Source organism: Hylobates moloch, unplaced genomic scaffold (assembly GCF_009828535.3).
Source record: "Hylobates moloch isolate HMO894 unplaced genomic scaffold, HMol_V3 SCAFFOLD_23, whole genome shotgun sequence".
In the NCBI taxonomy this organism is placed as follows: domain Eukaryota; kingdom Metazoa; phylum Chordata; class Mammalia; order Primates; family Hylobatidae; genus Hylobates; species Hylobates moloch.
Genome location: NW_026652298.1, coordinates 15,773,086 through 15,845,174, shown reverse-complemented (window position 1 = coordinate 15,845,174; position 72,089 = coordinate 15,773,086). Strand labels below are relative to the sequence as shown.

The following is a 72,089-nucleotide window of genomic DNA, read 5'->3' as shown; positions in this document are numbered from 1 at the left end:
CAGAGAAATCTCACCCAGACACATCATAATCAAACTATTGAAAACTCAAGACAAAGAAAACATCTTGAAAGCTCTGAGAGAAAAATGATACACTACTTATAGGGAACAATTTGAATAAATGCAGATTTCTCCTCAGAAATCCGGAGGCCAGAAGGAAGAGGAGCGATATTTGTAAGTGCTGAAAGAAAAGAACTATTAGAATTCTATATCCTGGATAATATCCCTCAGGACCAAAGGTAAAGAAAGACATTCTTAGATGGAGGAAAACTAGGAGAATTCATTGCTAACGGATTCGCTCTTAAAAAACGACTGAAGGAAGTTCTTCAGACCAGAGGGAAATGATACCAGAAGGAAACTTGGATTGTCAGGAGCAAAGGAAGAGAAACAGAAATGGCAAATATCTGGCAAATATGAAAGACTATTAGTCTCCTCTTGGGTTCTTCAAAATATGCATGACAATTGAAGATAAAAATGCAAACATTGTTTGCCGGGGTTTCTGTGGTATGCAGACATAATATACAACCATCACATCAACAGAGGAGGGTGAAGGGCCTGCGCGGTGGCAAAGTTAGAATATAACTTTATGAATGGGAAAGATATTCATGCTGTAGATAAGAATTGAGAGCAGGGAGAATGTTCTCCAGACGAGAGCCAGTCCTGTGACCAAAAGGCCTATTCTCACCTTCACCTATAGAAGCCCAGCTTTTTTTTTTTTTTTAAATGGAGTCTTGCTCTGTCGCCAAGCTGGAGTGCAATGGCAAGATCTCAGCTCACTGCAACCTTCGCCTCCCGGGTTCAAATGATTCTCCTCCCTCAGCCTCCTAAGTAGCTAGGACTATAGGCACGCACCACCATGCCCAGCTAATTTTTGTATTTTTAGTAGAGACGGGGTTTCACTTTGTTGGCCAGGATGGTGTCAATCTCTTGACCTCGTGATCTGCCCACCTCAGCCTCCCAAAGTGCTGGGATTAGCCACCACACCCAGCCCTAGAAGCCCAACTTTATTCATCCTTCCTTTCTTCCAAATCCACAAATCCTTCATGAAGCATTTCTCTCCTTCTTCCATGGCAACCCCTTAGTATTTGGTTTATAACTCTCTGAGTTATAAACAGTAACTGGTAATATTAATAATAATAACAGCAATCATATACTATCTTTTTTCTACCAGATACTGTGCTTTACAAGTATTATTTCTAATTCTTACAAAAACCTGCAAGGTAGATAATATTATTCCTTCCTTGACAAAAGAGGAAACAGACTCAGTGCGTGACAGTGGTTTTTACATTGGTCTTATTGACAATAATTAGACGTACTAAGTTCTGCAAACTTCTATGTACCCTGAAGCATCTTCTTGGTTCACAGAATCCAAGCTGGAATAACCTTAGCAATGTGCTCCCACTTTAATCCTTGAATGCTACAATGGACAATATTGGGTTGTGTTGGATTATCTCAAAATTGAGTTCAATCCATAAGCTCAAAAGAAGTACAGGCTTGGCCGGGCACAGTGGCTCATGCCTGTAATCCCAGCACTTTGGGAGGCTGAGACTGACAGATCACTTGAGGCCAGAAGTTTGAGACCAGCCTGGCCAACATGGCAAAAACCTGTCTCTAATATAAGTACAAAAAAATTAGCCAGGCATGGTGGCACACGCCTGTAATCCCAGCTCCTCGGGAGGCTGAGGCAGGAAAATCACTTGAACCTGGGAGATGGAGGCTGCAGTGAGCCGAGATCACACCATTGTACTCCAGCCTGGGTGACAGAGCAAGACTCTGTCTCAAAAAAAAATACAGGCTAGTAAAATTTTTGTGAACTGGCAGGTCTTGGCTATGGCTCTTAAGCCTCCTCTTAGACGCTAAATACCATGCAAGAAAAGGCTCAAATAGTTGGAAGGACTTTTGTGCAAAAACTGCAGAGCCACTCTTGAGTCTCACTGAGATCAGAATGAAACAATTTACGTTTCTGGGCATCAGTACCTTCGACTGACCTCGCTGCTGAATACTTATTGTGATTTTTGTGCTGCAGCACATTCCAAGTTCAAAGTAAGATGGATCTGCCTTAGTAATACATGCTGGAGAAAAATCAATTTCTATGATAAATGGTGTGGATCCTGTCTTGTCTTGGGGGCACTGTTAGCACTGCAGTCTGAGCACGGTGTGTTCATTCCTGAGAGACCACAGCTCTCTGTGCACCATGAAGCACTTGCTATGTCTGAATATTTTAGGCTAAAGCTGCAATGTGCAGGGAAGGAAACCACGGCTAACCATTTGATCATATCTGAGGGAATTATTCGTGGGCCTTGAAGGAAAGGTGGAATTTGCACTTGTATGAATGGGATTGGAGGCAGTGGGGCACAGAGAGCATTCCAAGCTGAGAAGGCAAGGGCAGGAAAGGGAGCCACACGGTAGGAGCAGGGTGTGGAGCACAGAGTCTGCCATCAACAGAAAGAGACAGGAACGCAGGTTGGAGCAACTGATGCGGCCTGAATTAGGACTCTTTCAACGGAAGTAACTGATGCTCAATTCAAATTAGGTGAATTCCAAAATAAAAAGGGAATTCATTGTCTCTTATAACCAGGCCATCCAGGGATGCTGCAGGCCTCGGGCATTTTGGATCCTAGTGCAAAAAATGTCCTCAATTTCTCTCTCTCTCCTTTCCTCAGCTGTGCTCACCAACGGGTGTCGGCCTCACTCTCCCCAGCTGCAGGCCAACTTCCTCCAGGTAGCCAGGTAGGTCTGGGGTGGCTGGAAGGCCTCAGTCATCGCCCCTGGCATGTCACACCCCAGCTGGGATTTTGCCCTGAGGGCACTGGGAAGCCGCTGAAAGATTTTCTTCAGGGGAGTGGCATGAGCAGCCTGCAGTTGTGAAAGACCATTGTGTACAATGATTAGACATAGGGAGGGAGAAAGGCTTCAGGAAGAATCGGAATGAGAACTGATAAGGACCTGAACTGCAGCAGGAGGGGAAAGAGTGACATCTCACGTGTGAGTAACGTTCACAAACAACAGGACTTGGTGGCAGTCGGGGCATGACTTCGGGCTACTGGCTGCAGTTTTCTGGTTTGAGCTGCTGCCTGATGGCAAAATTGTTCACTGAGAGATGGACTGTGGGAGAAGGAGCACTTTCTTCAGGTCAAGTCTACTGAGAAGCACTGCCGTCCTTATCACTAGAAACCAGCGTTGATGTTTCCCCTGCCTATTGGATTAACTGCATCCACTGGTGTCACACCCACTGACACTAGGGAGGCCAGTTTGGAGGCAACATGGCCCAGGGTCAGCCCCAGCCTTCAGCCACCCCCGAGCCTCTGAAAAATACCTACCTTCCCCTCACCAGCGCACTCCTTGCTGCCTTAGTGAAGGGAGGAGCCTCTTGGAGGAACACCGTGGAGGCAGTGGGTTCCTTGGCCTCACCAAATAAGTCCATTCGGAACTTCCCGGCTAGCCGAGCTCTCTTCCTTGGTGCTCTGCTCAGCGCGCTCTGCCTTCCTCCTCGTTAACTGTGGGCCCAAGTTGTGTCCGCAGCTATGAAAGCAACCGGGCACCAGTGAGGATGGGCCCAGGTGTCTTCGCTGGGAGGGCTTCCATGTGCATAAATTCTCACCTTCCCACCCTTCTATTCTTCCCAACACCAGTTCCAGGCCCTCAATATCCACTTCCACATTCGGCCCCTGGAGCCTGCTGAACCTACTATTTAGGGCCTTGCCATTTTTTCTCTGTGTTCAGTATTTCCTCTGCACTGAGCTGTGCTTCAATCTGACTGTGGTTTTAGTCTGGAGACACACCTTGGTGGGGGCAGATCTTGAAGAGGACAGATGCTGTGTGGCGAGGTCTTGTCTTTGTAAGTGTGGGGCAGGCTTCCTCGGGTGACTGTGGTCCAGGAGGATCTGAGCCAGAACAAAGAGGCCTCTGTAACCGAAAAGACTTCCGCTCTGCAATTCCAGACTTCAGTTCCATCTTAAGAGTGCTAAAGAATGCTCTGGAACATAAGCCAGGATTTGCCAGCATCTCCACCTGCCTCTGACTCACCATTTTACCTCCATGTTCTTGCCCTCCCAACCTTCATGTCCCTCCTCCCCACCTGCCGCACCCTCCTCCCCCAGCTGAGCGAGGATCAACAGACCTGGTTCCCCACCACTTCTCCCCTGAGCTTGATCTGGAAAATAAGGACTCACAGTCCTGCTTAGGACACATAGCGGGGGAAGATGGGCTCGGTGGAGCCAGACAGCATACTCAGTCATTTTAACAACTTGTTATTTTTGAGGCCCCAAGCTCCAGAAATGAATTTGGAAAGAAAATGAAAAAAATAACAAGACAGACAGCAGGAATTCAAACGCCACTAACAAAGGCCGTCAGCTGAAACCAATTTGGACAGCTCAGCTCAGTCCTGGCTCATGAACTTCGCTTTACCTCAGAAAAGCCCTTCAGCACAGCACACGTGCACACACACACTCACTCATTCTTACAAAAGGCAGGACTGGGTTTCAGAGCTATGCAACAAGACAGAAGCAAAAGAAGCTTGCTTCCTTTTATTTAAGTGATAATCTCTGTGGTTTTGACTTCAGTAACTGTGATATTGTGATTTATAAGAAGAAATAACATATTTTGGTCTTCTTCCAGTTTCAGGGCACAGAACTCCTAAAACCTTTGGAATTTCCCAAGTTATAAGTATCTTTTTGTATGCTAGCGAGATGATCCCCAGCTGGGGACTAATGGAGAGCCTCAAGATGCCAGGAGAAATAACCATGTGATTAGAGGGTTAGAACTTTCAGCACCCCCACACCACCCTCCTTCGGGAAGGGGAGAGAGGCTGTAGGTTGAGTTGATCACCAATGGCCAGTGATTTAATCACTCATGCCTACATAATGAAGCCTTCATAGCAACCATAAGAATAGAATTCAGAGAGTTTCCAGGTTGCTAGCACACCCAGAGAGGGCATGGAAGCTCCAAGACACCTTACTCATATCTTGCCTTATGCATCTCTTCCTTTATATATATTTTATACATTTTTTAACTTTTTATTATTTTTTAAATAGAAACAGGGTCTTGCTATGTTGCCCAGACTGGTCTTAAACTTCTGGCCTCAAATGATCCTCCTGCCTCAGCCTCCCAAAGTGCTGGGGTTACAGATGTGTGCCACCACGCCACCTCTTCCACCTGGCCATTCATCTGTATCTTTTGTGATGTATTCTATAACAAGCCAGGAAACATAAAACACTTTCCTGAGTTCTGTGAGCTGCTCTAACAAATGATTGAACCTGAGGAGGGGGTCATGGGAACCCCCAATTTGTACCCAGTCATTAGAAGCACAAGTCACAACCTGGGATTTTCAACTGGCATCAGAAATAGGAGGTTGTCTTGTGGGACTGAGCCCTAACCTGTGGGATCTGACTCTAGGTTAGAGTGTCAGAATTGAGCTGAATTCAGGACACCCAGTTGGTGTCTGCTGGAGAATTGGTTGTTGCAGAAATACCCTGACACATTTTTGTGACCTGATGTGAAGTTTTCTACACTGAGTGTTGAGAGTATAGTAGAAGAAAACAGCCAGTTAGTTTGCTTTCCTACTACTATCCAGGTATCTTAAACATAGTATGTCAAATACGGAACTGTTTATTTTTAGCCACACCCTCCCCAACAAAATCCTTCTCCTCCTCCAGGCTGTCATTTCATTTATTGGCACCACCTTCAACACAATTACTCAAGCCCAGTTGCTGAGCATCATCTGGAATCCTTTCACCTTCCCATGCACAATCCTTGAGATCCAGAGATGCTACCTCCAAAAGGCAACAAAAAAATCTAACAACGATTCACTATCTTCCCATCTACTGTCCAGTTGTGTATATATGCGTCTATGGACCAGGTAGTGTGTCAAAGGTATTTCTTAGCTGTAGGGTTGCAGTAAAAAAAGTTTGGAAGCTATTCATTGCCCATTAGGCAATTAAAGAGTAAAGATGTGGCCCCTGCCTACATCTTTAATCTCATCTTCTGTCATCTCCCCCTCTTTGCTCCTTTAGTCCCTGGAAAGTGGTAAGCTCTTTCCTGCCTTGGGGCCTTAGTATTTGCTGTTAACTCTACCTGGAACATTCTCCTTATCTTTCCCATGGCTGACTCATTGCCATCCTTCAAGTCTCAGTTTAATGTCATATCCTCAGAGAGGCCCCCCATCCATATTATGTAAACCATGTTTTCCTGGCATTTCCCGTCACTACATGCTATGGTCTGAAAGTTTGCATCTCCCCAAAATTCATATATTGAAACCTAATCCCCAATGCAATAGGATTAAGAGGCAGGACCTTTAGGAAATAATTAGGTCTTGAAGGTAAAGCCCTCATGAATGGGATTAGTGCTTTTATATAATAAAAGAGGCCTGAAGAAGCTTGTTAGCCCCTTCTGCCACGTGAAGACTCATAGAAAGTGCCATCTATGAGGAAGCAGGCCCTCACCAGACATCAATGCTGCTGCCTTGATCTTGGGCTTCCCAGCCTCCAGAACTGTGAACAATGAATTTCTGTTGTTTATAAGTTACCTATCTAAGGTATTTTGTTATAACAGTCCAAATGGACTAAGCCTTAAAGGACTTTTTCTATTGAATAGCTACAGGTTGATTTACGATCAGTTTTTTTATGAGACTGTAAGCCTTCTGAGGACAGTAATGGTGTATGTATGTGACTGTACCCTGCATCTGCATCCTACTTTTACCAACAAAAAGAGCCTCACAGAAAGCTTTGGTAATTAATGACAGCCTGTAAAGTTCTGTATTCATAGAAGCAGTAGGGGTACATGCTGCAGTGGGTAGAATTGTGTTCCCCAAAAAGAGATGCTCAAGCCCTAACCCCTGGTACCTACGAATGTGACCTTATTTGGAAATAGGGTCTTTGCAGATATAATTAGTTAAGATCAGGTCATACTAGAGTAGGATGGGCCCTTAATCCAATATGACTGGTGTCATTATAAGAAGAGGAAGAGATACACAAGGGCACACACCAGGAGAATGTCATGCGACAACGGAAGCAGAGATTGGAGAGCTGTGTCTATAAGCCAAGTAACATCAAGGATTGCTGACAACACCAAAAGCTAAGAGAAAGGCATAGAACAGACTCACCCCTTGAGCCTTCAGAGACAGCGTGGACCTACTGACACCTTGATGTCAGACTTCTAGCCAGAACTTTGAGAGAATAAATTTCTGTTGTTTTAAGACCCCGTGTTTGTGGTACTTTGTTATGGCTGCCCTACTGTATGCCATTTGGGTAAAATGAGATAACAAAATATTTCTAAAATGAAATCTAGCTCTAAGGTTGGTGGATTTTAATGCATAGTAATTAGTAAGGGTATGAAGGCAAGCACAATAAAGTATTTGGAGGACCTGGAAATGATTTCTAAAGCACATCTTATTCCTCGAAGGTAAAACTCTCTAACCCAAACTCTAATATTTCATCTGAACCAGTGTTACCTCAACCCTTGGAGCAAAAACACGACCTATTTGATTCATTAAACAATTAAATTCCTCATTAAACTTTTGCCACCTGACCTGGAAGAACAGGAAATCATATTAGAGTGATGTTAGAAGATGTTCTCATTGTTTATTTTAATAGCTATAATAGTTTTAAAAGTCATGTACTGATAATAAAGTTACATCAGCCTTTTAGGACATCTTTGAACACAAATTGTGTTAACTCGGTTGGTTCATCAAGAGTAATGGAATTATTACTGCTAGAAGCCACAATTTCCATGGAAATTAAAATTGCAGTTTTTCAAATACTATAAATGATGTTTGGAAGTCCTGTAATCCTTGAATCAGAGAACTTACATTTTTATGTGTATTTTCAAGATCAATTGTAGTCTAAGAAGCACACTGGAAGAAAATCTATTCATATATTAATTTATAAAAGTGGTAAATATTGGAAAAGAAATTGCTGATGGTTGAATGCTGGGTCATGAAAAGAACATGGGCTAGAATCACAACACCCAGGTCCTTCCCAGACTCTGCTGCTTACCTAATGGTGGGACCTGGGGCTCCTCACTTCCTCTTTGGGCTTTGGGATTCCAAAGCTGTAAAGCAAAGGTACAAAGGAAAGAACTGCATTATTTACAAGATCCTTTCAAGCTCTAAAATCCTGTTGCTTGTGGACAGTTTGTTCTCATTCCTCTGCAGCATATTTATATGGGCTCAGGATTTCATAGTCAAGTTTTCATCCTTTTGTTAAACCAACAAATCTCTCACTGACCTGTCATTCCTCTGCCTGCCAAACAGGCCAGCCAGAGGCTAGGACTGAAGGAAGGAGACTTGAAGCAGCATCCTGCAACCGGTACTTCACCAACAATTTTGTAGTCTATTTATTGCGCAACCTTGCCCAGTCCAGGAGACAAAGGAGCCTGAACTCCAAACTGAGCTCCCCTTGCCAAGCCATGCACCCATGAGGTTGCATCGCCCAGTGGCAGCACTTTTTCCTAATTGCACAAAGGCACCAAAGAGGTTAGCAGCAGTCTTGCTCCCACCTCCCTGGGTTTCACAGTTTCTTTGAGAGGCTGCCAGATTCCTTTCTTGCTTCAGAGAAGACAGCTAAAGAACATATTTTTTATTATTGCTATTAATTTATTACTGTTTATTATTATTCTTAACAATGATGAAAAGCTTACATGCTCATGAACCTTGAGAACTCTCAAAAGAAACACACTAGCTATATAATTTCAAAATTCAAAAGTTGTCCTTGCACCACCAGCTATACACATGACAACAATCTAAGTCGTTAGCTGTAATTTAAATTGTTTAGCTTAAACTGTTAGTTTCATGATTTGTTCTATAATCATATTATCCTGATTATAGTGTATCTCACTTTAACCTCTATCCAAGTTTCTGTTTTTTTTTTTATTTTTTTACTTTTAACTTCTGTGGGTACCTAGGACATGTATATATTTGTGGGGAACATGAAATGTTTTGATACAGGCATGCAATGCGAAACAAGCACATCATAGAAAATGGGGTATCCAGCTTCTCAAGGCATTTGTCCTTTGTGTTACTAACAATCCCATTACACTCTTTTAGTTATTTCAAAATGTACAATTAAGTTATTATTGAATATAGTCACCCTGTCAAGTTTCCGATATCAGCTTGCTCTCACACCATGCAATTCACAGAAACTCGAAGCTAGGACAAAAAATATGTAGGCATGCAACACAGACTCAGCTCAAGGAGTAAAGTGAGACCTTTTCCATGCAGGTGAGCAATCTCTTGGACGGATGGCCCATATCTCTATCCCCTCCTGAGCCACCTCGACTCCAAGCTGCCTTACCTTGGAGACACAGTAGATCCATCGGGTCTTGATAGCAACATTCTGGCTGGGTGGTTTCCCTGAATCCTTAAAGAGTTTTTAAATGATCCGTCAAGAGATTGGTCCTTGTAAACACTGCCTCCATCATTGGTTGTCATTGGCCTCGCTGCACTTGGGGGAAGTCTAATTGGGCTGGATTGAGGCTAGTTCTTGTCCTTCCTTTTTTCCTAAATAAGACCCAAATAGGGATTTACTGTGAAGCTAATAATGTTTAAGTTTCAGAAACTCCTCACTTGTACCAACCCCTTCCAAAATTCTGGGAGGGACCTTAGCAATGTGTTTACATGGTCAATTTTTTTGTAGTAACTAAAATATATTATCAGCAAAAACTATACAGCCAAAAAACACAGGCTAAAAATTATGACACTGAACTTCTACTTTGGGCCAAAAGTGAATAACAGGAACTGTGTTTACCATCCCACCTGAAACAACAAAAAACTAGATATGTATATGTGTGTGTGCACGTGTACGGGGGGTGGTGGGCGGGGGGGTTCAGACATTGGACATCAGGCAGTGCAGGTTAGTGATCCCTTATTAACAAAGGATGTAAGCCCTATGAGTGCCCCAGCTTACTGCCTTGAAAAAGTGTACAGGCTCAAGTAGAGCGAGGCGAAACCCAGTGGTCTGAGTTGAGCTGATGAAGCTGGGAGTCCACTGAGGCCAAGATGGCAGGACAGAGTGTGGAGAAAAGAGCTGCACAGAGAAAAAGCTTTGAAGATCTGTGGGTAGGTCTATTTTTGTCTTCAGCTAAGTAATGATCAACATATGTACAGGGAGAAACCAACCAAGGGCCAGGAAAAAACATCTGAATGATTAAAAAAAAAAAATCCCTAGAGCTCAAACGAGGAGAAAATCGCTTGTGTTTCTAAGAGCCTGGTGGAAAGCGGTGGAGGGAATAACATTCCCAGGGCATCAAGTACTCAGAAGGATATTGCTTCAGGAATGTTCAAAATTATCTCTGGAGAAAAAGCTGATCTCTAACAAAGCTTAAAAATCAAGCTTTGAAAGAAATTGTTCCCAAGTAACTGAAGTGCATCTAAGAACAAAGATCAAGAATATCTACAGAATACCAAAATAATCAGCACCCAACAAGGTAAAAATCTAAATTATTTCTACATGCTGAAATTACTTTACATTTAAGCTTGGAAAATAGAAACATGGAAGATGTTAAAATGACTTAAATTGAACCCAGAGAATTACAAAATACAATATCTGAGGGGTTTTTTTTAAGATACACTAGATGAGATTAGCAGATTAGAAACTACATAATACTAGTAAACTCAGAAATACAGAAACAGAATTATCCAAAATGAAACAATGAAAAAATTGAACAAAGCATCAGCAAGTTGTGGGACAACCTCAAGTGACTAAAATACATATAATTGGAGACCATGAAGTGGGGAGGGAGGAAAAAGAAAACATATTTGAAGAAATAATGATTAGAAAATTTCCAAATTTAACAAAAACTCTAAATACAGACTAAAGAAGCTCAAGGAACAACAAGCACAATAAACATGAATAAACCTACACCAAACACATTATAGTCAAATTGATTTAAACCAATGAGAAAAGAGATCTTAAAAGTGGCTACAGAAAAAAAGCCACATTTTATGTAGAGGAACAAGAATAATGGCAGACATCTTGTTGGAAACAAAGTAAACCAGAGTTCAGTGGCAGCACATCTTTAAAGAACTAAGAGAAGAAAAAAAATTAAATGTATAATTCTATAGCCAGCCAAAATATCTTTAAAAAATAAGTCGACACAAAAACTTGTTCAGCATGCAAAAGCTGTTAATGTTAGCCTAAAGCTGCCTCTTTACACATGTTAAGTTTGGCCTAACAGTTTCTCTGTACACAGTGAACTCTAACCTAACTGGATGTATAACCTACTCATGAGCCAATCACTGAGTTCCACACAATCAAAGGCAGTCAACTGTTCAAAGTGTGTTCAAATAAGCCAAATGCAGGGCTGTAACCAATCTGGCTGTTTTTGTACCTCACTTCTGTTTTCTGTACATCACTTTCCCTCTTCTGTCCATAAATTTCCTCCTACCATATGGCTGTGCTAGAGTCTCTCTGAACCTATTCTGTTTCAGTTGCTGCCCAATTCTTGAACCATTCTTTGCTCAATTAAACTCTATTAAATGTAATTTGTCTAAGATTTTTTTCTTTTAACAAGGTGAAAGAATCCATCCTCAGCAGACCTGCACTATAAGAAATGCTAAAGGATGTATTCAGGCAGGAGAGAAATAGCGTGAAGCAGAAATCTGAATCGACACAAAGAAGTGAAAAGTACCATGAATTGTCAATCTATGGGTAAATATGAGGAATTTTTTATTTTTTTAATAAAACTGACTGTTTAAAGCAAAAATAACACCATATTGTGGGGATTTCAACACCTATGTTAAGTAAAATGCAGGACAAAATTAGCACAAATTTGGGAGTTTAAAAATGAATGAATATTATTGTAAGGTTCTCATACTATATATGAAATGGTATAATATTACATAAAAGTAGACAGTGATAACTTTAAAAATACACTCACTTCACAGACACACACACAAAACCCTAAAACTACTTAAAAATTAAAACAAAAAATGTTAGCTAATAAGCCAACAGAGAAGATAAAATGGAGTTTTAAAAATATTCAATTAGTTCAAAAGAAGACAAAGAGGAAAAAGGAAACAAAAATAGAAGAGATAAATAGAGGACAATAGCAAGGTGGCACATTTAAATCCAGTGATCTCAATAATCACATTCAACACAACTGGCTTAAACACTCCAACTAAAAGGCAGAGGTTGTCAGACTGGATAAAACGGCAACATCAAACTACACACTGCACACAAGAAGCGCACTGTAAATATGAAAACACAAAGAAGTTTGAAGTAAAAGGATAGGAAAAGATTATACAATGCTAACACAAAAAAACAACAAGAAACAAATTGTAATTGCAATGCTAGTATTAAATTCAGAAAGAAGATTTTAAAACAAAAATATCAGAAATAAAAAGGGTAATTTAATAATGATTAAAGGGTCAGTTTAATATGAAGACATAACAATCTGAAACATTTATGAACCTAATAACAGAGCTTCAAAATACATAAAACAAAAACAAAACTAAGTTGGGGATGGTAGTTCATGCCTGTAATCCCACCTACACAGGAGGCTGATGTGAGAGAATTGCTTGAGGCCAGGAGTTCAAGACCAGCCTGGGCAACATAGTAAGACCTTATCTATTACAATTTTTTTTTTTTTTTTACTAGCCGGGCATGGTGGCATGCACCTGTGGTCCTACCTCCTCAGGATCATGAGGCAAGAAGATCACTTGAGGCTAGGAGTTTAAGGCTGCAGTAAACTATGATCACACCACTGCACTTCAGCCCAGGTGACAGAGCAAGACCCCATCTCAAAAACAAAAAACAAAAAGGGAGGGAAGCAGAGCAATATGGCTGAATAAAATCCTCCAATGATCATCCTCCCCACAGGAACACCAAATTTAACAATTATTTACACAAAAAAGCATCTTCCTAAGAAACAAAAATTAAGTGAGTGATCACAGTACCTAGTTTTAACTTAATATCACTGACAGAGACACTGAAGAGGGTAGAAAAGACAGTCTTGAATTGCCATGCTACCCCTCTCCCATCCCCCAGCAGCAGATATGTACTGTGCAGAGGAAATCTGTATGCTTGGAGGAGGAGAGTACAGCAATTGTGAGACTTTGCATTGGAACTCAGTGCTGCCAACGCCAGACAGAACTCAGCGGACACCCACAGAGGGAGCATTTAGACAAGCCCTAGCCAGAGGGGAATCGCCCATCCCAGTGGTCAAAACCTGAGTGTCAGCAAGCCTGACCACCATGGGCTAAACTGCTCTAAATAAACTTGAAAGGCAGTCTAGGCCACAAGGACTGTATGTCCTAGTGCTGTGTTGGGCTCAGAGCTAGTAGACTTGGGGGGCATGTGACCTAGTGAGACACCAGCTGAGGCAGCTAATGGAGTGCTTGCACCACCCCTCCCCCAACCCCAGGCAGTGCAGCTCACAGCTCTAAAAGATGCCCCTTCCCTCTGCTTGGGAATAGGGGAAAGTAAAGAGGACTATGTCTTGCAACTTGGATACCAGCTCAGCCACAGTAGGATAGGCACTAGGCAGAGTTGTGAGGGCCCCATCCCAGGCCCTATCTCCTAAATGACATTTCCAGATACACCCTAGGCCAGAAGGGAACCCACTGCCTTGAAGGGAAAGACACAGTCCTGGCAGGATTCATCACCTGCTAACTAAAGAGCTCTTGGTCCCTGAATACTTAGCAGTGTTGTAAGCCTTGGGTGAGACTCTGAGATGTGCTGGCTTCAGGTGTGACCCAGCACATTCACAGCTGTGGTGGCTACAAGAGGAGGCTCCTTCTTCTTGAGAAAAGCAGAGAGAAGAGTAAAGGGGACTTTGTCTTGCAGCTTAGATACCAGTTCGGCCACAGTAGGGTAGAGCACCAAACAGCCTCTTGGGATCCCTGATTCCAAGCCTTGGCTCTTAGACAACATTTCTAGACCTACCCTGGGCCAGAGGGGAGCCGCTGCCCTGAAGGGAGAGATTCAGGACTGGTAGCCTTCACCACAAACTGCCCAAAGTGTCCTTGATGCTTAAGTGGACATTGGCAGTAGCCTGGCACTGCTCCTTGTGGGCCTGTGATGATGGTTGACATGGGGAAAGACTCCTCTGCCTGGGGAAAGGAGAGGGAAGAGTAGCAAGGACTTTGTTGTGTGGTTTCAGTGCCAGCTCAGCCACAGTAGAATAGAGCACCACATAGATTTCTAAGGTTTCTGACTGCTGGTGGTGGCTCCCTGACACTATCTGTGGACCCACCCAGGGCCTGAGAGAAATTGCTGCCCTAAAGAGAAGGGCACAAACCTGGCTGGCTTTACCACCTGCTAATCACAGAACCCTAGGGCCTTGAGCAAATGCAAACAGTAGCCAGGTAGTAGTTACAGCAGGCCTTGAGCAAGATCCCATGCTGTGCTGGCTTCAGGTCTGACTCAGCACAGTCCCAGTAGTGGTGGCCACGGGGGTGTTTGTGTCACCACTCCCCCAGCTCCAGGCAGCTCAGCACAGAGAGAAAAATATTCCATTTCTTTGGAAGAAAGCAAGGGAAGAGAACAAGAGTCACTGCTTGGTAATCCAGAGAATTCTTCCATATCTTATCCAAAACCACCAAGGCAGAACCCCTACAAGTCTCCAAGAACCACAGCATTACTGGGCTTGAGGTGTGCCCTACCGTAGATATGGCTTAGATACCAACACCAAAGTCCCTTCAAATACCTGGAAGGCCTTCTCAAGAAGAACAGGTGCAAACAAGCTCAGACTGCAAAGATACAATAAATACCTAACTCTTCAATGGCCAAACATGGATGAACATTCATAAGCATCAGGACCATCTCGGAAAACATGACCTCGCCAAATGAACTAAATAAAGCACAAGGAACCATCCTGGGGAGACAGAGATATGTGTTTATTCAGACAGAGAATTCAAAATAGCTGTTCTGAGGAAACTCAAAGCAATCTGAGATAACACAGAGAAGGAATTTAGAATCCTATCAGATACATTTAACAAAGAGATTGAAACAACTAAAAAATAATCAAGCAGAAATTCTGGAGTTGAAAAATGTGAGTAGCAGGCTGGGCATGGTGGCTCACGCCTGTAATCCCAGCACTTTGGGAGGCCAAGGCAGGTGGATCACAAGGTCAGGATATCGAGACCATCATGGCTAACACAGTGAAACCCCATCTCTACTAAAAATATAAAAAATTAGCCACGTGCGGTGGCGGGCACCTGTAGTCCCAGTTACTCGGGAGGCTGAGGCAGGAGAATGGCGTGAACCAGGGAGGCGGAGCTTGCAGTGAGCCGAGATTGCACCACTGCACTCCAGCCTGGGCGACAGAGGGAGACTCCGTCTCGAAAAAGAAAAAAATAAAAATGCAAGTAACACACCGAAGAATGCATCAGAATTCTTAATGGCAGAATTAAGCAGAACAAACAATTAGTTAGCTTGAAGACATGCTATTTGAAAATACACAGAGGAGACAAAAGAAAAAAGAATAAAAAAGAATGAAGCACACCTATGAGATCTAGGAAATAGCCTTGAAAGGGCAAATCTAAGAGTTATTGGCCTTAAAGTGGAGGTAGAGAGAGATAGGAGTAGAAAGTTTATCCAAAGGGATAATAAAAGAGAATTTCCCAAACCTAAAGAAGGATATCAACATTCAAGTACAAGAAGGTTTTAGAACACCAAGCAGATTTAACCTAAAGAAGACCTACCTCGGCCAGGTGCACTGGCTCATGCCTGTAATCCCAGCATTTTGGGAGGCCGAGGCAGGCGCATCACGAGGTCAGGCGATCGAGACCATCCTGGCTAACACGGTGAAACCCCATCTCTACTAAAAATACAAAAAATTAGCTGGGCGTTATGGCAGGCACCTGTAGTCCCAGTTACTTGGGAAGCTGAGGCAGGAGAATGGCGTGAACCCAGGAGGTGGAGCTTGCAGTGAGCCGAGATTGCGCCACTGCACTCCAGCCTGGCCGACAGAGCGAGACTCCATTTAAAAAAAAAAAAAAAAAAGAAGACCTACCTCAAGGTATTTAATAATCAAACTTCCAAAAGTCAAGGATAAAGAAAGTATCCTAAAATCACTCAGAGAAAAGAAAAAAAGTAACATACAATGGAGCTCCAATACATCTGCCCCAGACTTTTCAGTGGAAAACTTACAGGCCAGGAGAGAGGAACATAACATATTTAAAGTGCTGAAGGAAAAAAAAAATTGTTATTCTAGAATAGTATATTCAGTGAAAATACCCTTCAAACATGAAGGAGAAACAAAGACTTTCCAAGACAAACAAAACCTGAGGGATTTAATCAACATCAGACCTGCCTTATAAGAAATGCTAAAGGGAGTTCAATCTGAAAGAAAAGAATGTTAATGAGCAATAAGAAATCATCTGAAGGTACAAAACACAATAGTAAGTACACAGAAAAACGTAGAATATTATAACATTATAATTGTGGTGTGTAAACAATTCATGTTTTAAGGACAAAAATGAAAAGATGAGCCAATCAAAAACAATAACTACAACAACTTTTCAAGACATAGGCAGTGTAAGATATAAATAGAAACAACAAAAAGTTTAAAAAGGGGGAGGTGAAGTTAAAGTGTAGTTTTTATTAGTTTTCTTTTTGCTTGTTTGTTTATGCAACCAGCATCAAGTTGTCATCAGTTTAAAACAATGAGTTATAAGATAGTATTTGCAAGTTTCATGCTAACATCAAATCTAAAAACATACAATGAATACACAAAAAAATAAAAAGCACCAGAGAAAATCACCTTCACTAAAATAAAGACAGGAAAGAAGAGAAGACCACAAAACAACCAGAAAGCAAAATCAAAAGATATAAAGTGGCTGAATGGATAAAAAACATGACCTTAATAATCTGTTGCCTGCAAGAAACACACTTCACCAATAAAGACATATACTGAATAAAAAGGGATGGAAAAAGATATTCCACACAAATGGAAACCAAAAAAGAACAGGAATTGCTATACCTATATCAGACAAAATAGATTTCAAGACAAAAGCTATAATAAGAGACAGAGAAGGTCATTATATAGTGATAAAGGGGTTAATTCAGGAAGGGGATACAACGATTGTAAATATATATGCACCCAATTTGGGAGCACCCAGTTTAGCAAATATTATTAGAGCTAAAGAGAGAGATAGACCCAAAACAATAATAGCTGGATACTTCAATACCCCACTTTCAGCATTGGACACATCATTCAGTCAGAAAATCAATAAAGAAACATTGGACTTAACATGCTCTATAGACCAAACGAACCTAATAGTTATTTACTTAACATTTCATCCAATAGCTGCAGAATACACATTCTCCTTAGCACATGGATCATTCTCAAGGATAGAACATATGTTAGGCCACAAAACAAATCTTAAAACATTCAAAAAATTGAAATAATATCAAGTACCTTCTCTGACCACAGTGGAACAAAACTAGAAATCAATAACAAGAGGAATTCTGGAAACTATACAAATACATGGAAATTAAACAATATGCTCCTGAATGACCAGTGAGTCAATGAAGATATTAAGAAGGAAATTGAAAAATTTATTGAAACAAATGAAACACAACATACCAAAACCTATGGGATACAGCAAAAACAGTAGTAAGAAGGAAGTTTATACCTATAAGTGCCTATATCAAGAAAGTAGAAAAACTTCAAATAAATGATCTAACAGTCTTAAAGTATAGAAAACCAAGAACAAATCAAACCCAAAGTTGGTAGAAGAAAAGAAATAATAAAGATCAGATCAGATATAAATGAGATTGCAACAAAATAATACAAAATATCAATGAAACAAAAAGTTGGTTTTTTGAAAAGATAAACAAAATGAACAAATCTTTAACCAGGCTAAGAAAAAAGGAGAGAATATCCAAATAAATAAAATCAGATGAAAAAGGAGACATTATAACTGACACCACAGAAATTCAAAGGATCATTAGAGGCTACTATAAGCAACAGTATGCCAATAAATTGAAAAACCTAGAAGAAATTGATAAATTCCTAGACATATATAATCTACCAAGATTGAACCATGAAGAAATCCAAACCCCAAACAGACCAATAACGAATAATGTGATTGAAGCCATAATAAAAAGTATCCCAGCAAAGAACAGCCTGGGACCCAGTGGTTTTGCTGCTGAATTTTGCCAAACATTTAAAGAACTAACACCAATCCTACTCAAACTATTCCAAAAAATAAAGGAGGAAGGAATACTTCCAAATTAATTCTATGAGACCAGTATTACCTTGATACCAAAACTAGACAAAGACACATAAAAAAAGAAACCACAGGCCAATGTCCCTGACAAACATTGATACAAAAATCCTCAATAAAATACCAGCAAGCCAAATTCAGCAACACATTAAAAAGATCATTCATCATGACCAAGTGGGATTTATTCTAGGGATGCAAGAATGGTTTGACATATGCAAATCAATGTAATACATTATATCAACAGAATGAAGACAAAAACTATATGATTATTTCAATTGATGCTGAAGATGCATTTGATAACAAATTCAACATCCTTTTATGATAAAACAAAAAAAAACTCAAAAAGCTACATAAAGAAAGAACATACCTCAACATAATAAAAGCCATGTACAACAGACCCACAGCTAGTATCACACTGAACGGGGGAAAACTGAAAGCCTTTCCTTTACAATCTGGAACATGACAAGGATGCTCACTTTCACCACTGGTATTCAACATAATACTGGAAGTTCCAGCTAGAGCAATCAGAAAAAGGAAAGAAAGAAACAGCATCTAAATTCAAAAAGAAGTCCAATTATCCTTCTTTGTAAATGATACGACCTTATGTTTGAAAAAACTTAAGACTCCACTGAAAAACTATTAAAGCTGATAGACAAATTCAGTAAAGTTGCAGAATACAAAATCAACATTCAAAAATCAGTAGCATTTCTATATGCCAATAGTGAACAATCTGAAAAAAATCAAGAACGTAATCCATTTATAATAGCTATAAATAAAATAAAATACATAGGAATTAACCAAAGAAATGAAAGATCTCTACAATGAAAGCTATATAACACTGATCAAAGAAATTGAAGACACACAAAAAGATGAAAAGATACCTCATGTTCATGGATTGGAAGAATCAATATTGTTAAAATGTCCATACTGCCCAAAGCAATCTATAGATTTCATGCAATCCCTATCAAAATACCAATGACAGTCTTCACAGAAACAGAAAAAAAGAATCCTAAAGTTTATATGGAATCACAAAAGACACAGAATAGCCAAAGCTATCCTGAGCAAAAAGAACAAAGCTGGAGGAATCATATTACCTGACTTCAAATTACACTACAGACCTATAGTAACCAAAATAGCATGGTACTGGCATAAAGACAGACACACAGACCAATGGAACAGAATAGAGAACCCACAAGAAAATCTATACATCTACAGTGAATTCATTTTTGACAAAGGTGCCTAAAACATACATTCAGGAAAGCATAAGCCCTCATTAAATGGTGCTAGGAAAATTGGATAAGAATAAAACTAGACCCCTACCTCTCATCATATACAAAAATCAAAACAAATTAAAAACTTAAATCTGAAGGCCGGGCACGGTGGCTCACGCCTGTAACCCCAGCACTTTGGGAGGCCGAGGTGGGCGGATCACGAGGTCAGGAGATCGAGACCATCCTGGGTAACATGGTGAAACCCCGTCTCTATTAAAAATACAAAAAATTAGCCGAGTGAGGTGGCGGGTGCCTGTAGTCCCAGCTACTCGGGAGGCTGAGGCAGGAGAATGGCGTGAACCCCGGGGGGCGGAGCCTGCAGTGAGCCGAGATCGCGCCACTGCACTCCAGCCTGGGTGAAAGAACAAGACTCCTTCTCAAAAAAAAAAAAAAAAAAAAAAAAACTTAAATCTGAAATCTCAAACTATGAAACTACTAAAAGAAAACACTGGAGAACCTCTCCAGGACATTGGAGTGGGCAAAGATTTATTGAGTAATACCCCACAAGCACAGGCAACCAAAGCAAAGATGGACAAATGTAATTATCAAGTTAAAAAGCATCTGCCTGGCAAATGGAACAATCAACAAAGTGAAGAGACTACCCACAGAATGGGAGAAGATATTTACAAACTATCCATCTGACAAGGGATTTATAACCAGAATATACAAGGAGCTCAAACAACTCTATAGGAAAAAGAAATCTAATAATCCAATTTAAAAATGGGCAGAAGATCTGAATAGACATTTCTCAAAAGAAGACATACAAATGACAAACAGGTGTATGAAAAGTTGCTCAACATTTTGCTTTCTGTTCCCAGCAAAAAGGACTATTCGAATCATCTGGATTTGATTGATTTACCATCCTAAATCTTTATTTGAAACAGACACAGCTGCCCACAACTGCCTGTTAGCATTCTCGTGATGCATCGTCATCTAGTTCTCCATGGTTCTAACAATTCCCAGGCTCCTATTCCTACCCATCCATTTAATGCAAATGTCTACAGGGTCTTTTCCTTGGACAGTTTCTCACATGCACCCTTGGTGAGCTCATCTACTTGCCTGATTTTAACTATCATTGTTTGAAAATTACTCCTAAATCTGTATCTCTAGCCCAGACCTCTCTTCTGAGCTCCAGGTCTATATCTACCACTACCTTCTGGAGTCTCCACTTAGATGTAGCAAGGTACCCCAAGTTCAACACATCTAAACCCCACAGTCAGGTGTGGTGGGACACGCTTGTAGTCCCAGCTACTTGGGAGGCTGAAGCAAAAGGATCACTTGAGCCCCAGAGTTTGAAGCTGCCGTGAGCTAGGATCATGCCACTGCCCTTCTGCCTGGGTGACAGAGAAAGATCCTGTCAGTGAATGAATGAATGAATGACCGACTCTACTTCTTGCCCTGGATTTCCCTACCTCACTGAGTGGCCCCATCATCCACCCAAATACCTTAACCATAAATCCCAAGAGTCACTTGAGTCCTCCCACTTCCTCACTTGGGGTAGGCAGAATTCTAAGAATGACCCCCCAATGACCCTTGCCCTTGTATATTCTCCTCTCTTTGAATTATGAATATGATTAGTTCCATTCCCATGATTATGTTATGTTACATGACAAAAAGGGAATTTTTTTAGATGTAATTAATATTACTAAATCAGTTGACTTTGGGTTAACCAAAGAAGAGATTATCCAGTTGGGACCAATTAAATCACATGCCCCCATTAAAAGAGAATTTGCTCTGGCCAGTGGCAGAAAAGGAAGTTAGACAGATTCTAAGCAAGAGAAGAATCTGACGTAAGCTGTTGGCTCGAAAATGGAAGAGGGGAATTTGAGAAGAATATGAGTAACCTTTAGAAGCTGAAAACAGTTCTCAGCTGACAACTAGGAAGGATGTGGGAATCGAAATCTGTCCCAAACCTGAATGGGCATGGAACTGGATTCATCCCCAGAGCCTCCAGCTAAGAGCCTACCTTGTCTGACATCTTGACTTCAGCCTTGTGGGACCTTAAGCAGAGAACCCAGGCAAGCCTTCTTTAACTCTGACCTACAGAACTGTGATGTAATAAAAAAGAAAAAAGGAAGAAAGAAAGTACTCAACATCATTGATCATCAGAGATGATCAACCTACCATGAGATTTCATCTCGCCCCAGTTAAAATGGCTTTTATCCAAAAGACAGGCAGTTACAAATGGCGAGGATGTGGAGAAACGGGAACCCTCATACACTGTTGGTGGAAGTTTAAATTAGTACAATCACTACGGAGAACAGTGTGGAGGTTTCTCAAAAAACTAAAAATAGTGGCTCACGCCTATAATCCCAGCACTTTGGGAGGCCAAGACAGGTGGATCACCTGAGGTCAGGAGCTTCAGACTAGCCTGGCCAACATGGCAAAACTCTGTCTCTAGCAAAAATACAAAAATTAGCCAGGCGTGGTAGCACTTGCCTGTAGTCCCAGCTACTTGACAGGCTGGGGGAAGAGAATCAATTGAACCTGGGAGAAGGAGGTTGCAGTGAGCCGAGATCATGCCACTGCACTCGAGCCTGGGGGACAGAGCAAGACTCCATAAAAAAAAAAAAAAAAACAAAAACACACACAAAAAAACCTAAAAATAGAGCTACCATACAATCCAGCAATCCCACTGCTAGGTATGCACCAAAAAGAAAAGAAATCAGTACATCGAAGAGGTATCTGCATTCCCATGTTTATTGCAGCATTATTCACCATAGCCAAGATTTGGAAACCACCTAAGTGTTCATCAAGAGACTAATGGATAAAGAAAATGTGGTACATATACACAATGCAGTACTATTCAGCCATAAAAAAGAATGAGATCCTGTCATTTGTGACAACATAGAAGGAACTGGAGGTCATTATATTAAGTGAAATAAGTCAGGCACAGAAAGACAAGCTTCCAGTCAGGTGTGGTGGCTCACACCTGTAATCCCAGCACTTTGGGAGGCTGAGGCAGGTGGATCACCTGAGTTCAGGAGTTCAAGACCAGCCCGGCCAATATGGTGAAACCCCATCTCTACTAAAAATACAAAAATTAGCTGGGCAAGATGGCAATGCCTGTAATCCCAGCTACTCGGGAGGCTGAGGCAGGAGAATCGCTTCAACCTGGGAGGCAGAGGTTGCAGTGACCCGAGATTGCACCACTGCACTCCAACCTGTGTAACAGAGTGAGACTCCATCTCAAAAAAAAGAAAGACAAGCTTCACATGTTCTCACTTATTTGTGGGAGCTAAAAATAAAAGCAATTGAACTCATGGAGACAGAAAGTAGAAGGATGGTTACCAGAGGCTGGGAAGGGTAGTCAGGTGGGTAGAGGGGAAGTGTGGGGATGGTTAATGGGTACAAAAAAAATAGAAAGAATGAATAAGATCTAGTATTTGATAGCACAACAGTCACTATAGTCAATAATAATTTAATTGTACATTTTTAAATAAGTAAAAGAGTATATCTGGATTGTTTGTAACACAAAGGATAAATGCTTGAGGTGATGGATACCCCATTTACTCTGATGTGATTATTACACATTGTATGCCTATATCAAAACATCTCATATAGCCCATAAATATATACACCTACTATGAACCCCATAAATATTAAAAATTAAAAAGAAACAGAACTAAAAGAAATAAAACAATCTACAATCCAGTTGGAAATTTCAAGACTTTGAATTGATAGAAAAAGCAGACTGAAAATTATTAAGTATATAGAAGACTTGAACACCACTATCAACGAACATGACCTAACTGGTATTACAGATTACTTCACTCAACGAAAGCAAGACACATTCTTTTCAAGTGCATGCAAAACACCAAAGTGGATTATTTGTGGACCATAAAACATGTCTCAGATAATTTCAAAGGAATTAAATCATACAAATGATGTGTCCTAACCATGATGAAATTAAGTTAGAAATCAGTTACAGAAAGATCTTTGAAAATTCCCAAATATTTGGACACTAATTAACACACATTTCAATAACCCATGGATCAAAGACAAAATCTAAGGGAAAATTATGAAGTATTTTGAACTCAATGAAAATGAAAATACAACATAGCAAAATTTGTTAGAATACAGCTAAAGCAGTGCTTTGAAGGAAATGTATAGCACTAAATACATATATTAGAAAAGAAAGGTCTGAAGTCAATGACTCCAGTTCACATTTTAAACTAGGAAAAGAGGGCAAACTAAATCCAAAAGAAGAAAAAGAAAATAAATAATAAAGAGCAGAAATCAGTGAACTAAAAAAGAAAAATTGATGACAGTGAAATCTGATTATTTGAGAAAATAAATTGATAAACCTCTAGCTAGATTGATCAGAATAAAAAGAGAGGAAGACACAAGTTAACGATATTACGAGTGAGAGAGGACATCGTTATAGATCTCACATGTATTAAAAGGTCATAAGGAAGTATCATGAATAACTTCATGGCAATAAAGTTGACAAGTTAGATAAAATAGACAAATTTCATTAAAGATACACAACATCAATGCTCATTTAAGAATACATGAACAAGGGCCAAGCATGGGGATGTGTGCATGTAGTCCCACCTACTCAGGAGGCTGAAGGAGGAGGATCTCTTGAGCTCAGGAGTTTGAGACCCGCCTGGGCCACACAGTGAGACCCCTACTCTAAAACAAAACAAATAATAAGAATAAATAGCATGAATTTAAGAATAAATAGCATGAATAACTCTCAATCTAGTTTTAACACTGAATTTGTAGTGTGAAAGACTATTCCAGGCTCAGGTTGGCTTTTTTGAGGTATTCTACCTTAACAATTTGACACAAATTCCTTCAGAAAAGTGAAGAGGAAGGAATTACTTTCCAACTCATTCTATTAGGCAAGCATGACCCTTATACCAAAACCAGAACGAAATTACAGAAAAACTCAGACCAATTTAAATACATTTAATCAAGTGGCAACATACGTTGAAATGAATTTGAAAAAGGTCTGGGGTTGGAAGACCAATTACTAGGCTACAAAAACAGACTAAAAGGAAAATGACAATTCTAATACTACAGTTACTTTTCTACTAGAGTGATTCTATTCCATGTAACTAAAATCATACAAGGGCATACTTAAGATATTCCAGAGGAAATGCACAATTGGGAGGACTTAGCGGATATGACTGAGGGTAGGGACAAGACGGAAGTTGCAAGCATTCTCAGGGATATTAGGGGTTCAGTTCCAGGCCACCATAATAAAGTAAGTATCACAATAAAGCAAGTCACATAAATTCTTTGGTTTCCTAGTGCATTTAAAAGTTATGTTTTATAACTATGGCCTATTGAGTGTGCAATACCACTATTATCTAAAAAAGTGTACATACCTTAATTTAAAATACTGCTTAAAAAATGCTAGCGATTGTCTAAGCCTTCAGTGGGTCATAATCTTTTTGCTGGTAGAGGGTCTTGCCTTGATGTTGGTAATCGCTAATAAATCAGGGTAGTGACTGGTGAAGGCTGAGGTAGCTGTAGCAAATTCTTAAAATAATAAAGTTTGCCACATTGACTCTTCCTTTCACAGATTTCTCTGTAGCATCTGATGCTGTCTGACAGCATTTTACCCATGTAGTACTTTTAAAATTTGAGTCAATCCTTTCACAAACCCTGCCACTGCTTTATCAATTAAGTTTAAGTAATATTCTAAATCCTTTGTGGTCATTTCAACAACATTCATAGCATCTTCACCAGGAGTAGATTACATCTCAAGGAGCCACTTTCTTTGCTCATCCATAAGAAATAACTCCTCATCTCTTCAAGTTCTATCATGAGATTGCAGCAAGTCAGTCACATCTTCAGGCTCCACTTCTAATTCTAGTTCTCTATTTCTACATCTGCAGTGAAGTCCTTCACTGAAGTCTTAAGCCCCTCAAAGCCATCCATGAGGGTTGGAAGCAACTTCTTCCAAGCTCCTCTTTTTTTTATTTTTATTTATTTATTTTTAAGACCGTTTCCCTCTGTTGCCCAGGCTGGAGTGTAATGGCACAATCACAGCTCACTGCAACCTCCACCTCCCAAGCTCAAGCAATTCTTGTGCCTCAGCCTCCTGGTAGCTGGGATTACATGCATGCACCCATCATGTCTGGCTAATTTTTGTATTTTAGTAGAGATGGGCTTTTGCCATGTTGGCCAGGCTGGTCTCAAACTCCTGACCTCAACTGATACACTCTCCTCAGCCTCCCAACATGCTAGGATTACAGGCGTGAGCCACCCCGCCTGGCCTCCTGTTGATATTTTGTTCTCTTCCTGTGAATAACAAATGTTAATGGCATCTGGAATGGTAACTCTTCTCTAGGTTTCCAATGTACCTTGCCCAGATCCATCGGAGGAATCGCAATCTATGACAGCTATAGCCTTATGAAATGTATTTCTTAAATAATAAGACTAGAAAGTCAAAATTACTCCTTGATCCATGGGCTACAGAATGAATATTGTTTGTACAGGCATGAGAGCATTAATCTCCTTGTACATCTCCATCAGAGCTCTTGGGCAATCAGGAGAGTGTCAAGGAACAGTAATATTCTGAAAGGAATTTTTTTTTGAGCAATAGGTCTCAAAACTGGATTTAAAATAGTAAATCATGCTGTAAACTGATGTGTTATCTAGGCCTTGTTCCGTTTATAAAGCACAGGCAGAATAGACTCAGCACAATTCTTAAGGACTCTACTAGGATTTTCAGAATGATAAATTAGCATTGGCTTCAACTTAAAAGTCACCAGCTGCACTACCTCCTAATAGGAGTCAGCCTGTGCTTTGAAGCTCTGAAGCCAGGCATTAACTTCTCTCTAGCTACGGAAGTCCCAGGTGGCATCTTCTTCCAATATAAGGCTGTTTCATCTACATTGGAAATCTACTGTTTCATGCAGCCACCTTCGTCAATGACCTTGGCTTCTAGAAAATCTACTTCTAGATAACTTGCTGCAGCTTCTTACATCAGCACTTGCTGCTTCACCTTACACTTTTGTTAGAGATAGCTTCTTTCCTTTCACCTCATGAACTAACGTCTGCTAGCTTACAACTTTTCTTCTGCAGCTTCCTCACCTCTTAGCCCTCACAGAATTGGAGTTGAGGCTTTGCTCTAGATTAGGCTTTGGCTTAAACAAATATTGTGGCTGGTTTGGTCTTCTATCCAGACCACCGAAAGCAGCAATAAGGCTGTTTTGCTCTCATCATTCATGTGTTCACCAAAGTAGTACTCTGAATTTCCTTCAACTTCTTTAAATTCATAACTTGGCTTTCATGCCTGGCTAACTGCATTGTACAAGAGGCTTAGCTTTCAGCCTATCTGGGCTTTCAACATTCTTTCCTAAGTAAGCTTTATCATTTTTAGCTTTTCATTTCAAGTGAGAGACATGAAATTTTGTCCTTTCCTTGAAAACTTAGAGGCCATGATAGGGTTATCAATTGGCTTAATTTCGAAATTGCTGTTTCAGGGAATAGGAGACCTGAGGAGGGGGAGACAGGAGAACTGCCAGTTAGTGCAGCAGTCAGAACACAAACGTTCCTCGATTACTTTGCTATCTTATATGCGCACGGTTTGTGGAGTCCCAAATCAATTACAATGGTAAGATCAAAGATCAATGACCATAGATCACCATAAGAAAAAGTCTGAAATACTGCAAGAATTACGAAAACGTGACAGAGACACCAAGTCAGCACACGCTATTGGAAAAACGGTGCCTACAGACTTGCCAAATGCAGGGTTGTCACAAACTTTTAATTTGCAAAAACACAGTATCTGCAAAGTGCCACAGAAGATGAAGTATGCGGCCGGGCCCAGTGGCTCATGCCTTTAATCCCAGTATGAGACCAATGTGGGTGTATCACCAGAGGTCAGGAGTTTGAGACCAGCCTTGTCAACATGGCGAAACCCCATCTCTACTAAAAATACAAAAATTAGCCGGGCATGGTGGTGCGTGCCTGTAATCCCAGCCAGTTGGGAGGCTGAGGCAGGAGAATCGCTTGAGCCTAAGAGGCAAAGGTTGCAGTGCGCCAAGATTACACCACTGCACTCCAGCCTGGGCAACAGAGTGAGACTCCATCTCAAAAAAAAAAAAAAAAAAAAAAAAGATGTATGCCTGTAACGATGGCAATGTGGAATTAGAAAAATGGTAGTGCTGGTGAAAGACAATAAACAGAAAGGCATACACTTGGGATTGAAAATTCAATGTTTTATTTAGAACGAGGTAAGTTTAGGGTGCTAGTAAGATACCCAGTATTGTAATAGCTGATATTTAGTGAGTTCTTAGTGTCAGAAAGTTGAAAAGGTGACTGAAGCTCAGGAGAGAGGGAAACATGGTACTGAAGGTCATGCCTACATAATTCATTCCATTTACCACCTCTCATAATCAATTGTGGTTATTACTACATTAAATATAGTAATATACTTTTTGAAAGAGATACTTTTCTGCAAATCTTAAGATGTTCTTCCCAAGGTAAGCAAATGATAATTATAAAAACTAAATTACTATAATGATACTCCTTAAGTAAATACGATTTGGTAGAAGTCTGCTGTTCAAAGCAGCTCCTACTCTAACCTGGCATTGCTTTTAAAAAGTCCTGTGGAGAACGCCACACACACAAACCCACTACTGGCAAGGGGTGCATTTTAAAGGCCTCTGCTCTCCCACCCCTACACATGCAGTTTAACATATCTGAAAACCAAAATGGCAGCCAGGCACGGTGGCTCACGTCTGTAATCCCAGCACTTTGGGAGGCCAAGGTGGAAGGCTCACTTGAGGCCAGAAGTTTGAGACCAGCCTGGCCAACATGGTAAAACCCCATCTCCACTAAAAATACAAAAATTAGCTGGGCATGGTGTCGGGCACCTGTAGTTCCAGCTATTCAGGAGGCTGAGGAACGAGAATCGCTTGAGCCTGGAAGGTGGAGGTTGCAGTGAGCCAAGACAGCACCACTGCATTCCAGCCTGGGCGACAGAGCGAGATTTTTGTCTTAAAAAAAAAAAAAAAAAAACCACCAAGAAAACAACAAAAAAAGATAACCAAAATGGCTCATGTCCTTTAGCCACAGAAGGCAGCTAAGATAGATGGCCTATGTAGATAAATCAATATACACCGCCTCAACATCTCTAGGCCAGCTAAGCCATCAGGTCATGCAGGATTCTAAATTTATCTAACAGGTAATTTTTTTTTTTTTTTAGACTAACAGGCTAATAGGCTGTCTTACCTAAGTGACCACCCTGATGAGCACACAGCTCATTCACCAAATGGAGAGTTACACCTCTTATAAATGGGAGAAGGCATTCCACCTGTGGTTAAAAGACAAAGTGATAGTTTTCATTGTACAAATATCCTAGCAAGAAGCTGAATTTGTGGGGGCTGGGGAAAAGGGAGATTCAGAGAGCAGCTATCACTTACTTGGATACTGCAAAATGTTTAATATGAAAAGCCTTGAAGGGAGTTAACTGCCCCAAAACACAAAGATTGCCCCGTATGCAAAACCTTCCATTTTTGGTAGTCATCTTGAACCCTGGAAAAGCCCATTATCACCTTTCAGTTGTAGAAATAAGATGTAAATATGCAAATAACTGTTTCAGAAATAGTTGAAATTACTACTCAACAGTGGCAAGATTTTAAGATTTTCATTTTATTAAAAATATAGCAACATAATAGCAGCATTGTTTGATAAATCTTTACTAGTACCATTTAAAAGTAGTCCTACTCACAAATAAACACCACCTATGCAGCATGTTTGTTTACATTCCAAACTCTTCCCTCGATAATCTAACACTGTTCTATTAATCTAATCATTAAGGAGGTAATTTTTTAAGCATTAAGTTGATCTACACAGCTACACAGTATACTCAAATTTCATACTTAAATCTATTGTAGAAATCAGAGATTCGTTAGTTTATTCCCCAACAGTGTGTTACCTACCAGTACCCTCAAAATGGTTGAAACCAACCTATTCTTTCAGTGTGATTTTTATGAATTTATACTTACATATGTAGTTAAGAAATTATGTCTAGTAAATAAAAATAAACCAAGAATAGAAGGTACTACTCCTCCATACCAATCCTGGAAAAATAAAATTTAGAGGTAAAATATGTGAAATCTCCCAAAAGTTGGCAATTTTAAAATTAAAATGTTAACTAGATATAAATTTAAAAATCAGGCAACAGACTTAAAACCTTTTATAAACATTATATTAAGAAATGTTATATCTGATACAAGCTAATTGTAACAAACTAATCGCTAGAAACTATAAAAGTACCTTAGAATGGAAGAAAGCTAGTTATTAGTTACTAAATCCAACTGACTGAATATAACCAAAGTCATAAATGGCTTAGCGTTTACGTTTAAAATAACCTATTGCCAGGTGCAGTACCTCACGTAATCTCAGCACTTTAGAAGGCTGAGGCAGACAGACTGTTTGAGCCCAGGAGTTTGAGACCAGTCTAGGCAACATGGCAAGACCCTGTCTCTACAAAAAAATTCTAAAATTAACTGGGCATGGTGGCACATGTCTGTGGTCCCAGCTACTCAAGAGGCTGAGGTGAGAGGATCATCCATGCCGAGAAAGGTCAAGATTGCAGTGAGCCATGATCATGTCACTGCACTCCAGCCTGAGTGACAGAGTGAGACCCTGTCTCAAAAAAGAAAAGTAATAATAATAACGTATTACTCTTCAGGCAAAACCACCAATAAAAGTGTACTAAAAACAAACTCACCCACAAACCCAAGATTAAGTAGGGAAGTCAATTTTATTTTAAAATTTTATTACATTTATACTAAACTCCTGCTTCCAGAAATATAATTTAGCTCTTTTAAGAGCACTAGCTTTTAAAATTTGAAAATAAACAATCTAATTTTAAGTGAAAATTACATTAGTAAATAAACATGAGAAAATAATATATATGTAGTGAAAATAAAAGATATTTAAACACAAGAAACATATGGGCACTGCACATTTACTTTGTGGGAATGGCTCTACTTCATAATGCACCAGTTGAAATCAGATACTTGTCTTCCAATGAAAACATAAATGATTCACTGAAATTATAAGTTATTCAATGCCATCCCTCCAAAGGGATTCATTTTAATTGTTAATTCAACAATAATTAAATCATGCTCTTTATTTCTAATAGATTGAAAAAAAAACTTAAAGGCCTATTACTCTACATTATACTTCTTGAATCTACACAGTATCTTCACTTGAGAGGGGAGTTAGATCAGAGCTCTAAGTTTTAAAATAAAGATAGCAACATAGACATAGGAATGACTGAAGGTCTTGAAAATTATTACTATCACAAAATAAATTCTCTTGACCGCCCCCCCCCCGCAAAAAAACCTTTTCATTATAAACGCCAGTGTTTATTTTTAATTGAGCATGTCAATATTTAAGCCTCTGGCACTGCCAAAGATCAACATAGCAGGTACTGAATCTCGTGAAGAACTTGAAACACAGAGATCACAAGCTGACTAGTGTTTGCAATTATAAGCTAATTAGATAGAAAATAACTAAGACAATAACTGCAGAACTTCAGGATTTAAAAGTTTTGACACAAAACTGATGCACTAGCTTATGAACTGATGCACCATCTTATGATACTAGTTCAGTGTACGTTGCTGAAAGGCAACAGAATTTGTCTACAATGATAAATAGCAACTACAACTTAAGGAACAGAGGGTACTCTACATAATCAAGCTACAAAAGATAATTACAGAAAGTATCAAGTAAAAAATGTCTGTCTTCTTGGCCTTACCTCAAGTTTATCTGACAACATCTACCTGGGATTTAAAAAAAAGAAGTCTTAAAGAAAAAAACAAAATACCCTGAAAGAATAAACAAATGAAAACATGAGCTCTTTTAAGTGAACAGAGAAAGTATGTCTCAAACAGATACACACGTGTGCATGCGCACACATGGACACACACACACAAACATCCCTCCAGACCCTAGAATGCCTTGCTTCCATAAGCCCATGTAAAAAAATGTCAAACCCCAATAACAATCTGATTTGTTCCTCCAAATCTCTTGTATTCCTACTCAGTTTTTACAAATCAGTTTCAAGATTATAGTACGATTATTTTAAAGCTGAATAAATATCAGCAAAGAAAATAATTAGCAGCAAGAACTAAATTAAATGTTAATTACCAACATAAAAAAACATGTAATAGGTCCAGAGTACAAGAAAACACTCTTACCTTAAATGACTTGCTTTATAGACACCACACAAACACGCACTCTCCACGTCACAATCTCTATGCCAACTAAAACGAGCAGGATAAAACTAAAATGCTTTTTTGAAATGCATAAACAAATATTCCTCTAAAATACTTAGCTTTATTAAAGAAATGGTACTAAAAATAACAGATTCCAACATTTGCTCTATTTCTACTTATATATCATAAATAAGACAGCTGTTGATGCAAGACACACTCTTTCACAATCTTTCCATATGCACCCAAGCATTCTTATATCAGAATAAGCTGTTTACCAGCCAACCGTATATGGCTGAATGATTAAAATGACCATCTATACTTTACATAGTAAAGCATCTTCCAAAATTTTAATGTACACAGTGACAAAAAGGAAAAACAAACAAACAAACAAACAGTAATTCTGAACACATGAAGAGTGATTAAGCAGCTTCATAATCAAATCAGGCTTCATTACTTGCAACAAGGGCAACTCTTTCCATTCCCCACTAAATTAACTAAAGTTTCAATCTTATTAACATTAAAAGAAAACTCAAGTTGAAACCAAGTAACTAACATGCTATTCAGCTTTTTAGATCTAAAAAAGTAACTCTTCCCATGAGGTAAGGCAACTGAGTAATCTGATTGTATTAGATTGCATTAAAACAATTATACTTAATTTTTTAATACACTAATTAAAGGTATTACTTTTTTGGAAATACAACAATAATGAGTTCAGAAACCACAAGTTATAGTACTGGGGAAAAACATTAGCAGTGCTGTCACTTTACTATTTGCATACTTTCTGTAAAAAGTGAGCCTAAGAATAATGGATGACCTGTATCTTAAACTCAAGTAAACGTATCCTTAAACATAATACCAATAACCTCCCATATACTCCTAAGTCCTTAAGTACAATTTCTGCACATCATTTATGAAAAGATGATTGAGAGGTAATAAGGCCATCCAATGTAGACAACTAAAGGGTTTTCTTCGATTTAAGGAAAATAAGAACATGTTTCATTTTCAATTATCACAGTATAAAACTGATGGTCCCAAAGCTGCATGACTCTAATGTCATTCTTGAAAACAGGACTTCCTTCTCATTTTAGGTGAAATCAGTAAGAAGCTCTTCTGACATACCACTTACACACTTCTCTATGGGTATGAATGAAATATCCATCTAGATTCCATATGAATTGAGAATGACTAGCACATATAAAATTCTAGAAAACAGTATACCACATTGTAGAAGGCACTAAAGCTTCAGCTTGTGCTCCCATAGCCCATTTTGAAAAGCCAGTTTCCTTTTTTATAAGGGCACCTTTGCCACCTACAGCTGACAAGACACACTGCAATATTATTCATAATAAGCTTGGAAATGTCAAGAAAATTTAAAAAGAAATGCTCACTTTGTGGGTAGACCCAATGATTCTAAACACTGAATACTAATTCATCATTATTAGTATTCAACACGGTTGCTCTTCCTTTTGAAAGAGAACAGTAGCATGCATTGTCAGTTTTTTAATCCACTTATTTAAGCAATTTTAATCTGCAAAACTATTTTAAAGAAAAATTGTCCTAAACAGTGAGCAAAAGAAAACACAATAGTGAGAATTTAACACAATCACCATAAGTCCTGTGAAGTAAATGTTAAAACTTCTTACATACTTTGCACTTACAAGGGTGTGTATATATTTGCACCAATTTCAAGCACATCATCAAACTGTATATACTGAAATAAAAAAAAAGTAAAACAATACAAAATTCAGTAACTAGCATTTTTTAAAAGAGCCTCCAATGCTTATCTCCAGTCTTTAGGGATAGTACAAACTTGGATCTTTGATATTCAATTTATTTGCAATGGTTCTTGGCAAACACTAACAAACCACATGACAAGTGTGTCAGCCACCATGGAAATGCACAGATTTTAGAAGATGAGTTTGGGTAATATCTGTTATTTTCATGACGTCCATGCTTTATTTTCTTACTCAATAACAAGATGGCCACAAAGTCATCTACCAACTGGAAAAGCTGTTAGATCCTGTCTTCATGCTCAACTAGATTTCTTTCCTGTTTACATCTTGTTGAGAGAATTAAAAGCTTTGGATTTGATTCCAGCATTGAGTGCAGAGGTACACTTGTCGGTCCTATACTGCTTCTGTTTTGGTAGAGAGGTTTTCTTCATTCAGCTGACAATTCCCATTGTGCTGTACTTTGTTTTCCTCAGTCCTTGGTGCATCCTTGTCATCTACTTCTTTGCTTACACTTGAATCTGGTTCTTTATTGTGCTCTTTCTCCTACAATGAGTAATTAAGGTATGCATTTAATATTTTCCTCAAGAACTGCCTGCTATTACGACAAAAATGTGAAACTTCATCTTTTGCGAATTTAAAAAACTGGGTATTATTTTCTCCCATTATGTTTTCACAGAAAACGAATATGCAAACACTATCAATTTCCCCTTTGTATTCTCATAGAAGATGGACAATCCATGGAAATTAAATTAGAATTGGTGAACAGAAATTTTAAGCAAGTGCTCAGTAAATGTTGCTGACAGACTTGAAAAACGGAGACAGATCTATTGACAGAGTGAAATAATTTCCAAGGATGCCAGGATAGATTTTTAATCTGGAAACCAATGCAGCAAAAATAAGGAAATGTAGAAAAGGAAGTCACTATGCCTCCTGGAAAAGGCTGTTCAAGAACACTCCAATTTCTACCCTCAATTTAAAAGAGTTAAATGAGAACAAACAGTGCCCGGCACATCGTAAATGCTTAATAAATGTTATCAATGTTATTGATGATGATGATAATCCTCTATCAGTATTATAGTACATAAAACTGTAAGATAGATGTTCCAAAATTCAAATTTCCAAATACAAATATACTTTACCAGTGTAAGTAACTTAATTCACAACTACTTAAAATATTTATCCAAGTGACAAAAAAGCTCACTTGGTGGAATGTGGTTTTCCATTAGGTATTCTAACCCAACAAACCTAATGTTAACTACACAGTCTTTTCAAATTTGTTGAAACATAAACTGAGGAAAATGGCATCAGGCAGAAATCCTATCTATATAAAATCAAATACATTTGTTACTGTTGATTTCTTAAATTTTTCTTATTGCATGCCACATTAGGATTTAGTTCTTTTAGTTTTAATTGGCTCTTATCTCTTCAACCTTTAGTTTTTTTAAATTACCAATTAAATATTTTAAATATTTTTAAAATGCCAACAATGTACAAGACACTGTTTCCCAAAGAGCTTTCAGTCTAAAACCATTTGTATGCAATAACCATTTCAAGTGCCAGACACCGAATGACTGCTGCTTACTTTAAGTGAAGTACTGTTCTTCTCCAACTTCTCCTTCCCATCTCTATCATTAGAACTCTTTCTCATAGACGTTGAACGTTCTCTCTCTCTTCTTTCACTGATGTTGTCCCTTTCTTTTTCTCTCTTTTTATCCTTCTTATTTCTGCTGTAAGAATATTGATATGCCAGTTAAATTCTAAGAAATTGTAAGATCTATTATATTCTTGACAAAATATCCTTTTCTAACACTGGATATCTAAAATAATGCATTGTTAATAAGCATTAACAGTAAGCTGGTTTGCAAAGTAACATAAATGAGTCCTACAACCTGACCTACCCCACCCTTACCCCAGTTAGTTTCTTAAGTATACACAAGTCATTTTGGCAGAGGCCACCATATGTTCTCATAAAACACTATTTGGTATAGCCTATTTAATAGTTTTTGAATATTCAAGATTTGTTTATGTACTGCAATAAGGAGAAAATAAAACCAAATGAGTATGTATCTGCCTCATTTTGCAAAGAGAAACAAAGGAAAGACAATCAAACGATTGGTCAATTACACAGGGTGAATGGGAACAAGGCAGAAGGAAGGGAGACAAGAGTGACGTTTTCTGAATGTATCTTTTTGTCTAATTTCAGTTCATAAAAGTTTTGACTTTCCTGGGTAAAGTATTTGTTTCAAAAATACAAACATGGCCTGCATCTATAATATCCTAAGCCTTCCATTATTCTCACAAAAGCCAAAAACCTATAAGCAAATAAACAAAAGACCCCTCTGCTGGAAAATCACAGAAAATCACCTAAAAAACCATAACCAATTAGTAAGGCAGTGGGATTAAAAAAATAAATATACAGAAATCAATAACTTTCCTATGTACAAACCTAACCTCCAATTAAACATAATGAAAGAAAATACCTCATTTCCAACAGCAACAACAAAAAAACTTTCTAGGAATTAAGAACTGCATAAAGCCTGTATGAAACAAATGCTAAAATACTCCCGAAAACACCAACGATGGCCTAATAAGATATACCACATTCCTTTTCTACAGCCGTATCACCCTGAACGTGCCCGATCTCATCAGATACACCACATTCCTGGACAGACGACTTGTCATCATGAATCTTTATTTATTAATAAACCTGTTTATCAATTTTCCCTAAGTTAATTTATAAATCGAATGCAACTGTAATACAAATCATCAATAGGTTTTATTTCTGGAATGCAGACAACTGACTCATGTTCAAGTGGAAAAATAACCACTGAAAGGAAAGCTAACCATACTCATAAAAGCAATGAGGGGTATAGAGAACAGGCCTTGCCAAATACTTAAAAATACTGTATAATCTCAGTAATTAAAAAGGTGGAACACTGGCACATGAACAGCCAGTCAAACCAACCCAAGGGCACAGAAGACCCAGAAATAGACCCAAACACGCATAGAAAAACACAGCACATGACAAAGGCAACATATCAAATTAATGTTAGAAAAATTGAGTTTTTAACAAATGGTACTGCAACAACAGGGAAGCATTTGTAAAATAAAACTGAACCTATATGCCATATTGTACATAGGAATAAGACTCTAACCAAATATTTAAATACAAAATATAAAACCACAAAAGTACAAGAAGAAACAATGGGAAAGTTCTATCATAATCTTGGAATAGGAAAAGCCTTTTATCAGTGTGACTCACATAAGAAGTCATAAAAGAAAAAGTTATTTTAAAAATGAAAAACCTTTGTAAAATCAAGTCTTATAATTACTGAGAATGATATTTATAATCACAACACTAAATAATAAACTCCCTAATATAAAAGAGTTCTTGGAAATAGAAAAGGAAACAAAAAGGCCAACAGGACAATAGGCAGAGTATACAGACAATTCGCAGAAAAAGAAATACAAATGGCTTACAAATGTACGAAGTGGTCACTTCTCTCATAATTAAAGAGTGCAAACTGCTGCCAACTCTTATAGAGGATAATTAGGAAGTATCTCTCAAAAATTACAAACATGCTTATTGTCTAACTTAACAATGCCATTTCTTGAGATTTTTCCTACACACATTCACACTAAAAACAACTTAGGTCCAAAGCTATTCATTACAGTATTACATAATTTATGGTAAGAAAATTCAAAAAACCCCTTCTACTGTAGCCTAGTTAAATTACCAACGTACGGCCGGCCATACGATGGAAGCCTATGCAATTATAAAAAGGAATTGAGGAAGCTCTCTCTGACCTAGTAAGTTAAGTGACAAAAAGACTTCCTGGTAGTTAAATGACAAAACCAAGTGCACAACAGCGTGGATTTTGTGTTGCTTTTTGTATTAGAAAAAAATGATACATTCTCATCTTGCTATCTGTATATGAAACCGGAAGCATATACAAAAAAACCTCATGAAGTCAGGGACAGTGTAGATGGGCATGAGTGGAAATTAAGACTTCCTGATATATAACTTTTATTTTTAATTTCTGAATGATGCATATGTATTATTCATCCAAAATATAAAGTTTAAAAAATAAAGAGAGAAATTTAAAATTTCAAAAAATATTTATTGCTTTCTCCTGTTTAGTTTTAGCACAAGCTTCCAACCTACCTCCTGGGGGACGGAGATCTAGATGATTTCCTTTTTATGGTTTTTGATGTTCTTGGCGATCTGGAAGAACTCCTGCTCCTCCTCCTACGCCTTTCCCTGAAAGCCAAAAACACATCCTTTTTAAAAACAGCAACTGAAATAAACGGCAATTCAAATATACAAAACCAAAGGGTCCTTGATATTCTCATATGAATAGTATTCTTTAGAGGCCAGTTTAAACTTATGTCCTTTATGAGCATGTTCAATTACCTAACTTTAGAGTGGGTCAAATTATGAACCATAAATTTTACAGACTGATGAAAACATCATCTAAGACTTCATATTAGGAAGGGTAGACCTCCTCCTTTTCACCTCATTTATTTGAACAATTTCTTCAGTAGAAAAAATATTAATGGTGTTTCTGCTTCTCTCAAGTTAAGTATGTTTTCTCAGCAGCTAAAACATGTTTCGCTTCTCAAATCCTTTGTCATGTATCTAGCTCCTTGCTGCCCCACTGTGGAGCCCCACTGTGGATTATAACAAAGTAACAGGCCCTTTTCAAGAACTGAAACATAAATTGCCTCGTAAAATGTGAACTTTCTATACCCAATTATTAACAATGTCTACTTTAAAAAGCATTTACATTACTATCATTTTAGAGAGAGATTGCTTTTCCCCCCAACCTCCTATCATTTCATTACTGTTGTTCTATTAATTTAAAATTTAGTGTACAAGTTGCTTAGATTTAAGCAAAATAGTTACAATCTGAGATGTACATATGACAGGAATAATTATAAAATAGATTACATTTTTATTATTAAAAACCATTTTGCTTATCAGATTAGCAAATGATACATATTCTAAACTACTTCAACTCAGAAACAATGAACTTCACTAGGTCTATAATTTAAGGGATATGGTATGAGGACATACCCAATGATCTATCTCACAAGTTCTGATAATCAGTGACCACACAGCTGAAAAACCAAATCCTCTGGAATTCATGTTATCCTTACCATCTCAGGAAACTGATTCTAAGAGACTAATAAAATATTTTAAGTTTTTCATTTCTAAAATAAAAAATGCTCACACGGTATATATTATATTAAAATACAAAGCTCAAGAACTCTGAGAATACAACTCAATTCTACCTCTACCTAAGACTCTCTCCTCCATTACCCACTTTTATTCCCAAGACACTCCAAAACTACACTTCTAATGTGGAAATTAGATACATTATTTCATTACATCAATGACATTCTCTTAACAGCTCAGCCTAAGAACCAAAAATACTTTTTTCAAAGCATGTGAATGTCAGCGTATTCCAGACCCTAAGATTACACAAAATGGCTCTGCCTTGATCAGTGTAATTCTTTTACTTATTTGCTCAGAAAGTACTATGTACAAGTGGATGTCTAATATCTACTAGCTGATGATAATGAGAGGAAAGTCTCCATAGACAGCAATCTAGACAATTACTTCAGAAAGAAACTGTATTAACAACTAAAGTTGGTGAGATTTAGACTTAAATTTGAGTTATACACCTTACCCAGCTACACAACCAGGATATTACTTAACCTAATCTGTTTGTTCAACTGAAAAATAAAGACAATTAATAATTCAAGTCTTCTGAGGTTGTTGAGGATTTAGGATAAAATCTGTAATATACAAAGCAGAGTGTGACACAGAGTAGGTGCTCAATAAATATTGTTTTCTACTTCCCTTTCTTGGTATCACCTTTAATGACAGTAACTTTTAAGCATTAAAAACTTCTTTAATATCACTTTCTTTAAAAGTATAAATTAGGAGACAATGTTAGAAATAAAAATATTAACTATTTTTTGAACAGTTAAAATATTTTCCATTTAGTAAATAAATCAGAACATCTGAAAAGCAGAAAAATGCTAAAAGACAAGAAATTGTAACTCTTGGCTGGGTGCAGTGGCTCACGTCTGTAATTCCAACACTCTGGGAGGCTGAGATGCATGGATCACCTGAGGTCAGGAGTTTGAGACCAGCCTGGCCAACACGGTGAAACCCCATCTCTACTAAAATACAAAAATTAGTTGAGTGTGGTGGCACATGCCTGTAATCCCAGCTACTCGGGAAGCTAAGGCAGGAGAATCGCTTGAACCCAGGAGGCAGAGGTTGCAGTGAGCAGATATTGCGCCACTGCATTCTAGCCTGGGTGACAAAGTGACACTCTGTCTAAAAAAAAAAAATTCAAAGAAATAGGCCGGGCGCAGTGGCTCACGCTTGTAATCCCAGCACTTTGGGAGGCCGAGGCGGGCGGATCACGAGGTCAGGAGATCGAGACCACGGTGAAACCCCGTCTCTACTAAAAAAAAAAAAACACAAAAAATTAGCCGGGCGTGGTGGCGGGCGCCTGTAGTCCCAGCTACTCAGAGAGGCTGAGGCAGGAGAATGGCATGAACCCGGGAAGCGGAGCTTGCAGTGAGCCGAGATTGCGCCACTGCACTCCAGCCTGGGTGACAGAGCGAGACTCCGTCTCAAAAAAAAAAAAAGAAATAAATTGTAACTCTTTACCAAGCTCTTCTGAAAGCATGAAACATTCCAAATTGCTGCCTTTATGAACTAATGTTAGTCATCTTTTATTCTCAAGGCCCCAGTTGTTATTGAAGAATATATTTGAGCCAGGTGCGGTGACTCACGCCTGTAATCCCAGCACTTTGGGAGGCCAAGGAGGGTAGATCACTTGAGACCAGGAGTTCAAGATCACCCTGGTCAACATGGTGAAACTCCATCTCTAGTAAAAATACAAAAATTAGCCAGGAATGGTGGTGCACACCTGTAATCCCAGCTACTTGGGAGGCTGAGGTACAAGAATCACTTGAACCGGGGAGGGGGAGGTTGCAGTGAGTCGAGATCATGACACTGCACTCCAGCCTGGGCGACAGAGCAAGACTCTGTCTCAAAAAACATATACATATATATTTAGGAATGAATGTGAACTCTTGAACTTTCCTCTACATCAAACAACTTAAAATAGCCCGAGAAAAATTAAACGTTCCCATGTCATCAAAAAAAGTAAATTCGTTATTAAAAAGGAACTAAAATAGTATTTGGTGCTGTGAAAGGTAATGTCTAAACAATCACAGAAACATAAAGGCATGTGTGACACAGAATCAATAAAATCACTTTGCAGTAAAGGTGTAACCGATACCCACAGCAAAGGAGGTTACATTAATTCTTCAATTTGTGGTTCAATGTGCTGAAACCTGGCAGTGATCTGTTTATTTTGAGCCTTGTTTTAACATATACTACTGCTTTCAACTTTATGCTTCTGAGGCAGTTTTTAAAAGTAAGTACTAGTTAGAGAATTCTCAAACTTAATCTCTAAAATAAAGGAAAAGGGCTACTATACTTCTCATACAGAGCGTCAGCTTCCTCATGTTTTAAAACAGTGATGATAATAATCTTCTCCCAGGCCTGTTATGAGAATTAAATAAGATGAGACATGAAAAAGTCTGCTGACATCATGTCTGGCATATAGTAAAGTGCACAATAAATGTCTACGATTATCTTTTATTATCTAGTCAAAGGCTGGTATTAAAAATAAACTACTAAAGCACAAGTTTTAAAAATGGGAAACATATATTCCTTTACCTCAAATTATTTTCTATTAAAAAACCATCTTAAAAAATCTTCAAAAAATTTGCTAATATATATAATATTTTTAAGATAGTGTAGTACAAGTTACTTCCATTTATAGTCATGGTATCATCTGAAGTAAAGGATGTGGGTTTAGATAATCTCAAATTTCAAAGTTGTTCTCATTGTACAGCTGTTACTATGGCAACTTGCTGCCACCTGGTGGTAGTAAACCTATTAATAAACTGAAATCACAGCCCTAAGGAAAAACTAACCCTTAAAACTGACAAAATAAAACATAACCAAAATTTAAATGTTATGCACTTAACAGAATAAGGATAAAAATTAACTCAGGTGACAAAGAGGGCTAACACTGCAACTTCAGCAATCATTTTACATATTAAAATTAATCACACCATTCAAAAAAAGTTCAGGAAAAAGCCTAAGAGGCAAATTCTTAATGTGCTTTTTAAAAAAAGTACCTTTTCCTGCCATCCCACCCTCTAAGAAAATAACAATTATTATTATTCTATTAATATAGTGGTTACAAAGAATAGCTAAAACTTTTCAAATAATGTTGCCCAGTATCATCTCTTTCCCCACTCTGCTAGAGAAATGTTTACTCTGAAATGAGAAGAAAATGTTCCTATATTACTTTACAGGTTCCACTTGCGTACAATAACCTTTTCTCCCTCCGTAAAAATTTTGTTTCCAATTGTCATCAGCAAATCCCTTTGTAAAAATTTTAAGCATTATCAAACCTGCTGGAACTACGAGATCTTCGCGATGCATTGTAACTCCTGGGTGGTGTTCTGGATTTCTTATCCTTCTTTCTTTTTTCATCTATCTCTTTGGATCTGTCTTTTTCTCGTTCCTTTTCTTTGTCCTGTTCCTTTTCCTTCTCTTTGTCTCGATCCTTTTCATGCTCTTTTTCCCGTTCTCTCTCTCTGTCCTTTTCCTTGTCTTTTTCCCGGTCCTTTTCCCGTTCCTTGTCCCGGTCTTTATCTTTGTTTTTACCCCGTTCCTTTTCTTTTTCACGTTCCTTTTCCCTCTCTCTCTCCTTTTCCCTGTCTTTCTCTTTCACTCTTTCCTTTTCCTTGATCTTTTCTCGAGTGTCTTTTCTCTTGTCCCTTTAAAAACAAAAATAAATAAATTCATAACTAAAATAATTCTACCTCCTCTAAAAAGACCTCTCTCTCTCTGCAACAATTACCAACACAAGACAATTTATAGTAGCTACAGACATTTACATATACATTTTTATATAGCTCAGGTGTACAAGAAGCTGCTAAACAAAGCTATTCATATTACACAAGCTGAATTGAGTAGTCTGGAAACCTCATGAGTCACACTGACATCAGATTCATATCAATGGCAATCAATATTAATCCTAGATTACTAAAACAATAAAAAAGGTTTAATTTCTCTCATTAAAAACCTAAACCACAACAGATTTTTAACAAATGAAGCCAATTAAAATATTATCCCTTAGCACTAATAGAACTCTGAGGAAAAAAAAAATTATTGTTAATTTCTCTAAAACTCACCGTGAATGCGAACGACTCCTTGACTTCCGTCTCTCCCTTGATTTAGAGCGTTTTTTATGTGGGCTCTTAGATCTACGTCTGTCTTTCTGTCTTGAACGTGATCTATTATGGGATCTACTCCTAAAGAAAAACAAAGTGTTAGAATATCAAAACTTATTCTTAGAATTTCAACTTTTAAGAATTTACGATCTTTCAAACAAGAAAATTTTCAATCTGTCCTAACAGTATTTAACGATATTTTAAAATTTTCTCTTAAATAATACTTTAGTTACATAATCTGAAACACATTTATTGAAAACTCTACTGGATTATTTCATCGTCTAGAACAGAGAAAGAAACAAAGAATTTAACAGTTATTTCGTATATTTTCAGATGTGGTTTTTGCTAGTCATTTTATGCCTCAAATCAGTATAGAAGATTTTTCCCTGTTGACTTGTATGTAATCTGGTCATAACACATCATGACAGGGAGTAGTGGTTACATGGTTGAGTAGTTCCTGTGAATGTGTGCTGTCTGTCATAACAAACAAAAAGAATATATAAAAGGAAGCACAGTCCTAATGACAGCGCTACTGTGAGAGGAAAATAAAAATCATTACTCATAAGTTAAAACTAGATATAATCAAATATTGGATTTGCAATGCCTCGATTTTATAGCTGTTTAATCATAGCTACCAGTTGAGTATCCCTGATGTGAAATGCTTGGAACCAAAAGTGTTTTGAATTTCACATTTTTGGAGATTTTGGAATATTTGCATTCTATATATACACACATATAAAACTGGTAGAGCATCCCAAACACACAACTGAAAAATCCAAATGCTCCAGTGAGCATTTCCTTTGAGTATCATGAAAGCGTTCAAAAAGTTTTGATGCCTTTTGGATTTCAGATTTTCAAATTTGTGAGTCTCAACCTGTACGAAAAGAAACCTTTAACTGCAGGAAACATTTAATTGCAGGAAAAGTAACTGTTATTCCAATATGGAGTTGGCCCCCTTTCTCACTGAAAAAGTTTTTTGAGAATGTGATTTTTTCATAATGAGGTATCCTAACTACTTATTAAATTGTAACAAAACAGATGTACACAACTTAAATAGCAAAGTGATTAGACTCAACAGCTTTGGAGTCTGACAATCTGGCTCTGAAAGTCAGCTCTGCCACACAGTACCTGTGAGAACTCTGGCTAGTCACTTAACCTCTCCAAGCCTGAGTTTCTTCCTCTATAAAGTGGAGTAGGAATCATACCTGCATCTCTTAGGGCTGTCATGAGGATTACAACTGATGACGTATGTAAAACTGCGTAGTATTCTCTAGCACAAAGTAAATGTTTAAAACTCTTAACTCTCAATGTCATCATCATTAAAAGTTAACATAAATGTAAACTTTATATCTTTATGTACGTATTCCAAGGAAGCTGAATGAACTTCTATAAGTATCCTTTATACAGCTAAAACTCATCTTGATAGTCATGTTTTAATAAATTTAGAACAATTATCAGTAAAAGAAATATCATTGGGCTGGGCACAGTGGCTCACACCTGTAATCCCAGCACTTTGGGAGGCCAAGGCAGGTGGATCACTCGAGGTCAGGATTTCAAGATCAGCCTTGCCAAACACAGTGAAACCCGTCTCCACTAAAAATACAAAAATTAGCTGCGTATGGTGGCATACACCTGTAGTCCCAGTTACTCAGGAAGCTGAGGTGGGAGAATCAATTGAACCCAGGGGGCAGAGGTTGCAGTGAGCCGAGATCGCACCACTGCACTCCAGCCTGAGCAACAGAGCGAGATTCCATCTCAAAAAAAGAAAAGAAAAAAAAAAAAAAAAAAGACCATGCTTTGTGGTATGCTTTGAAACCAGAAAAACCTCCAAATAATCCTCATTAATAATAAAATCTTTTTTGTTTTTAAACACATTTTTCAGTTAGTCAAAATGCTGATTGAAATACTAATCAACATTACAAATCAAAATTTCAATAGCTAATTTCCATTTAAACTATTCGTCTACTATTTGGCTTTAAAAATAATACACAATTGTCTTCATTCCATATATATTTTTTTAGCCTCATTTGGTTCAACATACATTATTTTTTATTTTTTTCCAAAGACCCTAGATAAGAAATCACATTATCATGTTTTTAATACAAGAAGATAATTCATAGCTTGCTGAAATCTTTATCACTAGTACTTAAGAGCCATGAAAGTTAAGGAGTACATGTTAAGACAAAACTGCAAAACTGAGAACATTATTAGTCCATTTATAGATATCCACATAGGGTAATCTTTTAAAGTGCCTTTGCTTCTACACACTTAATAAAAAGTCTTACTATAAGATTTCCGTTTTAAGTTGTCCTTGCTAAAAATGTAACTCTTTTGTTTTCCTCAAAGCAATGCTTTCCAACCTTAAGCAAAACTTACTTTTAAAAATTAAGTATAACTCTCATAAATAAGTTAATAATAAAAAGCACCGATCACTTGGCTTCCAACCTTACCCTGCAGCTGAGATGTCAAAAGACAGTGACTAAGAGTAATTATTACATTTTAACTGTGACGTTAAATATTTTTGTCTACTAAAACTCCCCACTAGTAGTTTTCTGATTAAGAATGCTAAAAGTAGTCAAGAGCAGATCTAATCTAACTAAAGATTTATCATTAGCTCTCATTTTTAATGAGAAATTGTATTATTCTGAATAATGCAAAATCTTACTTTTAAACTGTAAAAAAAACAGCAACTTACCATTATGCTGCATCAAAGTTCATTTGTAAATCAGTTGTTTTCCATTAAAATATTATAAAATGTCTTATAGTTCCTGTGCTAATCTATAAAGGTTACTTAAAATTATAAAAATTATAGTACTATCCATCTTTTCTATGTTTCAATAAATAAAACAGGCATCAAAACTTGGACAAAATGGAAACATACCTCCCTAGTCCTAGCCAAGGTCACAGTGACAAGAAACCCCTTTCTCTCTCTAACCATAAGAAGGGGAAGGAACAGGGAAAGGCAGTGGGGGAGGGTGGGGAGGTAGGAAGCATGGCTCTAGAAGCATTTGAAAATGGTGAAAAAGTAGAAGGTGGGCCTTTAAGTTAAAGGGTTCCCGCAACCCACGCTCATGCTAAGTCTAATAGGTCAGGGTGAGATTCAAGAATATCAACTCCCACTAGCAGAGGAGGAAATGTCAAGAAAGGCCTATCATCCCCTTCCTGGTTTCTGGGGGATAGTGGGATCCTTCCAGGTCAGAATCTTTAAGTTAAATGTTTTTAGGTAAGGAATTTTTTTTTTCTCATTTAAAGATAACTCATTCTCTCTTTTGCATTTGTTCATGAACTTAAGGCTACATGTTTCCACATGCATGCACAAAAACAGAATATGCTGACAAAAATATGTATGTATGTATATATGCCAGTTAAGAACACGTATACCACGCCTGTAATCCCAGCACTTTTGGAGGCCAAGGCGGGAGGATCGCTTGAGCTCAGGAGTTCAAGACGAACCTGGGCAGTATGATAAAACCCCGTTTCTACAAAAAATACAAAATTAGCCAGGCGTGGTGGTGCGTATCTGTGGCTCAGCTACTCGAGAAGCTGAAGGGGGAGGATCACTTGTGCCTGGGAGGTGGAGGCTGCAGTGAGCCGAGATCAAGCTACTGCACTCCAGCCTGGGTAACAGACTGAAACTGCCATCTCGAAAAAAAAAAAAGGAACATATATACATTATTTCTAATGCTACGTAGACATTTTGTGTACATTTGTACAGACAAATCTACATAAAGCACACAAAACTTCACTTAGATCATCAAAGAAACAACAATTTTATTCATCAAGTTTTGGCTTGTTCCAGTCTTGGACATTAGCTCTCCCTTACAATCAACACAATACGAGATTCAGGTCATCAGTCTTCCTCAGAAAAGAAGTTGTAATATTACTCTTCAGCCCAATTCTATTATTTCCTTGATCTCCTTTACCCTCACCACATCCTGTCAACATATAGAAATATCCACAGTCTAGTACCACTGCAGCTTCTGTTCCACTATCGTTTCCTGATTCTGGCCTCTGCTGCACTGCCTTATTCTTGTATGTGAAACAACCTCCTTCACTTGGTTCTGAAAGTGTCTTACTGTAAGTCCTTGGATAAAGGCAGTAAAACCATATTCCAAAGGAGATTTTGCAAACGAAGAATAGACAAGTATACACTAGTGTATCTGGTGTATACTTGTTTACTAGAATCTAAGAAAGAACATCCTATTTTTCCTCATTCTTTGAATCTCCTTGACCAACACACACACACACATAAAAAAAACAAAGTAAACTGAGCCTGCTGGTAAAAACAATGTAAAACAAACTGGTTCCTTTTCCCTGCCCCAAATCCTTTCTCCTTCTTTAAAACCCCAACATACACAGATACACTCTTCCCTCCCTGCTCTCTCAAGACATACATATGAGTACGTATGTACACGTAACATGCAATTAGGATCCACTATACATACTTTCACATTTCAACAACAGCCCCCTCCGTACCTTAAAAAAGACAACAAAATTTGTAACTTTAGTAATGATCTTTAGGGTACTTCCAATTAGGATGGTATTGCCAAGCTTGCATTTTAAGGTCCCCTTTATACCAAAGACAAAGAAATGACAGATAAAGAAAATCAAAAGGACAAAGCTATGATCAAAAATAAGATAAACAGAGCTTAAGCAAAGTACTACAACTGAAGCTGAAACTGCAAGTACTCCTGTGTTTCAGGTCCAAAAGTGGGCAGAGGAGGCTCTTATCACCAGCAATACCAAGGACTCAAAGTGTTCCTTTGGATACGTGGTACTGAAAATAGGGAATTGTGTGAAAGATCTGGGGTGGTGCTCCCCAGACTTGGAATAGACTGGGAAAACAAAACAAAAAAGCTGCAACTTGAGCAATTATTTTCAGCATGGTCACTAAGTATGTTCCCTTTTCTCAATATAAAGAACGAAAACAGCTTTTGTCACTTCTATATAAAGACTAGTTTACTCTTAGAAAAATCTGGAATAGAGTATCTTTAGACACAAAACTAACTTCTAAAAACAAAGATAAGTTCAAATATTTAAAAATTAAGTATCATTAGACAAAATTTCATTCTCTACAGTATTACAACTAGAACAATATTTAATGGTAACCACACTTCAGGTGTACACTACTAAAATTTCTAACTTCTGATATTCTGACGAAAACTCATAAAATCTTAATATTTTAAATACAAAACTAAAATAAAATTTAAATAAGACAGCAGAAATTCTCACCTGTGTTTTGATTGTGATCTTTTCCTTCTAGAATGGGATTTTGAGCTAGACCTGGATTTTGAGCGAGTATGGGAACGAGATCGACCGCCTTTTCTTTCATTGCTCTTTCCAGACTCTGGGAGGAAAAAATCACTTTGCAGTGTAAGCTCAGAACAATTAAAGATCCCAGTTAATAATCAGGCACAAGTGGAATGTACCACATATAGTGCAAGGGGCCTACTCTCTGTACATCCTCCTCCTTCAGAAACATCCAAGAAAGTCATTGCATAAACTCGTTGAGTGCAGCCACCCTGCAGCAGTACATATAAACCAGATGATTATAAACAGCTGTTCGTAATATTTTGTTGCTGCCGTAACGTACGATTATAACATGTCTGTAATTCCTGTGACAGTGATTTTAAGTCCTTTCTCCACCCATTCAGCTAGAATTGAAGCTTAAATTCTGAGTGTTGATTTAGAAAATCTGCTCAAATGTAAACCAGCTAGATGTTTTTAGAATGGGTTTTTAAATTATTTTCATTAGCAACACAAAAGTTTGAATAGGTGTTCCTTTACCTTACTAAAATACAGTATCTGTATTTTTTTCTAAATCACGGGCTCTCTTTTCTATTTTTAAAATTAAAATGTTGAGGAAAAGTAAACCTGCTGAGCAGTAACGTTTTAAATATATTTACTGTTTTTAGCCTTGCAATAACATTTTTGCTTTCAACAAATCACTTCTGAGCACTGATTTTGCTATGAAAATACAGAGCTGATTAGCTCAGACTAAAGTGCCTCAATTCAGTATCACAGAAAAAGATAAAATATGGGCTAAGTTATTCTTTGACATGAGTATGCTACTTACTATTTCTTGAGTTTCAGTCTTCTTGTTTGTAAAATGAAGTGACTGAACAAGATGATTTCTAAAATTCCTTCCAGTTCTAAGATTCTATGATCTTTAAATTATGACCTATGTAACAACGTTATGGACTTACCTGGTTCAATAGCTGCTGAGATAAATGACTGAGCTTCTCGTACTCGCTTCATTACTTCTTCTAACTCCTTAGCTGCAGCCTGAGGTGTCATCTCAGGGGGTTTTACTATTGCATTGTTGGAGTGATTTATTCTAAATTAAAAATATTAGCATATCACAAATACACACCACATTTTATAAAACATGAAACAAACATTTATATGATACACATATTTATAAACGTGAGGACATCTCAGAAGCACATAAGAATGATATACAGAATAACCAAAAGCAACCTCAAAACTATGATTAATCTCTCATCCTCACTTCCTATCATTCCTTGCTAATACAACCAAAAGCAGGGAGAAAAGAAAAATTGAACCCTAGCTAACTTAATTCAAACAGACTAGATTAAGTGCTTTTCCATAGCTTAGAATTAAAATAAATTAAAATGCTGATACCAATATGAAAATGAATCATTTCTATTTTCAGATCAAAAGATCTTACTGATATCCTGTACACTCTAGAAGGGAAAGCTACCTGTATATCATATTATGTACACCATTTTAACCAACGCTGAACCATGGCTGAGTTAGACATAGCTTTGAATGTGCAAGGCATCTGATAAAACTCTTCCTCTACTAGGTAAGAGTGACTTCTCTGATATACATGAATGGATATTATGTGTCTTGCTTTACCCCTTCCACACTGAGAAGACAAGTACCCACTAAAAACTTATCCTTAACAGAAAAATCCTGATCAAATTGTACAACTAAAGCAATCTATGCAATTCAAGCAAAACTATATTTGCCTCAACAATCTGCATGATATAGAATTTCTGGTCCAGAGTATCTCGAAGGCCATTATCAATGTTTTACAAACAAGGATGTAAGCAAACCTCAAAAGTCAAAATTTCTGGTTTAAAACATTTCTGGGCACTTATAATTTCCTTCTGTAGATTTTGAATTTACCACAGTTGTTACTGGAAGTACTATAGTTCAACCCACATGTTAAGTTGCTCAATTAGTTTAGAGTCATAATGTAAAACCAACCTGACTTATTAAAGTTTATGGAAAAAGACCTACAACCGTTATGCAGGGTATATAAATAATGTTAACACTGAATTAGACCCTAGAAAACAGAAAATGAGAAAATAAATGTCTCTAAATAAAGGAATTTAAAGACTAAAATGGTATCTCATGTATTTCATTTATACTTAACACAAAGTCTTCCTTTCCACAAATTGCCAATTACTATTAAAAAGAAAAAAAAGCCTTCATTACATCAAAAATACTTTAAATTTTTTCAAAATCATTAAAATTTCTTTGTTTAGGATTTCTTACTTCAGTGGCCTGTCTCCAAACATAACTCCATTAAAAGCAAGGGCCCTTGGTACAGAATTTTGGTCTGCAAATTCCACAAAAGCAAACCGAGTTGGCTGAGTCTCATCACCTGCCATCCGCACAAACTTCACTTCTCCAACTTGTTTAAAAAATTCAAGTAGTTGATCAGCTGTCGTTGTCTAAGGAAACAAAGTGACACTCTGATAAAATATATCCATTTAAAAAATCAGGTAAATATTACTGTATCCACTGATACGATTTTTAAGAAGAGAAAAAGAATAAGGGCTACTGCTGCTTTGTTTCTTCTTAAGTTAGTTACCTGGGAATTCAGATTTCCAACATAAACCGTTCTCCTAATTTCATCTATTTTGGAAGGATCCACGTTTCCCATAAGTGGTGGCTGTGGTATCTCTCCAAGTGTTGCAATGTTGGGGTCTAGTGCTGCTGCTGGTATAGCTCCCAAACTGCTAAGTGAAACACCAAGCTATCGAAAGAAGAAAAAAAACACACAGAACACATATTTTCTATTAGTATCCAAAGCTACCATTCTCTAATCTTGAAAAGAATGAACTAACTCAACAAGAATGAAAGGAGACTAGGGACTCCAAACTTTCAGTCATATATATGTCTGACTTATTAAAAGTAAGGTCACATTAGTTTTAAATGTAATTCGAAATATATTTTACTGTCTGGATATTTTCGCCACTTTTAAACTTGACCCTAAAAAATAGGCTGTTTCTCATTACTTGTGGTAGCTACGTTCTATAGTTTCCACGAACAATGGGTTATTGAATATTGAACCATTATTCCTAGGGAAAATACAGGCTGAAGTTCCTACAAGCCTCTGGTCACATTTACATTAATTAATAAAATATTTAACCTTATTTTATATGTGCTTCTGTTTAAAGACACCTTAGCTGTTATATATTGTCGGTTCATCAACACTGAACTCACAGTCAGCAGCGCTACAACTCAGGCCTGAATGAAGCTTATCTAATACATGTATTTAATATTTTCTCCATGAGGTGCTTCACAATCTCCCTGTACTTAGGAACACTACACAGCAGTTTGGCACTACACTTGTGGGCCCACCTTAACAGTGAAATCACCAACAAAAAGCACAATTCAAAGAACATAGCACTAAACAGACTGCATGCTTGTTTACAGCCTGAGTGCCAAAACAAGAAGACTTCGACCTCCGTGCATATAGACAAACCCAAATTTTTCATCACTCTGTGTCCACAAACGACCACAAAAGTGCTCCAACTGTTGATGTGGGGATTTCAAAAAAATTTTACTCACTAAGTGAATTCAAAAATACAGAATTCACAAAGAATGAGAATCAACTGTACCTTGGTCATTAAAAAACACAGATTGTATGAGTTCCTAATAGTCAACAATTATCATGGCATCGAATTTAACTGAGGTAGTAACTTAATCCTTTTATCAACCCTAAGAAATGAGTATTATTATCATGCTGAAAGTTCACCTAAGAAAATATATCTAAAATATTGAGACCTTATTTATGCCATGGTAGGAAAAGGACAAAAACCTTAAAAAAAACTTTGAATGATCTTTCTATAGCATTACTAAATTCAGTTTTTACTTTCAGCATTAAGGAACGTATTATTTTTAATGTGAATGTAAATTAGAAGAAATATAAGATCTCAGAATTTGAAAACAGAAAAAATTTTTCAGAATAAATGAAAAGAGCTTTCAAGGAAAAAAAGACAACTGTTTTCATTTCCACTTATGCTATTAGAGAACATTTTGACCATTAATGACTATATATACAAATACGATACAGAACTAAGATTTAACAACTGTTAAGTAATGGCACTTGCTAACGGTGAAAACGGAAGTTTATGAAATCAATGTCACTTCTTATCACAGCAGCCAGTCTGATCTTTTTAAAACATGTCAAATCATGTCATATACCTGCTTAAAACCCATCAATGATTTCTAATTACCTTAAGAATAAAATTAGAACCCCTCTTTCCATGGTCTAAAAAGCCCTACCATAATCTGTGTCCTATCTATCCCCTCCAATCTCAAACACTCATGACCCTCACTCACTATGCTTCAACCATACTGACCACCATTCTGTTCCTTGAACACATAAGTTCAATTAAAAAACATTTCCCCCCAAGAATCAGAATGCAGGTCTTTAGCATAGCAATGTTATGTAAAAACTACAAATCTAAAATTTTGCACTTCAAAATTTCAGAAACCACTCTTACAATCTAGATAAATTAACAACAATCACATAGCTCATTTCTTAGTTCAATCCCTATCCAACACCACAAAGCTAGATTCAACTTCCAATTAAGGCAAGCTTTGTATTTTGTTTTAGGTTGTCTTTTGAAGAAAAATGGCACTTCTTTTAAAATAAATATGGCCAGAATTTTTTAAGCAAAAACCAAGAGCCAGTAATGGTAACATCCTTTTTTAATCCCACTTGGAAATCACAAAGGAAGCATTACTAAATTATGATTTAATTCTGCATAGTTAATGGAAAAATATTTTGCCATGTTTTCACCTTATTACATTTTCTCAAAATCAGACACCTATTTTTTCCCATTACCAAAGTTGTGTATCATTTCACGTATTTTAAATGGATTTAATCCTCATTAACTGAGAAATACAACTACCTAGATCCTCTATGCTATCCAAAATATTGAGTTTTAATAACTGATTTTCTAGTGAATAATCTAGTTGGGTTCTCAAATTTAAATGAATCCCCTATTACTTCAGGAGTAAATCCAAAACGCAGCGTAAGTCAGTGATAAAGTGGGAAAAAAAAGTTTAAGCAGTGATTTTGAATCCTATTAAAAAAAAGAAGATCCAAATGCAAATAATCTGAAGCTCTCTATTCAACTGGTCACACACAGTTGAACGTTCACCTCTTTCATAAGAGAGCTCATAGTACTTACAGTAGTCAAAGGATTTGGGGTCGGTATTGGAAGCAATCCTGCACCAGGCATCAGACTTGTCATGGTTGGGGCAGGAGCCAATAAAGAGAGGGCTTTGGATTCCTCTGGGATTTTACCTGCAGAGGCAAGTTCCAAACATTACAAAAAGCAGAAACACCACACAAACTTTACACTATGATTTTACAATTACCCTTGCAGTTAAAAAATAATAATAATAAATGAATCTATCTATCAGATCCGTATAAAGAAATAAATAAGAACTTAAGTCTTTCCTTTTATCCTGCTCTACTAGGAAAAATAAAAGTGAGCAAAACTTCAAATATTAACAATCTCATTAATGGAATATTATTTTAAAAATTGAATAATGTAGACAATTATTTAACACTTTGAGCTATGGGTCACCTGTACTGGAAACTTAATGTTCATGAACCAAACGATATCAAGCATGGACGCTTTCCCAGGACGGTGTTTTCGCGGTGATCGAAAGTTGTGTTACACATGACAACCGTTCGTGTTGGCTGCATCACTAATAGCACACAGAACATCAGATACAGAAAAGAAGAACATTTTTTAAAGTTTAATCCCCAGAAATGGCAAATAACCAAATTAGTCAAAAAAAAGAAAAAGAAAAAACAAATATGTGCGAATTGAAATTTCTTAATGAGTGCCCCTATCCTGTTACTGAAACTACCTATTTGTGATGCAAACAATTTTGATAACCCTCCAACAGATTCCATTTAATTTCAAGTAGAAAACAAAAACTTACTCCATGTAATCAACTTCAACGTAAAAGGAAGCCTACATCCATTCAGTTAATAAGGCATCTCACCAACATCAGAGATGCCTAAAAGAATTCAGTTCCAAAAAATATGCCTTGGGAAACTACTAAAAATGTTTTAGGAAAAAAAAAGTTCCCTGGTTTCAGAAAACTTCTTACTAACTTTTAGAACCAATTTATGTATACTTATCTGAAGGGGGAGGTTAATGCCTTAAAGCTTGCTTAAAAACATTTTAATTGCCTAATAACAATAGTAACATTAAAATAATCTAATAACACTCAGTAGGAAAAAACTCCCTACAACCTAAAAAAACGAAAAACTTACTCTGAAATAAGTACGATTTGTCATATTCATTGCTGAATTCTAATCAATTACTTCTGATAAGGACTGCAACTTGCCCATTATTTTTCCTTATCCCCCTTAGGCAAAAAAAAAAAAAATTCCTAAATAGTTGACTACATGTGGATATATTTAGAAGAACACTCATGTGGTAGCTGGTAAAGCATTTCTATTATTAATTCTCCAAAAGTGTTTTAAAAGACAATGCACAAAATCATGCTAAACTGAAATACAGCATATGCAGTAAATTTTCACAAGCAGCATGCCTGGTTTCAGTTGTAAAAATATTTAAAACAACCACATGTGCAGAGATAAATCCCTAAACAACATTATCTGAATATATCTTTAAACATGGATGGAACTCAAGTCGGAATTTAAAACTTGATTTAAATAATGGCTATGCCTTATCTATAGGAAGCAAATAAAACCTACTATTTTCTACCTTTGCAGCATCTAAGTTTATATTACTTTACTACTTTCAAAAACAAAGTTATCTTTATTATTTCAGTAAAAATTCTGGAGAACAGATTTCTTAACATGCATCAACAAAAGGCAGGTAGGCCTTATTAAAAACATCAAATAACAATAATCTGCTTTATATGTATTAGTTATTGGTATTAACACATGTATTTATATATACCCACATATACACTATACTATTTATATTGATTTCACCTGTCTTATGTTATAAATTGGTATTATCTTAAAAGGTTTGTAAAACCTGAACGTTCTTGATAAATTGAGGTTTGAGGCAGAAACTCCATCTTCACTACGTTAATGTATGCACCTAAAGAAACTAAGTTCTAATCTAGTAATGTTCCAAATTTAATATTACTTGTCCTTTAATAAGCAAAACTACCTATTGAAGACATTGTAGAAAGACTATACAAACAAAAAGGGTATTCAACACTGGCCAAAAGTTGACTACTTAGTATTATGAAGTCTTTCACTTTTAGCTTAAATATCAGTAGGTTGTCAGACTCTCACTGCCTTTCAAAAGTGTATACTACTATAAATATAGTATACTACTATAAATGTATAACTCCACTATAAGCACATTTTTTAATAAATTAACTTTTAATTACCATTCTAATTACTCTATATACTTATTCTAATTACCTAAAGGTAATGGTAAAAGTACTTTAAGAAAAAGCTCCATTGCTTAATTTCCAAGATAGAATTCTACCAAATTTACCCTCCAAATAACAGAGCTTATAAAAGTATAAAACAAATAAGCATTTAGCATTTTTCCCAAACTATACTCCTCAAAGTCAACTGAGGAAAACATCTCTCACAGTATTAAAGTAATAGTCCTAATCTCAGAATCCATTTAGAAGCTAGTAACCTCTGAAAAATATTCAACAAAAAATTCAAGCTAACAAAAACCTACACACAAATAAGTAAGTTTCTCAAATATCCATTCCCCACATAGGCAACAAAAAGTCTTCGTAAGTCAAGGAAATAATTTCTATAATAAATAACCATCATAAAAACGAGAGGCTCTTCTCTACTCCCAGATTGTTATATTTACTTATTTTCCTTGATGATTTTGTATGCCTAAAATTCCAGGGGGAAGGACAAAAATTAGAAGCTATCAGTTTTTATGAGAGATGTAGACTAGGGGGAAAAAAACTAGAAAAATGTTGCGCTGAGATCACAAAGTGTTCCTGAGATACTTATCAGTGTTTTAATGTTGCAAGAATAAAATGTACCTTATCAGTCCATACACACGAATTAAGACTCACAATGAGCTTCACAACACTGTATCCTAATTTACCACATGAAAATTTGCTTTATCTTAAGGTTGAGCTCTACTAATCATCTCCCAATATAATTTGCAACACATTATGAACCCTTAATGAAATACCATTTACAAAGAACTGGGAAAACCAGCTCACAAGTTAAAGTGAAAGAGATTTAACAAAACAAAAACAAAAACAAAAACAAAAAAAGGGACAAAATAAAGAAAAAGAAATGAAATTAAAGTAAAACAATAAAAAACAGAGACAGGGCGTCCATCTTCTGCGGTTCAGACTCCGATCTCATTTCCCCAATGAAGGTTTCACTTGACGGCAGGTTTAGTGGCATGGCAAACAATGCCTAACTCAGGCAAGTGTAACAGGTCTGCCTTGGCCAGTCTAGTCATCTAATAATGCACAAATATCACATAGAGAAAACATACAAAACCAAATTAATAGTCAAAATCCATCTACCAGAAAATGTGGACATAAAGTTATGACTGATGATTAGGCTGACACCCTTGTTATGTTTGACCGTATTTTTTTCTACGTGTTAACATTTATCAAAAGAAATCTGAAATGCACGCAACAACAAAAAGAGGTCATATTTGGACAAGTATAATGAAAGCATATTTTATTTTGAAATGGCATGTTTTATTAACAAAGGCTAAGGCTTAATATGCATGAAACTGTTACACATCAAATGTTACTTTTACAGCTTAGGATCTTCTCACATTACTGTCTACACTAAAAAACAGCAATTCAAAGAAACTGAAAAAACTTCTTAAATTTTTTTCTATGGTTTTTCTCACTTATGTCATGATGCTGTTTGTTCATCAAGGAAAGGATGCATTCAGTGAGGTCAACACAACACTGCTTGCTTACAGCACCACAGCACATCTCCTCTTACAGAACTTACTCCACTGGAATACTTTCCTTTGGTTATTTCACACTCACTCTGCTATCTTTTTTAGTACAATAATGCACTATTTCTTTGCTTGTAGTGCATAATCAGTATTTTAACAGCTCACTGTGAAATTCTTGAGGTTCCATAAATTCATCTCTGCCGTATTTAATACAACTAATGAAAAACGTATATCTGAATGTTTCACCAATACCAACTGCAGGTTAGTGTTTCAAAATATTTACTTACTTATAACTAAATTGCAATAAAAGTATGCTTAAATTTTTCTGTTCAAAAACAGTAAAACTGTCCAAATTGTAATATTAAAAACATTAAAAAGGTACATCTGACTGTGCATTTATTCATCTCTATCAAGTAAAATAAACAATGAAAGGGACATCTACATGCCCATCATCTTGAACATTTATAACAAAATACAGTAGGGCTTCTCAGACATATGAAAGATTCTATGGGAATATAGCAGGTTCCAACCAAGCAACACTGATAAAATTCTTCCTTCCAATTCAGTAATAAGCTAACATAATAAAAGATCCAGTGTTATTGGTGGTATTAATTTTCTGATAATTAATATTCCAGTTTAATAAACCTTTTACCTGATTTCTTTTTTCCCATGCAGTTTCCCTCAGTATGAAATTTCACTACAAAGTTTGTAGAACGAAACCATTCACCAGCTCCTTTCCCACCTCACCAATTTGGGGCTTACTGTAGCCTTACAGATCAGCAGATAAAGATATATTTGGCCAATAATTAACTTTAATCCATTTTTATCTCTTCCCTACCCACTCTAATCCCCAAGCATGGGAAAGACACTTCCAAATTTATCTGAAAAATACTGAGAATGTCCTATTCTGGGACTTAAAAAATACAAGCCTGGTACTCACTGTATTAGACTGTAATGTTTTTGACATCCCAGAACAGGCATTCTGAAATAAGCATAAAACCTTGAAAGTGCAGCAAACCGCTTATTATATATTATTTTAATGTCAGCCTGGCCACTAAAAGAGGTTTTAAAAATTACATATGAAAGCCCATCAAACTGTTTTCCATAAACCTTTATGTTTAAAACAGTTTCAGTTACAATCATCCACCAGAGAAAATCTACTTTAAGACATTTTAATTTATAACAACCCAATTCTAAAATCCTGTACACATGCTAGTCAGTGCTCTGAATAAAAGTTAATTACACACCAGAAGTGTCAAAATTCAGCACAGAGCCACGTGAGTGGCTCTGTAAACAGAAGTTACTAAAAAATATTAGTAATAATTAGTTCTTAAAGCAGTTTAGGTCATAAAATTTAATGGATACTTCAAGGCCTTTGTTCCTATCTTCAACAACTATTTCCTTCATAGAGGCTTTGGAAAATTGCTTTCCTTTTTTTCCAACACTCCTCCTGCCCTTTTTGGGGCCAATAAAAGAAAAAATTAAATTCCAGTTGCAAAGCAAACAATTACATTGAATATAAAATAATGATCTCATAGTAACAATTAAGGTAAATTACCTTAAGAGTGTACTTGAAAGTATAAATTACAAATATTTTTCTTATAAATATCACTTAACTCCAATTTGCCAAAATGTGTACACTGTTTTCATTTGTAATAGTATTAATATTGAACACACAGGGTAAATGCTTCTTTATGCATTTAAAATAATTTCCCATATCAATTATTTTTTTAATTTCAGAAAGCTTTCTTTGCAATCTGCAAATTGACTACAGAAAGCCAAAGCAAACCAGAAGCCAATTTATGAATGTTAAATTGTAAAATCTCAAATGTACATGTCATAAATTAACCATTTTAATATTACTATTAGGTAAAAATGTTTACCTTCTCCAAATTTCATTCTTACTTTCATACACACACCAAGAGTACTGTCTACTTGCCAATCTCTAGGAAAGCTAAAGGCAATAACAGACAGGACAGAAATTCAAATAAGAAGAAAAAAAGCGAGATACCAACCTTCTGCACAAGGAACAACTATCAGAGCTCTGTCAATAAAAACCGTGTTAGTTAGATGCTGGGCCACGCCAACACTTGATGGATCACGAAACTTAACATAACATACTTTGGAGGAAAAAGCAAGAGGTGCGTTGCTGCAAGATAAAAAGAAAACAATTGAACTAATAAACATTTGCTTAGTTTTATCATTTTCACTTAAAATTTCTTTCTTAATCTTTACGTAATCTTACGAAATTAAGACTTAAAAACTTTTTGTTATTAAGGATCATTAACACATAAAATAGTGAAACTTAGTCATTTAATGGTGATTTGTCTACCACGACAGAAGGCAATCCAGGCAGGCCTACTGCCTTACTTGTAAAACTTGGAACTCAAATTAATCAATCCTTAATCTGAGTGAAATGTAAAAAAAGCTAATTTAACCCAAAAATTAACTCAAAAAGTGTATCATATGTAAGCAAAAATCCCTTTATAAAAGCTCCAATCCTCAAGATTTCAAATTTTATCATTCCAATTCTTCCTAAATGTGTTGCCCAAGCATTTACATCACTAAAAAACTTCACAATAGTCTTAGAAACAATCAGGTAATATGGAATTTAAATTAAGGTCTTTTGCATACACCAGAGCTGGGCAGTGATAAGATTTTCCAGACAAAAGATTTTACAAACAAAATCTTACATATTTAATAGGCAACACAGACTCTAACTGGACCTACTTGTTCAGTTTAATCCAGGCAGGCAGATAGTAAAAATGAACCAGACAAAGCACAAATGAAAGGAACTTTTCCTAGAATACATCCTGTTAGATTCGAAAATATACTATCCTCATGCATAATCATTTTGTCAGCCTATCCCCATAATTACTTTTCATTAAAATCTGTAATTGTCTTTAGCAGGAAAAAAGAGACCAAAACTTAAGTATATACATAATCTGTAATAAAGATTTTATATTAAAATCTATTTGAAACATTTAAGATTTTTCACATTAAAAAAAGAGAGATCACTTAAAATTTTCACACTAAAAAAAGAGATCACTTAAAAAATATATATGACTTAATAGTCATTTACTTTTGTTTACAAAACAGGAAAGAAAACTGACTACAATTCCGGAACTAGTAAATGGCAAAGTTAACATCTAATGTCTAATCATCTAATTCCAAACTTCATGCAACTGTAATCATTCAACTAATCAAGAATCTTTAAACCATTCTGAAATACTATTAAATTAGCAATCCCACAAACATTAGCCGTTTTTAAAATCCAAAAATCCAGATTTCTTTGTAATTCTTCACGTTCAGGAACAAATTCATCTTTAAACAATGTAGAATAACCACATTAATAACGGTTAAATTTATATATATTCATGCTATTAACCAAACAATGTGATAATAAAATGCATCTGCATTTAGAACTTAAAACTATTTACATTATTAACACAATTAGTAAGGCTAATTAAAGTTGAAAATGAAAGATGTACCGCCGGGCGCAGTGGCTCACGCCTGCAATCCCAGCTCTTTGGGAGGCCGAGGCGGAAGGCGGGCGGATCACGAGGTCAGGAGATCGAGACCACCCTGGCTAACACGGTGAAACCCCGTCTCTACTAAAAATACAAAAAGTTACCCGGGCGTGGTGGCGGGCGCCTGTAGTCCCAGCTACTCGGGAGGCTGAGGCAGGAGGGTGGCATGAACCCGGGTGGCGGAGCTTGCAGTGAGCCGAGATCATGCCACTGCACTCCAGCCTGGGCGACAGGGCGAGACTCCTTCTCACAAAAAAAAAAAAAAAAAAAAAAGAAAAGAAAAAGGATGTACCTCTTAGCATCCAAGTCACTTCTGCCTAAGGGCATCCAATTCAGGATTCACTTCAGCCCTCAACAAAAATCCCTCCTTACCCAATCCAACACCTAAGTCAAAGCAACTTGTGTACTGACACTGAGGTAATTGTATGCACATCCAGACTTAACTCACCACCTTTACATGACCAAATCACCAATTCAGGCCTCTTGTGAGCTCTAGACTCCCAGGTACAAGTGCCTGCTGGAATATTACACCTTGATGGTCACTAAATAAGTTGAAAATACATTCATCAACCTCCTTCCTTACCAGTCTTGCCCTCTGTCCCCTATACTCCACATTTCAGTAAAAGATACCATCATATTACCCAAGTCTGAAACCTAGGAGTCACTAGTGTGACCGTCCTAAGCACTGCCCACCAACTACTTCCAAAGCTCTTTCTAGGTACACAATAAAATTCCATTTTTCTGTTCCTTTAAGTTAGGTGTGGCCATGTAACCTGCTTTAGTCAGTTAAATATGAGCAGAACTGACATGTGTCACTATTCTGAAGAAGCTCTGAGAACCACTGTTTGACTCTTTCCCTCTGCCACAATGACTGGCAACATTCAAAAGATGGTTGGGACTCATCAACTTCATCCCAGAGTGAATAACCACAATGAATAAAGATCCCATCCCCATGAATTTAGTCTAAAAAATATTTTGTCAGCCAGGCAGGGTGGCTCATGCCTGTAATCCTAGCACTATGGGAGGCAGAGGCGGGCAGATCACCTTATGTCAGGAGTTTGCGACCAGTCTGGCCAACATGATGAAACCCCATCTCTACTAAAAATACAAAAACTAGCTGGGTGCGGTGCCACACACCTGTAATCCCAGCTACTTGGGAGGCTGAGGCACAAGAATTGCTTGAATCCGGGAGGCAAAGGTTGCAGTGAGCTGAGATCACACCACTGCACTCCAGCCTGGGCAAGAGAGTGAAACTGTGTCTCAAAAAAAAAAAAAAAAAAAATTGTCAAACTACAAAGATCTGAAGTTATTTCCAAAACTCTACTTATTCTAACTGATAAATTATCCTTGACCTTTCTGTCCTCCTCATCCAATTGGTCAATAAATCCTGCTTAGAGTACCTTGTAAATATTTGTCACATTAATTTTTTCATCATTCTCATTACCAATGCCTTAATTCAGACCCTCATCATTTCTCATGTGGATTACTTAACAGCTCTTAACAAATCACACAGCACCCAGCCTCAAATCCTTATTAATGGTCTTCCACAAAAGCTCCCACAGTGATCTTTCTAAACACTAAATTTCATTGTGTCACTTCACATAATCAAATTTCCTTAAAGGTACTATTCTGTTCTTGCCTCGTCATGGAAATGCACCCAAAAATTATACCTGTGGTTCCAGCAACACATCACAAACATATGGGTCTTCATATATGCTGTTCCATTTGGTTATGATGTCCTAATGCCCATTTTGAATGCTAATTCCACTTTTCTTCAAGGCTCAAATTTCCAAGTCTTCTGGTAAACCATCTTAAGATACCGCAATCATTAGGTACAGCCTCCTACATGTGCTACCAAGACATTCTATATTGCTTTGGCACAGGCCTTAGCACGGTTTCCTTATATGAAACCCTCAAAAGATCCTATAAGCTTCTCTAGCCGTAAATGATTAGTCACCAGTCTCAAGGGCCCATTTCCCTGGCTGACCAGCAACCTCTAATTTGGGAAGTCAGGCTCAACCAAATGAGCTACATCAATCAATCAGGTTCTCTCTATTGGGCTGGAAGGTGACTTACAGTAAACTGTAGGCCAGATGATGAGTACATAATAGGTATGCAAAGAAACGGAGTAGATAGAAACAAACCGAACTGATAATAAACACTGGAGAGAAAGAAGCAGACAGTCATCTTGATTGCTGATATCCTTCCAGTTCCCAGTCCTAGTTCCCATGAGGCCTGGCTGTACTACAATCTCTGTTTTTCAATGTAGTGAAATCTTTCTTTTTAATAATAATGCCTCTTCTCAATGTACCTTGAGTAACACTGTTTCTGTCCTTTGTAACCAAAAACAATCTATGATTATAATAACCTACTAAAGCTCTAGCAATTCCAACAGGAATAACTCTTTTGCCTCTGAAATCTTCAAGAGCCTGACAGTCATCTCTGAAGCAACATTTCTAAATTAACAGATCCTTTTGTGAAGGAATGTAAACATAAGTAAGCATTACTGAAAACTAAAACCACATTTCCAAATACCCCTAGTTGAAATCTACTTCATTTCAAACTTAAAACATCCACAGGAATAGGAATTCCGAGTCTGATTTGTAATGCAACCACATGTGAAGATATGCCGCCAAAATTTCAGAAGCCTGGGAACTGGTTAAAAAAATGTTGGTCTGTTCTGAACAGTATTATCATGGAAGTATGGATACTAGGTATGGCTACTCCACTGATTGAAGCAACTTTCTTTTCTTTTCTTTTTTAGACACAGTCTCACACCGTCACCCGAGCTGGAGTGCAACGGCGGGAACCCGGCTCACTGCAACCTCCCCCTCCCGGGTTCATGCAATTCTCTTGCCGCCTCCTGAGTAGCTGGGATTACAGGTGCACACCACCCAGCTAATTTTTTGTATTTTTAGTAGAAACAAGATTTCACTATTTTGGCCAGACAGGTCTCGAACTCCCGACATCGTGATCTGCCTGCCTCCGCTTTCCAAAGTGCTGGGATTACAGACGTGGGCCACTGCACCGGGCCAATTTTCTTAATCTTCATTTCCAATTACCTTCCTTAAAATGAAGATCACCTTACATTTACTTTATAAAAATGCAAACATTTGAAATTTTCAGGCATGGTAACACTATTTTATTTTGACCATTATAAACTAAAATTATTAGAGTGGTAAGCCAACACACAGATAGCTCATCAAACAAATGTGTACTTGCTTGTGCCCAGGAGTTCAAGACCAGCCTGGGCAACCGAGGAAGACCTTGGGGGAAAAAAAACATAAAAAGGGGTGACATATTCCATTTGGTCTAAATGTATGCATCTATAGAAACTAGCAGGCCAGGCACAGTGGCTCACATCTGTCATCCCAGCACTTTAGGATGCAAAGCAGGCAGACTGCTTAAGCCCAGGAGTTTGAGTCCAGCCTGTGCAACATGGTGAAATCCTGTCTCTGCTTAACTAAATAAAATTTTAGAAATAAATTTTAGGCCAGGCGCGGTGGCTCACGCTTGTAATCCCAGCACTTTGGGAGGCCGAGGCGGGCGGATCACGAGGTCAGGAGACCGAGACCACGGTGAAATCCCGTCTCTACTAAAAATACAAAAAAGTTAGCCGGGCGTGGTGGCGGGTGCCTGTAGTCCCAGCTACTCGGAGAGGTTGAGGCAGGAGAATGGCGTGAACCCGGAAGGTGGAGCTTGTAGTGAGCCAAGATTGCGCCACTGCACTCCAGCCTGGGCGACAGAGCGAGACTCCGTCTCAAAAAAAAAAAAAAAGAAAGAAATTTTAAAAAAGAAAATAGCAGTACCCAAATTTAGCAGATTTTAGTTTGACCTCATTCGTCGACTTAAGTTTTGGTTTTTTAAAATACAAAATCTTATCAATTTTTCAAAAAAAATTACAACTTCTCACTGGGTAGGTAAACGCAGAAACCAAAGAACTAACTTTTTGGGCATCAATTAAATTTCTTGGCCTTAACTGGTTATTTTGTCTTTTATTAAACATAATGATAGCACTATACAATATTTTTAAAACCAGAGATAATAATATGTGTAATATTTTATCAGTACATTAATATACATCCTTTAGAGGACAGAGGACCTACCACAAAAGATATGCCAAAACATGAGCAAAGCATACAGTATCATGTACAAAAATATTAGTTGGTGCATTATTTATAACAGGGTTTCTCCATTGAGCTTCAGTGGCCCTATGGATTAGCACAATTCCTCCTGTTTAAGACTGCTTATGAATTGCTAACATTTACCTACTAAATGCCAACAGGCCTTCTAATCATTGTTGACAATCAAAAAGACACACCTCCCAATTTCTAGCTAAAATCCACTAACTTGTAATACCAAAAAAAGCAATCAAAATATCCAACAATAGAATTTCAAAAACACGCCGGGCGCGGTGGCTCACGCTTGTAATCCCAGCACTTTGGGAGGCCGAGGCGGGCGGATCACGAGGTCAGGAGATCGAGACCACGGTGAAACCCCGTCTCTACCAAAAATACAAAAAATTAGCCGGGCGTGGTGGCGGGCGCCTGTAGTCCCAGCTACTCGGAGAGGCTGAGGCAGGAGAATGGCGTGAACCCGGGAGGCGGAGGTTGCAGTGAGCCGAGATCGCGCCACTGCACTCCAGCCTGGGCAACAGAGCAAGACTCCGTCTCAAAAAAAAAAAAAAAAAAAAAAAAAGAATTTCAAAAACACACAATACACTCAGAAATTACTAATCTCTAAATATTATTACTATAAATAAAACAGCAATATAGAAAATGCTTATGACATATTAAGTGAAAAAAGTTTAAAATCAGTGTGATTCCTTTGATTACGATATATTACATATATTACATAATGATAGCACTATACAATTATTTTTAAAACCAATGAGGTAATATGTCCAATATTTATTAATGCATGTGAAAAGGACTGCAGGGAAATACACGGAAATGGAGAGAAGCTTTGACAGAGTGGTGAGATCACAAGTGCTCTTTCCTTTTCTCTATTTTCTATAAAGTGGCTTTAGTGGTTATATTTTTTTTAACTAAATAAACTTAAGTAGCTGACAGATTTTTACATTCTTTCTTAGAACTTTAGAAGACCAGAGAAGTGAAGGAAATCAACAAGCAAAAAAAATCAACACAGGAAAAATGTCTAGTGTTACAAATCAGGGTAGGCTTACCCTTCAGGGTTTAGTTACTTGAAGGGGGTCACAGGGAACTTACAGGGTGCAGATAATCCTGACTGTGTGCTGTATGTTTACTTTGTAAAGATTCACCAACCTGCGCTTATGACCTGTGCACTTCTCTGTAGGTACATTAAACCTCAATGAAAAATTTACCGAAAAAACAACAAGGATTTCTTACTTGTGTAAGAAAGTTTTCACAAGCTGTGAGACTGATTTACTGTGCAAAAAGTTAATAGTAATTCTACATATTTATCAACTGGCAGCACAACAAAAGGATGACAAACTACAAATAAGAATTCTTAACGCTTACAGTGAATGTTCACGCGAATTCCCTAGCCTTGTTAATGTTTAAAAAATAAAGATGAAACTCAACCATTGCATCATGCCAAAATAATTAAATTTCAAATCTGAATTTTCTTATTAGCAACTTAAGTCATTTTTTTTTTAAGAGATAGGGATCTCAGTATGTTACTTAGGTTGGAATCAAACTCCTGGGCTCAAGCTATTCTCCCACCTCAGCCTCCTGAGTAGCTGGGACTATAGGTACACACCACCACACCTGGCTCAATCATAAAATTTTAATGAGAAACTATTTTCACATTCTATTAATGTATTTCCAATATACCTGGAAATATGTATTTGAAAATAAATATGAATATATTTCCAATTTTAAAACGATTAAGTTTCTACTCCGCTCTAAGGATGTCATAAAATAATTTATGTGACACTGCAAAACAATATATTTTCAATACAACTACTACTATTGCATTTTTTATCCATTTCAGTCCAAATTTGCAAACACGTCTTCTAATATAAGGACCAGGCAATGACAACTTCATTACGAAGCAGAAAACCTGTGAATAAAGCATGTCAGTATTGCTGCAAAACATGAATGAGGGATCTAGTATTACAATTAGGGAAAAACTAGTTGAGGATTTTGCCTGGCCTATATATGTTACACGTATCCAACAATTTTGCTTATTGTGCTACAGTTTGTGAAATACGCTACGGTAATCTTCCATATGTTTAAGTAAAGAACTTTTTATTCTCTTTGACTTTTAAACTCCAAGTAATAATATCTGATTTCAAAAAAGTGGCCCATTACTGTCAGTTATGGCAATCTGTTGTCACCCAAACCCAGGTTTCAACCAAATAAATGATATTATGTTGATAATGAAGAACATTCTGCAATATATTTCTTCTACCTATGAGATACCTTATTACCACAGCCTTGAAAGCAAGATTTACAAAGGTTCATGTACAAAGTATTTTACTGACTGATTCCAATGCCTGCAGGATACGGCACTCCCCCAAACAATTCTCAATTATTAAGAAATGTTCTGAGAACTTAAATTGAGATGGCTGAAAGCATTTCCAAAAGTTAATTAAAGCAATAATGCCACGGTTAATCAATCAAAATGTATGTGCGTGCACTTATGCAGTATTCTCGTCAAAAATGTATTACCTGAATCTCGTCATGAATATAAAGATATATATATACACATATCTCTATATACCTCATCTATATATCTCATCTATATAAACTCAGATTATGAGTCATTTTACAAGACAAAATGAACTACAAAACAAAATATCAATGTCACGACTTTCTAATCTTTAAAAGGTGACGGGACTGTCCTAGATTAAAGGAGATAACTATTAATACATGGATTACTTGGCATATTCAAGGGAGACAGTGTATCTAATTACACACTAGATCAAAAGCAGACAAAAAAGCATTATTAGAATAACTGGGGAAATTTTAATAATCAACTGTAGCCAAAAATAGACAAAATGCTCGTGAAAGGAACATGGATCTTCAATGTATTACTCTTTCAACTTTTCTGTATCCATGAAATATTCCAAAATAAAAAGCAGACAAGAAAAACTTAAAAAGTAAATTTTAAATATCCACACAACTTTAATATAGCTATGCAACAGCACTGTTATAACCTAAGATAGAAAACTAAAGAAAAATAGGTCTAAATGCATCACTACGAAATAAATCAAATTTTTTTAAAGAAATAAATCTTGGGTAACAATTACCCCTTCCCTCAAAGGATTTTGATATAATGAACAAAAAAAGGAGGATCTTAATACTGTAAGATCTATCATTTAAAAAAAAAAGTTTATGTGTGCAAGAATGTGAACAACCTGCAAACCCCTTGCGAGTGTTCTAAATAATATCGTACGAGGGAAGTTTTACCATTCCAAAATACAGTATCTGGGAAGTGGCCGCGAGCTGTGAATGCCAGCCAAGGTCTGGACTTTAAATGTATACGTGAGGGATAACCCTGCACCGACCTACACTTTTTCTGAAAGCTTTGGGACAGTGTGACCTTTCAGGAGGAAAATTTAATCTGTTGCCAAAAGGGCTAACAGACATGATCTTTGGGAACATGGATGCGCTCGGTTAGATAAACCAAGATGCTAAGTTTGTGCGACCGTCCTGGGGAACAAATACAGCCCCAGTTCCATCTTGTCACCAGCAGCAGGCTTTCTCGTCAGCAAAACGGCCTGACACCAAGGCCTTAAAAACTGGACAGTGGCTCAGGCGCGGTCTCCGCGATTTTCAGAGTGGAAAAACGCTCTGAGGCGTTTGCCATGAGGGCTGTTCCGGGCCCACCTGCGGCCATCTTAAGTTCGGGGGGGAAATAAGAGGAAGGGGATACGGAATTCGAAGACCCAGCAGCGAACACAAGTCCCGGAGGCACGGAAAGGGCAACCATTCTAAATCCTTGGTAAGGGCTCCATGCAGTAGTTAACCCCCCAAATCCGACTAATAAGGAGAGCAGGACGGCGAAACCCCGGTGCCCTAATCAAATATGGGCACCAAGGTAAGCCCGGGCGATCACGTGACATGCACTGCGCGCCCGCGTCGGCGCTCTCCTCTACGCCTCGGCTCCCGAGGTCTCTATGGCGCCCGTGCCCCTCCCCCAGCCGAGCTCCAGCACTTACTCCGGGGGGTAGAGCCGCAGCTCCTCGATTTCTCCTAGGAAGGAAAAAAGCGTCCGCATCTGCTCGCTGGTCACCGCCGACGACAGATTCGTCACCTGAATCACCGACGTGGGGGTGAGGCCGAAGCCTAAGCCCAAACTGAAGCCGCCGCCGCTGTTCATCCCGATCCCGCTGCCGCTGCCTTCCCGCTCCCCAACGTCTACGACGCGTCAGCGACGGAGCCGGGAAAGCGGAGAACGCGCGGCCGCGAGCGCGCTCCCGCTGGCGAATTCACAGCGCCGGGCCGATCTAGCCGCTCATTTCACAACTCCCCTGCTCCCGGGGCTGCGCGCGCCAGCCGGAAGCGTCGCCCGGCAACCCGGCGGTTCTCGCGAGGCTGCGGCCTCCAGCTCCCGAGTGCGTGGTGCTGTTGCTGCTCGTTTCACCGTCTGGATGTTTATCGGTGTTTTTGTTTTCCCCAAAAGTCGATGAGAGTCTTGTGCTCCTGTCTACCCGGTTCCTTCCGGTCTCGGATTGGGAAACCCAGCGGCCTGGCCTGCTGGTGCGGGACTGTAAAGGAGGAATGACTCTTGGGCAACACGGAAGAACACTTGACCAAACTATAGGGCAGCCTTATCACATACAGGCAGCACCCCAACTCCAACTATTTTTAAAAATTGGCAGGCGTCCTAATTGTGAAAAAAAAATTTACAAAATGCGTAGGTTCAGGTTGAATTAAGGAAAGAGGCAGTGAGATGAAGGCTGTGCAGGGGTTGTTTATAACCTGTTTTTATTCCCTCGTTCTACAGGTATTGATTTTTATTGAGTGCTATGTCCCAGGCACTATTAGGCAAGGGCACGTAACAGACAGTTATAGACAGTTCACATAGAACTTGCAACCTAATGAGAGACAATAGTGAGTCCATGGCAGCTGCTCCCAAAATGCCCTCCGCAGATCCCTAAGGGTACCGAGACCTTTTCAGTAAGTTGGCAAGGTCAAAACGACTTTCATAATAATATTAAGAGTTTGTTGACCTTTTTCACTTTGTTGACATTTGCACTGGTAACGTAAAAGATTAAACTGCTGACACCTTAGCAGCAATCAAGGCAGTGGCGCCAGTCTTGTACTGGTAGTTGCATTTTGTGTTCTTCACATCATACAACATTTAAGGTTTTAAAATATGCTAGTTTCACTTTTAAAATGTCCTTCACAAAGAACTAAAAATTGTATTTTTTTTTCAAATCCATCCTTGCATACACGTCTTTTAAAGAATATGTGTGAAAAAATGGAAACTACTGCCGCTACATGCCCACGTGAAATGGTTGTCTCCGGAAAAAGCACTAGTGTAATTCTTTGAATTTTCACGGAAAAATACAAATTTTGTTACACTTGTATCCACCAACTTGAGCTTGACAGCTTTCCAGTACTTAAAGACTTTTCTAGTAAAAGAAGCATGATATTAATTTAGTTTTGACATTATATAATGAAATATGTCAACATTTTTGTGATCTTTACAACTTAGTGGACACCTATTTTTCAAATGGCCAGTGGGTGCCATTACAAAGGCAAAAAGCCTCTGGTATGTGCAAGATAGGTTGATGGATTTCAGTGCTTAATTGAGGTGGTTTCAGATTCAGTCCACACTGCAACGCAGGCTAAGAAACTACCACATGTAAGTTTGGTACAGTATCAAAGAATAATATCTAGAACTATCTGGAAAGGCTATAAAGTAGTTTTCCCTTTTCCAACACCTTATCTTTATGATATCAGATTTCCCTCATATATTTCAACCAAAACATATCACAACAGATTGAATACACAGAAAACTCATGATCACAGAGAAGGAAACGTCAGTCACTGTGGTCTACTTGAGGGTGGAGGGTGGAAGGAGGGAGAGGAGCAGAAAAAATTATTGAGCACTGGGCTTAATACTTGGATGATGAAATCATCTGTACAACAAACCCCCATGACATGAATTTACCTATGTAACAAACCTTCACATGTACCCCTGGACCTAAAATAAAAGTGAAAAAAAAATAAAGAATACATAGATAGGAGAATTCAGCTGTCTTCTATTAAAGCAGACATTTAAAAGGTTTGAAAAATGTAAAACAATGCCACTCCTCTCACCAATTGTTTGGAAAAATATTTTATCATAAAAATGCATCATTTTGCCTTCACTCTCAGTTTCTAAGGAAAAAATGCGTCATTTATATTAACATAATAGGCTTATAATTATTTTTAAATGAATCTCAAAATACCAAATTTCTCAGGTTTAATTTCTAATATGGATAGTAATAAAAGCATTTTAGAGTCCTTAATAATCTTTAAGAATGTAAAGGGACTCTAAGACCAAAATGTTTGAGAATTATTATTACCATAGGGATAAGCATGGGGGAATTCAGTGCACACAGGACTTAGTTCTAATGGAAGACTTCCCAGAAGAAATATTGCTTAAGCTGAATATTGAACAAATAGGAATTACCCAGGCAAGGAGGGAAGGAGGAGCAGTGAAGGGCATTCCAGACTGAGCATGTAGAATATACAAAGGCAGGGAGGTAAAAGAGAGCTCGAGTGAGGTCCAGAAGATTCAAAATCTATTATTGCTGGGCTGAAAATGACTAGAGATGCATGCAAAGGAATAAGCCTTTATGAAGGGTAGAGGTTACTTTATCATAAGCTGGGAGCCACTGAAGACCTCTGAGCTGAAGAATGACCATGATCAGATTCATGTTCTAAAATGACTGGCCATGTGCGGTGGCATATGCCTGTAATCCCAGGATTTGGGGAGACTAGGGCAGGAGGATTGCTTGAGCCCAGGAGTTTGAGACCAGCCTGGGCAACATGAAGAGACCCCTTTTCTACCAAACAGTAACAACAAAAAAGTAGCCAGGCATGGTTGTGCATGCTTGTAGTCCCAGCTACTGGGGAGGCTGAGATGGGAGGACTGCTTGAGCCTGGGGGTTCAAGGCTACAGTGAAAATGAGTTGTGATTGTGCCACTGCACTCCAGCCTGAGTGACAGAGTAAGACCCTGTCTCAAGAAAGGAAGGAAGGAAGGAAAGAAAGAAAGTGATGACTGTCACTGCAACCTGGAGATAACATTGGAAAGGGTATAGACTAGAGGCAAAGAAACTGGGTAGGTTATTGCAATAATCTGAATAAGCTATAATGAAGTCGTGAACAAAGGTAAGAGGTGGTAGTAATGGAAAGCAAGGAACAGCCCCAAATTTGAGAACCACTGAACTCATTTGAAGATAAAAGGAATAAAAGCTGTCCACTCAGAAAAATATATATGGACATACACTCAGTTTTAGCTACAATTACTTATGCTTTCTGGTCCTCCTGAAGTCCAACCATAGATCTCTCAGATTAACAACTAGTTTTGAACAATTCTCAGACTTTAGTGTGCATCAGACTCAGCCCGTGGGCATGTTACAACAAATTGCTTGTCCCATCCCCAGAGTTTCTAGTTCAATAAGTCTGGAGTGGGGCCTGAAATTTTAATTTCTAACAAGTTCCCAGGTGAGCTCCTTCTTGTG

At 37.7% G+C, this 72,089-nt stretch overlaps 1 protein-coding gene across 5 annotated transcripts; it reads right to left on the bottom strand.

The window, feature by feature from the left end:
- Window positions 1-31,956: 31,956 nt before the first annotated feature.
- On the bottom strand, window positions 31,957-68,844 carry SREK1 (splicing regulatory glutamic acid and lysine rich protein 1). 5 transcript variants are annotated; one of them, XM_032144581.2, is made up of 12 exons: window positions 68,569-68,844; window positions 58,905-59,038; window positions 53,167-53,282; window positions 50,553-50,717; window positions 50,234-50,412; window positions 48,913-49,043; window positions 47,939-48,053; window positions 42,668-42,787; window positions 41,882-42,250; window positions 37,530-37,625; window positions 34,947-35,088; window positions 31,957-33,907 (listed from the first exon to the last, which is right to left on the bottom strand). In XM_032144581.2, exons 1-12 carry the CDS (start codon window positions 68,727-68,729, stop codon window positions 33,758-33,760), a joined length of 1,878 nt encoding a protein of 625 aa, XP_032000472.1. In that variant the 5' UTR covers window positions 68,730-68,844; the 3' UTR covers window positions 31,957-33,757. The 5 variants fall into 5 exon arrangements, with proteins under 5 accessions (XP_032000472.1, XP_032000471.1, XP_058289869.1 ...); XM_032144580.3 differs by having other exon boundaries at window positions 34,947-35,091; window positions 68,569-68,842; XM_058433886.1 differs by lacking the exons at window positions 58,905-59,038; window positions 68,569-68,844 and adding exons at window positions 53,569-53,692; window positions 54,270-58,473 and having other exon boundaries at window positions 34,947-35,091.
- Between the last annotated feature and the right edge of the window lie 3,245 nt (window positions 68,845-72,089).

Excerpts from the sequence above, each read along its gene's own strand:
- SREK1 (XM_032144580.3), bottom strand. The coding sequence starts at position 68,729 with ATGAACAGCGGCGGCGGCTTCAGTTTGGGCTTAGGCTTCGGCCTCACC. Across the intron at positions 35,092-37,529 it reads AGATCTCCGTCCCCCAGGAG|CAGAAATAAGAAGGATAAAA; the intron begins GTAGGTTGGAAG and ends ATATTCTTACAG. Across the intron at positions 33,908-34,946 it reads AGAACAGTACTTCACTTAAA|GAGAAAGAGCACAATAAAGA; the intron begins GTAAGCAGCAGT and ends TACTCATTGTAG.